This window comes from Corythoichthys intestinalis, chromosome 17 (genome assembly GCF_030265065.1).
Source record: "Corythoichthys intestinalis isolate RoL2023-P3 chromosome 17, ASM3026506v1, whole genome shotgun sequence".
NCBI classification, from domain to species: domain Eukaryota; kingdom Metazoa; phylum Chordata; class Actinopteri; order Syngnathiformes; family Syngnathidae; genus Corythoichthys; species Corythoichthys intestinalis.
The window spans coordinates 39,592,177-39,663,980 of NC_080411.1; the positions used below are offsets into that span (position 1 = coordinate 39,592,177).

General features: G+C 38.0%; 2 protein-coding genes across 2 annotated transcripts; one reads left to right on the top strand and one right to left on the bottom strand.

Moving 5' to 3' along the window:
- The first annotated feature begins 27,740 nt into the window (after positions 1-27,740).
- spp1 (secreted phosphoprotein 1) lies at positions 27,741-45,125 on the top strand. Its single transcript, XM_057819792.1, has 8 exons — positions 27,741-27,796; positions 34,192-34,261; positions 34,401-34,445; positions 34,515-34,589; positions 34,671-34,736; positions 34,808-34,954; positions 36,279-36,623; positions 44,562-45,125. The coding sequence occupies exons 2-8, from the start codon at positions 34,208-34,210 to the stop codon at positions 44,835-44,837; spliced, it is 1,008 nt and encodes a 335-aa protein (XP_057675775.1). The 5' UTR covers positions 27,741-27,796; positions 34,192-34,207; the 3' UTR covers positions 44,838-45,125.
- A 13,007-nt stretch (positions 45,126-58,132) lies between these two features.
- LOC130905806 (uncharacterized) lies at positions 58,133-59,695 on the bottom strand. The gene is made up of 3 exons (XM_057819504.1): positions 59,578-59,695; positions 59,366-59,438; positions 58,133-59,022 (listed from the first exon to the last, which is right to left on the bottom strand). The coding sequence occupies exons 2-3, from the start codon at positions 59,423-59,425 to the stop codon at positions 58,429-58,431; spliced, it is 654 nt and encodes a 217-aa protein (XP_057675487.1). The 5' UTR covers positions 59,426-59,438; positions 59,578-59,695; the 3' UTR covers positions 58,133-58,428.
- Positions 59,696-71,804: the final 12,109 nt, after the last annotated feature.

The following is a 71,804-nucleotide window of genomic DNA, read 5'->3' on the forward strand; positions in this document are numbered from 1 at the left end:
TGCCTTTTAGTGGCAACAGTGAATATGGCACAACTCATTTAACATGGCTGACTCCAGCTGCTCCCTGTTAAGATCAACATAAGGTTGTTTTTATTTGAGCTAATAATAATCTAGTTTATAGGAATATTTAGCTATTTTTGTGGGAGTGTGTGTTTGAACATTTTGTTAAGAGCACTGTAAAAAAAAAAAAGCTAGCAGACTTCTTGCCGTGCAAATGTTTTTCTTGTTGTTCTCATATTCTCATTTATTTTTTTTTATACTGTTTGAGCAAAGCTCAGTTATTTTAATCTATTTTTAGATGAACGTTCATTTCTGCATAGTTTGAAGAAACACTCTGGAATTTTATTTTGTATTTGCAGTTAATGCCCTTTTGAAAGTGCAATCTTAGCAAGCTTTTGTCTTACCACTCCTAAAACTTATTCTGCAAAGCATTAAATGTTCCTAAATTGAACTGACTAGTTGATAGATTAATTGACTACAAAAATAATCGATAGCTGCAGCCCTAGTTTGCACGCCTATAGCAGCCCAGCGTCAGTCAATGTAAACAGTAACGTTAGCTGCTATTGGCTGTGTGCTGCGGGCGGCGACATCTTTGGACAGCTTTGTTACAGGGAAAAGGCCACCTGCTAACATAGGCGGAGTTTGACTTTTGGGGCAGGGGGGGCACAACATGTTGATGAACCCGAAACGCAGTTTCTGCAATAAAATTAACTTTCAAGAATAATTATAATAATAAGTTAAAAATAAGCGTTTTGTTTCCCATCCTTTTATAGGGGAATTCTAAATCAGGCTGCTTAGGACAGCTATATTTTTCGCCAAGATCGTCATCCATTGAATATGGTACGCCCGCCGGTGTTAACAGGTGTTCTGTCAAATTTTGCACCCCAGAAATTGCAACTTTGTGTTAAAAATGGCTGCGAATACAGCAGTTACAAAGTAAACATTACAAACTTTCTTTAAATAAAGAATATTTACTTACGTTTGATCATGGACATAGAAAAGTTCTCCTCAGACACATTCTGCTATTTTAGCTGCACACAATAACTGCACGCCGCTCTCTCACTGTTTACGTCTTCACTGTGTGGTTAAGCATTAATTTATGCCATATTCATGTGGAACATGTATGTTTATGATGTTACTTGTTTATTTAGCACCTGTGGATAACATTGACAATCCAATTGAATGTAAAAGAGGGCTTATTCACAGCCACAACAGCTTTGGGACTAAAATATTATAAGGGTGCAAAATTTGTTGTACAATTAGCATCTTTAGTAAATTGAAACTCCGCTCACCATTTTGGCGGTGCTCTCTGGCTTTTCATGGTCTACATTTTCAATCCTTGGTTCCTGCTCAGTAGTTGTTGTCGCTTTTGAAAGCCTAGGTTTGAAAAAAATTATGTATATCCATATTGCCTCTTTGTTCCTTAGGTGGTTTTGGCTAAGCAAAGCAAATGATCATCTAAGGTGCTAGTTGTGTTACTTTGTATTTGTGGGTTTCTTGAATAAGACAACTTACTGAAAGGGTTGACGTTTTTTTCCTGACAGATGTTTAGTTACAGAACAGAAGAGAGGCATCATAAACATTAACTGTCCAGTGGCGGACATTTTATCAGCTGTCTCGAGCTCGCTGCGTATCTCTAACTTCCGTGTGCTGTGACGAGCAGACATTACTTATCGAACATGCAGATACGATTTGCCCATATCATTACAATGGTCACATGATCTGTTCGAAAAAATAATTTTGACCCATATTTTTTTTTTGTTTAATTTCATTAATTGTTGTTGTTTGTTTTATTGCTTTACAACTTTTATAGACAACATTTTACCTGAAATTTTAAAATCATATAGGAAAGTCAATTACATGTAATGACACTTTTCGGCCACCAGGGGGGCCTGCTCCCCCCTTTAACTCCGCTTATGCCTGCTGAGCCAGAAGAGGAGCCTACACCCAAGTCCATCTTGCATAATATGTGGCTAAAAGCTAGCAAACGAGGCAACAAAAGCGAATGCACTGTGAACATCATACCTTGTGGCGAACCGTATTGCTAAAGCCAAGAAACCTTTCAATGATTGGAGAAGAACTCATTACGCCAGCAACCGAGGATATTTGCCGTCAAGTTTTTGGAGAGGCCGCTGTTATGGTATGGTATGGTATGGTATGGTATGGTATGGTATGGTATGGTATGGTATGGTATGGTATGGTATGGTATGGTATGGTATGGTATGGTATGGTATGGTATGGTATGGTGAGTTACATTTCCCCTGCACTTAATGTTTGTTTTTAGCCTTGTCGTATGATTCTATATTTACTGTCATTTTCTGCCACAGATTAACGGTCCGTGGTGCAAAAAAGGTTGGGGACTACTGGGCTATAGTACAGTATAATAATAACAGTTCATATTGATGAAGTTGTGCTGAGAAAAAAATATAGGATTATGAAAAATTCTGACATTATAAGCACTAACAATGTTACTCATCACTTGAGTATTCTTTTCAACAAATACTATTTTACTTGTACTTGAAATTTTGGATGACTATTTTTACTTGAGTAATATTATATATGATCTTTATTCTGGAATCTTACAATGGGTCCATAGCACACACACCAAGAAAAGAATACCGTACATATGGAGACATAGTAATAAAGTTACTAGAAAGGAAAAAATAAAAACAAAACAGAACATCAAGGAAGCAGTGGCTATCAGTGCACAACAAACAGGTTTTTGCGCCAATGGCGCCACTGCCTCGAGCTAAATCTAAAGCTCTTTGTAGGGTCTGTTAAATTCATTACAATATTATTTCCAGGCTCATTTAGCCGACACATGAAGCTGTACATCAATTTTCTTAAAAGCGCCTTAAAGGTGGGTAACCCAGAGCTAACAAATAATTGGCTTGCGCTGTACCATCTAGGCACACGCAACAGCCTCAGGGCATTATTGTAGGCTACATTTAGCCTCTGCTTGGATTTGTGCAGTACTCCCTAAACAGTGAGGTCTTAACGTGGAGGGAGCACATTAAAAAATCTTCTTTTAAGTATGTTTACCTGTGCATAAAGTTTACCACATTGACGAAGAATATCCCTGTCATGTGACAAATCTTCATATATGCCTATGAAGTGGCTGAGGTATGTAGCTTCATTGCAAATATTCAGAGCTATTTTGCCCATAAAGAACTGAGGGAATGTAGCCGACCTATCGTATTTAGACCGTACAATCATGATGTTTCTTTTCCCTGCGTTATATTTGAATTTTTGGCTACTCTACCCACCTCTGACTGGGATAGAGAGCGAAATTAGGGCAAGCTGTTTAGAACATGGATGGATAGATTCCTAGAGCTAGAGCAACTGCAATGACTTTTCTCCTCTTTCCAGTCCTCATTGCACCGCCCCTCCCAACTTTTCTCAAGCGCGTAAAAGTCTGGTTTGAATCTGACCACAACACGACCACAGCGGCCATCCTTACAGACACGAATAACATATGCAACCGCTTTGCGGCCACACCCTTAAACAAAAATAGTGCTGGCTACACAGGGCACATGCGTGCGTTACATTTTTTTGTAAAAAAAAAAAAAGGAAAAAAAATCTTCCATCATAGCAAATACAGTACATACATTATTTTGAAGTGACACAAGATTTTTCTCTTTGAAGAAGTGAATTAATGCAACATTGAACAACTGCAACAACAATAACTGAGTTATTTGTTTTTATTCCACCACAAAAACCCATTCAAAAATACTTGTGTAGTGCATTTTGTTGCGTAACCTCCAATGTCACTTCAAAAACTTTACACAGATTAGTTAGCAACAGTGTGTTCCCAATAAGTGGTAAACTGCACAAAAACAAATCTACATTTTCCACCCAATAATCCTTTTGGAAACATGCACTAACAACCACAACTATGAAGAACACACCCTGGTGAAGCAAACGAAACATTGCCAGTGAAACACAGTCATACTTTAAACTGTCCAGCATGGGAGATGGAAGACATTTTTTAAAAATATAAAATGACGTAAAACAAAGATCCCATTGACATTTTCAGCACTTACCTGTACTTAGAGGGTTTTTGCTGTATTGTTGTACCTTAAAACTTCACACATGTGGACACATTCCAGTTTTTAAGAAAGTATGAGTGCATTCTTTATATTGACAATTTGTTTTATAGCTTTGTCTGAAGGGTGTTCAACTGTGCCTGCTGTTAGACAACTAAGTTCATAACAGTAATAACAACCTTGAGGACAAATGCAAGGCTTGTCTGAAACACTTGCCAAACCCATAGTTCCGAGCGGAGAAATTTGATAACTGCACCCAGGGTATATAATTCCACACTCATCAAGTGCAGAATAAAATTAGAATCTAGGCTCTGCCGTAAAATTAAGCTGTGGAGAAGCATTCATCATTGTCATTTTTGTGTCTGAATGATGAACATCAATTTGATTAGGCACGACATGTGTGAACAAAAACGTGGAACCAAAGGCACAAAGATGACCAAGTAGCAAACTACCTCGTGCAAAAAGTGAACTCTAACACAAAGGGCACTATTCCAGTTCCACACAACCTTTCTCCTCAACCCAAAGTCTGCAACAATTTGTGGCTGCTCTCTGCTTAACTTCCTGAAATCTACACTGCAAATTTATAATGTCTTAATCAGATTATTTTTCTTAAATTTAGTCCAGTAATTTTCTCCATCTTGTTTTGAGTGTTAAAAAAAGATTACTGGTAATGTGTCCGATTATTCCACTCACTTTAAGTAAATATTACTATTTGTGTTCATTAGCCCATATATCTTAAAGTGGGTCATTTTTAAGGTACATTCAAAAAAAAAAAAAAAATTGCTTTCAAATACAGGTAGTCCCCGGATTATGACCGATTTATGTGATTTCGACACTGGAGTCTCGTCCGCAATTGGGTCTCCTGTCATTTAAAAAAATTGTTTTTTTTTTAAATTGAACAATCACAGATGTACAAACAGAACCATATACAAGCCCTTGCAAAAAGTATGGAATCACCATCTCATTCATTTTATTATGTAGAACAAACTCCGATAAAAAACTTGAAAAAATGATGAATTAGTTCAAAAGTGCAACTCTTTAGCATTCAGAAACACTAAAAGAAATGAATGAAAAAATTGTGGTAAATGTTACAGTAAATGTTACTTTTATAGAGCAAGTGCAGGGAAATATATATGGAATCACTCGATTCTGGGGAAAAAAATATGGAATCATGAGAAACAAACAAAGAAATAACAATCAAAACACAGCTCTAGTATTTAGTAGCACCACCTCTGGCTTTTAAGACAACTTGCAGTCTCTGAGGCATGGACTTGATGAGTATTCCTCATCAATTTGGTGCCAACCGTCTTTGATTGCAGTTGCCAGATCATCCTTGCAGGTCGGAGCCTTGCTGTGGACAATTTTTTTCAATTTCTACCACAGGTTTTCAATAGGGTTGAGATCTGGGCTATTTGCAGGCCATCACATTGACTGGATGAGTCTTTATCCAAGGAATGCTTTAACAGTTTTAGCTCTGTGGCATGATGCATTGTCATCTTGGAAAATGGCAAACATATTTTCAATTGAAGGGATAAGAAAGCTGCCTAAAATTTCAATGTAAACTTTATTGAAGTTTTAACCACAGCCACATCCCCAGTGCCTTTGCCAGATATGCAGCCCCATATCATCAAGGACTGAGGGATTTTTTTATGTTTTCTTCAGGCAGTCATCTTTGTAAATCTCACTGGAACAGCACCAAACAAAATTTCCAGCATCATTACCTTGTCCAATGCAGATTCTTGACTCTTGACAAACTTTTTTATCCCTTCAATTGTAAATATGTATGTCATTTTCCAAGTTGACAATGCATCATGCCACAGAGTCAAAACTGTTAAAGCATTCCTTGGAGAAAGACTCATCCAGTCAATGTCATGCCCTGCAAATAGCCCAGATCTCAACCCTATTGAAAACCTGTGGTGGAAATTGAAAATAAATGGTCCACAGCAAGGCTCCGACCTGCTAGGATGATCTGGCAACTGCAATCAAAGAGAGTTGGCACCAAATTGATGAAGAATACTCATCAAGTCCATGCCTCAGAGACTGCAAACAGTCCTAAAAGCCAGAGGAGGTGCTACTAAATCCTAGAGATGTGTTTTGTTATTTCTTTGTTTGTTTCTCATGATTCTATACTTTTTTCCTCAGAATGTAGGGATTCCATATATAATTCCCTGAACTTGCTCTATAAAATTAACATTTACTGACCACCACAATGTTTTTTATTCATTTCTTTTAGTGTTTCTGAATGCTAAAGAGTTGCACTTTGAATTATTTCATTCATTTTTTTCAAGCTTTTTATCTGAGTTTGTTCAACATGATAATATGTCTGAGTGAGTGCTCGTCCGAGACTGGTGATTCCATACTTTTTGCTAGGGGTTGTATATATTCAAGTTTTTATCTGAGTTTGTTCTACATGATAAAATATCTGCGTGAGTGCTCGTCCGAGACTAGTGATTCCATACTTTTTGCTAGGGGTTGTATAAATTCAAGTTTTTATCTGAGTTTGTTCTACATGATAAAATATCTGAGTGAGTGCTCGTCCGAGACTGGTGATTCCATACTTTTTGCAAGGGGTTATACATAAACAATTTGGCTAAAACCTCTTTGTACTTTTTATGACACATTTGAACCAGTGCATGCTATGAGAATACAGAGTGTATAAATAATACACAAATAAATAATATAATAAAATATCAAATTTAATAAAAAATATATAATAAGATCAAATTCAATTGAAATTGAATTGCTAGGATCTTTTTCCCAAGTCATATTTTCCAAGTTTCAGTGATTTATTACTGTTTATTGTATTAAGGCTTTTTGTAAAGGAGAGTTCGTTATGAAACACATTCAACATAGGTTTAACTTTGGTAAATTTGCATTCATGTATATGAAATTTATAGAGGATGAGTATGCTATTATTGAGAAAGTCAATTTCTTTGTTTTCTACAAGCAATCCATAGATTTTAGATCATTTTGAGAAAAAGGATTAATACAAACATTTTTAAATAATGTTGACTTTTGTCTTGTGATACATGCTTTTATTTTGGCGCAGTAAGCATAGAGCAGGTAGTACTTCCACATGCGAGTAAGAGTACACACGAAGAAGAACGTATTTGCGTATACAAAGAGCGCACGCGCATACAGAAGGAAGAGTGCACACCTGAGTGAGAGAGAGTGGGGACATTTTACAGCTGCAAGTCTTCGTGCACATTTTTTGCTTGTGAAAAATCCAAAGAGGCAACACCTGTGTATAACACAGCTTGCTTTTAATGATCTGAGGACGCTAAGTGATACATGCTAATCGTTTGTGTGATTGTTATTGCTGTATCAGTGGCTAGCAGTGTTGGGAATAACACCATTATAAATAACGCCGTTACATAACGGCATTATTTTTTCAGTAACGGGGGTAATCTAATTAATTATTTTTTCCACCGTTACAACGCCGTTACCGTTACTGACGGTCAAAAAAGGTGCGTTACTTGCTCTGAATAAATTGAAGAAAATACCAGCAGTAGCGAGTCTGCTCTGCTCTGCTCTGTTTATTTGTCATCCAAGACTTGGGGTGCTTACAGGTTCGAGAATAGCGCACGTACTTCTTATGACTCCAGGCTGTTTGTTCCTGCTCGTTGAATTAGACAATGCTTTCCAAAGCTTGCTAACGTTTCTGTGTTTGCTACACCTGAATGCTAGTCTCGTTCCCATCCCCCACTGTCAGCCAGCAAGAATGCTGCTTCCATCTTGAGGATGGCAGACGCTTTGAGGGTGACGGGAGGGGTAGGGGGACGAGGCTACCTGAATGCACCCCCTGGATAGATCCGATGGAAGTGATTGTGATTGGCTGAGGGTTAGAGTAATGTGTCTTGGTAAGCCAATCAGAGCCAGTATTTTCACACACAAACCGGAACAACGCGTGCGGCAAAGACACACGCAAAACAGATGCAGAGGGATATGATGGTAGAGCATTCAGAGGAAAAGTCCTTCACGAGGTGGAGATATAAACACTATTTCAAGTTGGTCGAAATTAAAGGAAAGAACGTGCATGTAAAGTGTAATTTATGTCCCGGAGCAAAGCTTTTGTCGACATCTGTGTTAAGCAATTCAAATCTGCTGAAGCACCTAACAACTACACACGCTACCACAAAGCTAGTGGCGAACAATCTTACTGTTTATTTTTGTTGCACTTCAAGTGTAGGATAAATCTGTTGCTGGTGAGGTACAATAAATATTGAAAGGTTCTATTTACAACTACCTGTCTGTTCTTCTCTATTCAACTGACTCGAATACTGCTCAGAAAATTTCAAATTCTTTGACATACAACAACTTCTTTATAAAGTAACGGATATAGTTACTTTCCCTGGTAACTAGTTACTTTTACTATAGAGTAATTCAGTTACTAACTCAGTTACTTTTTGGAAGAAGTAGTGAGTAACTATAACTAATTACTTTTTTTCAAGTAACGTGCCCAACACTGGCGGCTAGTTATAAACACAAATTTGTATTGCTGTTGTTGAATATGAAACTGATTAAATTTCATTTTTATTTTAGTTTCATTCTGGAAGTGTTGACGTCATGAGCAGCTGAATAAAGGCAGCAAACCACACGGATGTCTGACATAGTCATTTTGGAGGTTAGCTCACTGTCTAGTTAGGACTTAGCTCCAACGCCTTGGTGAGGACAGTACAATGACATGTAATACATGTTTCTGGATAGTTATTTTAAAAATTAGGTGAACTTAAAGGGTTAATTCCGACTTATGTGGAAATAAGGGTTACGTCGCCAGTGTAGGAACGAAACTCGTTCGTAACCCCGGGAGTACCTGTAATGTTTTGAACAATATCTATTCCTGAATTACAAACATTTCTGACAAACAAGCTTTGTTTTCAAGATTAAATATATGAACTTCTTGCTTAAAATAAGTCTGTAAAATCTATTTTCGGCTGGCGTTTTTTTCTTACTTTAAGTAATCTAAGTGAGTAAAATTTACATAACACATTTAACCCTCGTATTGTGTTGGGATCAAAATTTACCCACTGTCAAAGTTTTATATGCCAAACTCTATGGTACTTTTGACATACCCTAACTTAAAAACAGGTCAATCATGATCGGAAAGCAATATACCAGTATACCAATATACCAGGCCAATTTAATTTACAGATCAAATTTAATTCACTAGCAAAAATATGGGCTGATTTCTAACACAAGACAAGGGTTAACTAGTTTTAAGGAGGTGGGTTTTTGCAGTATACTTACTATTACTGTGATTGGAAAACAGGCATGATTGCTCATAACAGGTTGGTGGATGGTGAGTGGAGGAGATATAATCGGTACAAGGGTACAAATTGTTTTACAAATATTGTGCACACTATTGTTAAAAGTAGAAATGTCTTTAAATTAAGCAATGAAATGAAAGTAATGTGGACAAGTACAAAGACTGGTTGATGGTTACACGATAGACAGGTATAAGCAGGCGCTGCTATTGGTGTTACAGCTTCACAGCCATTGACAGCTGGTGTCCCCTTTCAAGGTGCCACACTCACATCTCAAACGGAGATGTGCAGTAATCGGTGCATAAAGGGAGCTGCTGACAATGTTTGCGGGCATTCTCATTAAATGAGCTGGTGCACCGGAAATATCTCCAGTTGGTCAGGAACGGTTGTCCTTCCTCCTTCTGTTGTTGACCATGGCAGGCATGACAGGCCATCTGGGTTTTTGTGTTGTTTGATCCTCACTGCTTTTTATAGAATGGAACCGCTTTCTGACAGTACTGTATACTTTTGGATGATTTGACAATGCACGCCACAAAGTAAAAAGTCCTGTTGCAAATTCTTCAAGCCATATTTTTTTTTCCTGTCACCGCTGTTTTGTGCAGGTGAAATTTAAATGTGCTAATAATGTATTTTCTACATTTTTAAAAACAAGTTCAAATATACTGTAATTAGTTAGACTTAACACAGAAACAGAAAGTGGGCTATGACGTTTCATATACAGCGGGGCAAATAAGTATTTAGTCAACCACTAATTGTGCAAGTTCTCCCACTTGAAAATATTAGAAAAGGCCTGTAATTGTCAACATGAGTAAACCTCAACCATGAGAGACAGAATGTGGAAAACCCCCCAGAAAATCACATTGTTTGATTTTTAAATAATTTATTTGCAAATCATGGTGGAAAATAAGTATTTGGTCAGTACCAAAAGTTCATCTCAATACTTTGTTATGTACACTTTGTTGGCAATAACGGAGGCCAAATGTTTTCTGTAACTCTTCACAAGATTTTTACACACTGTGGCTGGTATTTTGGCCCATTCCTCCATGCAGATCTCCTCTAGAGCAGTGATGTTTTGGGGCTGTCGTTGGGCAACACAGACTTTCAACTCCCTTCACAGATTTTCTATGGAGTTGAGATCTGGGGACTGACTAGGCCACTCCAGGACCTTGAAATGCTTCTTACGAAGCCACTCCTTTGTTGCCTTGGCTGTGTGTTTGGGATCACTGTCATGCTGAAAGACCCTGCCACGTCTCATCTTCAATGCCCTTGCTGATGGAAGGAGATTTTCACTCAAAATCTCTCGATACATGGCCCCATTCATTCTTTCCTTTACACAGATCTTTTAGACACTTTCTGAGACAGTGGTAACTACGGTGGACGACTATTGAAAAGTTGACACTGAAGACCTTTAACCGTTTATATGCCAAGTTACTATTTCTGTTAATTAAAAAGACATATTCTCGATAAAAGCAGAAACAGACTGTTTACGGCTTTGTATTTTTTTTCTCATTGTATTCCACTCATTGCATGGCACTGACTGCAAAAGATGTTTAATTCATTTAAACTGGGAGGAAAGGCCGTGAATGCTCATGTGTCAGTGCTATTGACGGTGCTAGATGTCCAATCTCTTTTGAGTTAAATGGATTGGACATCTTGCGCTGCCAATGGCAGCCAATGAGTTAGACGAGTGTGCTGTGAGGGCACTTTCTCAGGCAGGGACGTCACTAGACCTAATACAATACTGGGGCACAGCGGGGCACACAATTGGGACATCCCTTGTTAGTAGTCAATTTACCTCTGATGCTCTATTTTGTATGGACAGAAATGGGGATATATCACTGTAACTGTTATGCATTTATTCATTGTTTCTCAATTGGTAGGTTGTGACCTAAAAGTGGTTTATGTTGCCTAGGTGGTAAAGGAAATTGTATCTTTCCTCGTATTTACTGTTTGTATTACTCGAGCACACTTCATATAATCAATCAGGGAATAATATATTTTCTCGTATTTACTGTTTCACTGTTTGTATTACTCTAACACACCCAGTGTAAAATAAAAAAGCATTTATATCTAATTTTAAGTAGGGCTGTCAAACGATTAAAATCTTAAATCGAGTTAATCACAGCTTAAAAATAATTGATCGTAATTAATCACAATTCAAACATCTATAAAATATGCCATATTTTTCCGTAAATTATTGTTGGAATGGAAAGATAAGACACAAGACAGATATATACATTCAACATACGGTACATAAGGACTGTATTTGTTTATTATAACAATAAATCAACAAGATGGCATTAACATTAACGTTCTGTTAAAGCGATCCATGGATAGAAAGACTAGTAGTTCTTAAAAGAACGTTGAATGTTAGTACAAGTTATAGAAGTTTTATATTAAAACCCCTCTTAATGTTTTCGTCTTAATAAAATTTGTAAAATTTGCAAACAAAAAATAAACTAGTTGCTCGCCATTGTTGATGTCAATAATTACATAATACTCATGGTGCTGAAACCCATAAAATCAGTCGCACCCAAGCGCCAGCAGAGGGCGACAAAACACCAATAAACACAAGTACCAAATGGACATGACACTATGCTGTCATTTTAATCTGTTTGAGCGGGGCATGTGCGTTAATTGCGTCAAATATTTTAACGTGATTAATTTTAAAAATTAATTACAGCCTGTTAACGCAATAATTTTGACAGCCGTAATTTTTAGGAAAATAAGCAAAATATATTTGATATAAGGCATAAAAGATACAGGACGCCTTCTGACCACGGAAGCCAAACGCATGCGTCATGCAGCTAAGGCTACGTTCATACTACAGGTCTTAATGCACGAATCCGATTTTTTCGTGTTTTTCCGACTCGAGTGAGGCATTAATTTGACGGTCTGAACGTGACACGTCGCATAGAACGGGACCATTTCAAGTCCGATCTGGGTCACTTTCGTATGTGGTCTAAATCCGATCTGGGCCACATTTTTCCAGACTGTCGCGGCGGTCTGTACTGTCCAGTTCCGCAAATCGGATTTCATGCAGCAATTACGTCATCAAATAGCGAGAGAGTCGTTACCGTAGCGATGCACCTGTGCGTTATTAGCGCCTAGCTTGCAGTGAACACGGCTTTCGGGGAAGGGCTGGGCTTCACAACAGTCATAAAAAATAAAAATGGGTTGAGGATAAGCCTGAGAATGCTCAGTTTTCTCTGTTACAAGTGAGCAATATTTCAACATTGCTTACACGGCCGAGAGAGAGTCGGGGCAAACTGCCCATATGTGTGTGACGTGCACGGACAATGCGTGCATGCTATCGATCCATATAAACTTTGAATATAAGCCTAAACGGGGATTATTTATGTCTGTTATTTGTGTCCTCCTTTTGAAAAGCAAAACATGATATCCCTGGAATGACGGATGACGTGTGTCATTTGTTTTGATGCTTCTGCGCATGTGGGTCTTCTTGCGTAGCGCGTGTCGGACTGCGAATTAGTGCGCATGCGTAATACTTGAACGGTCTCAATGGATAAAAGCAGTCTGAACGGGCACGCCAAAAAAACGGATATGACAAAAAATCGGATTCGTGCATTAAGACCTGTAGTATGAACGTAGCCTAATTGAGTGAGATTGACGCTGACAAGCTGACGATAGGCAAGACATTTACAAGCCCACGTCTGCAACACAAAACACCGCAATCGGCTAACCTAACCTTCAGGACAGTTCAGAACAAATGGAGGGACATCCCGTCTTACCACAAGGAACACCGGATAACGCCCGATATTCAACTGATAACACGACTGATAAGACTCCAAGCGCCCCTTGAGGCGGGCGAAACATCCCACTCTGGTTGCATCAGTAACAGTGACTCAGCAACTGTGATGCACGAACTATACAACCTAATCTGCAATAGAAAACTACCCTAAAAAACACCCAAACACACCCTTTTTCCTGCCCACAGCCAGCCTCACCAGAGCCTTTAAAAAGACTGAATGTTTGACTAATCTTGGTCATTTTTCTCGGAACTCTTTTGTTGACTTGTGATATGGTGACCTTGCCTCCTCGCCTGGGTCTGTCGCTGTTTTTCCTTGCCATTTAATTGCTGTCGACCCGAATAATTTGTCAACTTGTGTTTCGAACCCTCAATACAAGGCGTTAAGACTAAGGTGAACGCGCAGAGTTTGGCCTTTTGGCCAGGTTGTCGAATTTCCGCCGGCCCGGGTTGTCCGGTTTCCGCCGGCCCAGTAGTGATGGGATCTGTCGTTCACTTGAGTAAACGAATCCATTCCGGTTCGTTCAGTAAAAAGATTCGTTCAAACAAATCGTTCAACGAATCGTTCGCCTCCCTCATATCCCTCCCCGCCCAAATGAATCGTTCGGTTAGTGAACGGGAAGTGACGTTGCCGAACGAATCACCAAAGACCGCTTCGCAGTATAACTGAACGGGAAGTGACATTGCTTGGTCCCTCCCTCTCTTGCACACAGGCTTCTCATTGACCACTCGTCGTAGTTTCAGAAATGAGTGACAGGCGATATCATTCTGCTTTCACAGACAGCCTCGTCTCCCTCCCGCTGCTGCAAAAGCGAGGGAGAACTTCCGCGTCGTCTGTCCTAGTTCAATGGGATCAAAGTCATGGCTCGTGCTTGCATTTCGATTTAGGACACGGTTAAACATTTTCCTTTTGTGGGGGGAGTGGGGGTTTGGGGTCGGGTGCGCATGGACTTTCAACGCGGCATGCTTGCTGTCACGAAAATAAAAATAAATCGAAAGTTTAATTTCTAAATATGGAACGACCAACACATCATATTTACCTCTCGCTCTGTTGTATTTTAGTTTTTATGCTCATCACTATTATTTTTGGTCACTATTGTTAAAACTAAAGTGGAAATAGCTAGTTGTCAAATGTGCTGCTCTGAAATATAAACAATACTACATTTTGATATTTGACAGTTTAATTGCAAATCAGTATTAAGATGATCGTATTGAATTTTTGCACTGGTATTAACAAATAAAATAATCCGGTCAGCTCACCTGTCGTCCCCTCATCTCAGATCGTCAAATGCTGACGAGAAATAATAGTTTGCTCTTTACGAAGTTGCCTTTCTACTCTCATTAGTCTGTTAAGAAAAATGTAGACATATTGCGACATCTCCCGTGTCCACGTGCGTTGTTTTTGGGCGCTTGAGTAGCACATGATGGACGGATAGACATAATTTGTCAAACTAACCAACACCCGACACGCTCTGACACGAAAAAAAAAATAAAACAGTCGGGAAAAAATTGACATGACAGTTTCATTGCAAATCAGTATTATGGTGATCATACTAAATATTATTTTTTTCTGTGCACATATGAGGTAAATATCGCTGCCATGAAGCCTCCATACAATGACAGTTCTCTCCCCCTGCACTGCCGTCACGCGACCGCAGCTCAGCTTTTGCTTGCTTCGTAGCTACCCGCGAAAGTGTTTTAAACTACTGTAAATTTGATAGTATGTCATTATATGTAGTCCCGAGTCTGTTGAGAAAAGTAATACACTAAACCATGCTCGCTAGGTTTGTGTGGTGTTTTTGTCTGTTTGAGCAGCATTTGATAGGCTACACTTTAACAAATATGTGACAAAGTCATTTCCTTTCATTTTTTGACTCGTTCACCACATTACTGCAAAGTCAAGTTAGCAGCAAGCTAGGTCAGGAACCGGAGGACCGAGTCACTGAACGGTAAGTGACATAACTCAGTCTTGCCCTCCTGCCTGCACGCTGGCTGCTTATTGGCTACACGTGAGTAAGTAAGTAAGTAAGTGAGTGACAGACGCCCTGATTCTGTTTCCGCTCCCTCCCCTGCCCGCGATGAGGCTGGCGTCTGATTGGTCGTGTGCAATGTCAGAAGACGCTGCCGCTTGCTCAACGCCCTCCCACTGAGCGAACAAGCCCCAACTTCATAGAACGAATCAGTGCAGATGGTGATTAGTTCGGTCTCGTTCACCCAAACAATTCGTTCAAAAAGAACGAATCGTTCGCGACCGATACAACACTACGGCCCAGGTCATTGGAATTGCGCTAGGGCGGTTCGGGTGGTTCGGCTGGCGTGATTCTGGCAATCTGGCTAAAAGGTTAGATTCCTTCAATTGGTAACCTAGCTTACCTCTGTCATTCCACCTTGCAGATTTATCCTAGCAGCAAGCAAATAACTTTCTAATACCCATTTGCAAAAGTAATGCTATTTGAGTCAAATAGAAATAAATAAAAATAATACATAGAAATTATGTTGACCACAGATACAAAATTGTTAGGGGTCATATGCCAAAGATAGGCAAATAATTCATACAGATTGTTTCCATTTATTTTGGTCTGATAAAAAAATAACAACAAATAGCAACAAATAGCATCAGTATTAATACAGTTCAAATACCACATATCATATTAACACAATATTAGACAAAGCTCTTGAGTAACAGTCTCTCAATCAAATCACATTTAATTGTATTCATAGCCAGTTAGATAAAAGCGGCAGCTAATCTGCTATTTCCATTTGCGACTTACCAGCAGTTACTGGTACGTAAAGAGTAAAGTTGAACCATTTAAATTCACAATTCATGGGAATAGGCGACCAAACAAATATCAACACAGAGGTAAAAACGAACAATAAGGCTGGGCAGTTTATCTGTCACTAACCTGTAAAGCAGGTGAGACGGTATAATTTGAATCGCCGACTGTATGATTGGCACACACACCCGTAATATTGATGCTGCATTCACGTGTGGTTGAAGTAAGTGAAACATTGATTCACTATTACATGGTGTCTATAAAAAGCACCAAACAGTCACTCAACTTGTGATGTATCGTTGGAACATTAAAATAGTAGAGGTGTGCATCGACACCGCCCTCACGATTCGATTCGATTACGATTCGGAAGGCCACGATTCGATTCGATTCGATTCGATTCAGAGGGTCACGATTCGGTTCGATTCGGCAATGCATTGCGATGCATTAAAGCCTGGGATGCATTAAAATTCTAAAGCAAAGCATATTTTTGGAAAACATGAGCCAACACAAGCGGACAGACATTAAACAACTTTTTATTGGCTCTTGTGTCACTCCTGGTCGAAGTCAAATGAAAATAGTATACTTTTATATATATCTTAAAAAAAAAAAAAATCAGATCACAGCATTTAATTAGTGCTTATAATGAGACCATGGCTTTCTCTTTTTTTTTTTTTTTTTTTTACACACAGTAGCAGCCTTTCACACAGTGCAACATCTGAACTCCTGTGCAAAATCAGTAATAACAGTCACTGTATTTTAGTCACAACGACCCATCAATAAAAATATTCAAGTAAATATTAAAGAAAACGACAAAGAAAATATTGTAGTGCAGCAGCATCTTTATCGCAATATCAATCCAGGGATCAGTTCAGTTGCAAACAAAACATCAACTAAATTGCAATGTAGAACAAAAGTAAAATGTAGGCCTAGCCAATCTTATATCTATAATATTTCTCGCTCCCTCTTTCTCCGTTTCAGCCGTTGTTATGTTATGTCCTATCTCTCTGCTCTCTCGATTACAACTGCGCTTGTCTGTGACGTTACTCCTGTTAGGAAGCGGATTTGGGTTCCTCATCCCTGCATAGAGGTTAGATCTTGTGCCCGAACCCGAACCCGACCCGACCCGAAATGTTAGGCATTCACGTTTCGGTGGGTCAGGTCGGGCCGCCGCACCGGACTAACAAATTATTCAAAAAAAAATTTTTTTTTAAATGCACAGAGGGCGCCACAGCCCTCTTTTTCTTCTTCTCCTCCCGTTATTTCGTTGTCTGAATGCTTTTATAATTCTCATAAATATATGTAGACTATTTAAATATTGAGTAAACTTGCGGTTTTTTCCTGCCAACTGAGAATTCGTTACGAAAGACACTTTTATTTACGCACACAAAGGCAAATGTGATCCTTTTGAATGTTCTCCTCTGTGTGTCTGTAAAACCGTTTTTTTTTTTTTTTAATCAAACTTTCCCAGCGTTATTTCGTTGTGTAAATGCTTCTATAAATTTCATAAAAATATGTAGACTATTTAAATATTGAGTAAACTTGCGGTTTTTTTCCTGCCAACTGAGAATTCGTTACGAAAGACACTTTTATTTACGCACACAAAGGCAAATGTGATCCTTTTGAATCTTCTCTGTGTGTCTGTAAAACCGTGTTTTTTGTTTTCTTTTTTAATCAAACTTTCCCAGCGTTATTTCGTTGTGTAAATGCTTCTATAAATTTCATAAAAATATGTAGACTATTTAAATATTGAGTAAACTTGCGTTTTTTGTCTGCCAACTGAGAATGTGTTAGGAAAGACACTTTTATCTATGCACACAAAGGCAAATGTGATCCTTTCGAACCTTCTCCTCTGTGTGTCTGCAAAACCGTGTTTTTTTTTTTTTTTATATTAAACTTTCCCAGCGTTATTTCGTTGTGTAAAGGCTTTTATAACTCTTATGTAGTCTATTTAAACAGTAAGAAAACTTGAAGAAATGAAAATAAATTGCGCTGCTGCGTTTTTTTTTTTCCGCATCACTCGGCTCGGGCATGCAAATCTATAGTTAATTGATCTGGCCGGTCGGGCTTCAATACCAACGGGCAGTGTCGGGTTGGGCTGGAATTTTTTAGGCCCGATCTAACCTCTACGGGCTTGCTTTGAATGTAAAGTAGCTCTCTCTACAGGTAAACATGAGAATAACAATACAAATGGGGAAACCAAATCCATTGCATCACCGGAATTGCGCAGGGAAGATTTTTGAACGTACTTATATATTTTAAAATGCGCTGAATCGATTCAGCGTGTTGCCCGCATCGAATCGAATCGTCCCTGCCCCGCATCGTGATGCATCGCCGCATCGATTATTGTTGACACCCTTATAAAATAGGCTACCCTTCTTTGTAGCAACCATGTTTTTATCCCACATTACGATTTTACAACACATCAGAACGACTTTCCAACTTGGGATGTCAAATCTCCTGACACACGTGAACGCAGCGCATCTCCCCAAGGTGCTTTGGTGAAGTATCAACTCATATGTCTATCAGAGTGTTCAAAAAATAATCCGAGCAAAGGGTGGTTACTTTGCAGATACTACAATATTATACATGTTTTTCGTTATTTCACCTTTTTTTTTTTTTTTGCTAAGTGCATAATTCCACACGTGTTCATTCATAATTTTATTACCTTCAGTAAGAATGTACAATGTAAATAGTCATGAAAACACACGAATGACAAGGTGTGTCCAACCTTTTGGCCTGTACGGTGTATGGTGTGAATAGAGTAATACGACAATATTAAATAGGCGCACTCTGTAGATTATGCTATGCCAAAGAATATGTATATACAGTGAAGAAAATATGTATTTGAACACCCTGCTATTTTGCAAGTTCTCCCACTTAGAAATCATGGAGGAGTCTGAAATTTTCATCGTAGGTGCATAGCCACTGTGAGAGGAATCGCAATGCATGATTTTTTTTAACAATTTAATTGCGTGATACAGCTGCAAAAAGTATTTGAACATCTGTCTTTCAACTAGAACTCTGACCCTGAAAACATGGTAGTCCGTCTATTAAAAGTCCACCTCCACTGTATGTATTACACTGAATCAGATGCATCTTTTTGAGGTCGATAGCAGCATAAAGACACCTGTCCACCCCATACAATCAGTAAGACTCAAACTTATAACATGGTCAAGACCAAAGAGGTGTTCAAAGACACCAGAGACTAAATCTTTTACCTCCATAAGGCTGGATAGGGCTACGGAGCAATTGCCAAGCAGCTTGGTGAAAAAAGGTCCACTGTTGGAGCAATCATTAGTAAATGGAAGATGCTAAACATGACGGTCAATCTGAGTGGAGCCCCATGTAAGATAACACCTTGTGGGGTCTCAGTGACCCTAAGAAAGGTGAGGAATCAGCCCAGAACTGCACGACAGGAGTTGGTCAATAACCTGAAAAGAGCTGGGACCACCGTTTTCAAGGTTACTGTTGGTAATACACTAACACATCATGGTTTGAAATCATGCATGGCTTGGAAGGTTCCCCCTGCTTAAACCAGCACATGTCAAGGCCTGTCTTAAGTTTGCCTATGACCATTTGGATGATGCAGAGGAGTCATAGGAGCAAGTTTTGTTGTCAGATGAGAGTAAAATAGAACTTTTTTTTCATTATTCCGATAACTGTGTTTGGAGGAAAAAGAATAATAAGTACTATCTCAAGAACACCATCCCTACTGTGAAGCATTGGGGTGGTAGCATCATGCTTTGGGGGTGTTTTTCTGCACATGGGACAAGATGAGGTCACTGTATTAAAGAGGAAAACTGGGGCCCTGTATTGTGAGATCCATACCTACACCCAATGTAAAAACCTTTGGAGGGAGCTCACACTCTGTGTTTCTCAGCAACAGCCCAGAAACCTGGCTGATGGGTAGGCCAAGAGCAGTGTGTTCAAACCTGGTGAAAAACTGCAGTAAATGTTTGACCTCTGTAAGGCTACTGTACCAAATATTAACATTCGTTTTCTCAGGTGCTCAAATACTTATTTGCAGCTGTATTACACAAATAATTTGACAAAAAAATCATACGTACATTGTGATTTCTGGATGTATTTTTAGATTACCTTTCTCACATTAGACATGCACCTACGATGAAAATTTCAGACACCTCTATTATCTCTAAGTGGGAAAACTTGCAAAACAGCAGGGTTTTCAAATATACATTTTCTTTACTGTATATACGTATATGTGACTTGAAGTTTCGCTCTGAGACCCCCAATTTGGCCAAATTTGAAAATTGTCTGATATGCATGTATGGTACATCATTTTAAAGCTTAAAATCTCAATTTTCTGGGGGAAAAAAAATTTGAACAGGAGGGCATATAAAAAAAAAAAAAAAAAAACATTTTAAACAGCAAAACCCTATCCGTAGGGGAGAGCACGTGAGAGCAGAATTACAGACGCCATGACTTTAACGAATTATTATCGCGTACTTACCTTGTTTCGATCCAAAAACTCCATGTAGAATGTATCACTGAGTGTCAAGACACAGCTGTGAATGGCCACAGCTGAATTGTATTGGAATTTTATGGGTGAAACATGGTAATATAACAAGGGTCGCGATGCAGAAATCGTAGACATCAAGGAGTGGTCGAGATGTTCTTTTTCATATATTTACCCTTTTAAACGCTTTTTTTTTTTTTTTCTTCTTTTTGAGTCGATTATTTATCATCTAACATATCAGGGAAAATGTAACAAAAAAATACAATTAAGCGATAGTCATGAGGCAGATATCCGTGACTTTTTTTACAGACACAAATTTTTCCATTCTGACGTAATATGTTAAAAAGTTTAAAATATGCGAGAGAATAATTTTTTTTTTTTTTTTTTTTTTTTTTTTTTTAAACCAAATATTGGACATCGAATAATGATTCTAAGCTAAAAATGACAGACATTTTGAATAATAAATATAATTACTTACCTTCTTTTTATGGCTGGGTTGAAACAAAAGCGGTTGCGCGATGTCTGTAAACAGGGGTTTCCAGGGTAAAAGGGACAAATTAAAAATAGTTCAGGGGCTTAATAGGCCATGAATCTGCTATAGCAGCATATAGACATATTGTTCTATCAAACACAACAGTTGTTTTGGCTTAAAATACAGCAGTTTATTTTATAAAGGGTTGCAAGAGCAGAAACTGCTTTTTCAGTCTTGTCTTTGTTTTCCGCCATATATATTTTACAGGGTAAGTTTATACTTTTACCCCAGTGTAATACTGTAAGTTTGGTGATGCCCATGTTCTCAAGTCTCAAATTCCCTCACCAACTATCAACTGCATAACACCATCTGGGGAAAAACATTAGGGGAATAACATGAAAATTTTCAGATGAACATATGATCATGATGCATGCACATGACTTTGTTCCATCCTTAAAATAGCAACAGTGAGTAAACCAGACAGTCCTCTGATTAACCACAAAAGAAAGATTATAGTTGTTGAATTCATGTTCCACTCCCTTTCCGCCTTCACCCTAATCCAGACACAACAATCGCTGTTCACCTACAATTGGCATCACAGAAATGTCACTATCATTGAATTGGCTAACAAATTTTCAGGCACTTTCATCCAGTTTTAACTAGTTTTCATCATCATAGTATTTTTAACGCAAATTTCATATTAAATTTCATGAACCGGAGGACAAGAGTTTCCTCCAGTTCATGAAATTTAATCGCGTTTATAATAACTTGATTGCCAGAATAAAATATGCTAATTAAATAAAAAACTCAGACAGTATAACTTAACCAGACACAGGGAGAACATCACCCACTCACCCATCCATCATGGAAAAATTGGGAGAGGTAGTAGTGATGACAGCATTTGTATGTTTTCTTAGTATTTTGTCATACATTAATGGGCTGCTGCTGTCATTTTGAGTTTTGGGTATGTCTGTATCACTTTGTCCAACTGCTGCAAAATCATTCAACAACAGTAGAACTTTTAAATTCCCGATTTACTAGTATTCACTGACAATGTAAATGTTAATTTGTTCTACTTGCAGCACGGAGTCATACAGCGAGTAAGTTTTGTCTAGACAATATCTGTAAAAATGTGGTGCAAAACAGTGGTTTAATATGTAGACTGTGTGTTATTTAGTCTCTCTTTTAGTGTGTCCTTACTCCTTAGGCATGTATTGAAGAACTATACATATTTACAGAGTATACTATACATAACTCATATTTAATTGTGCCAGACATCCACTTTGACAGCACTTGACTGTAATTGCAGGTCAGAAAAGGAGCTTTTAACACCCACATCAGTCAGGTTTTAAGACTCTTTTAACTTCATAATGCTGCAAATGATAGCCCTGAATTATGAGACTCCAGATGTTGTCAATTGGGAAACAATCACCTCACTGACAATGCAATAATCCTTTTTTTAAATTTTTTTTAATTTTTTTTATTGTGAGAATATATGAGTATTCCCAGAAGACTGACAAAGTCTGGTTATTCACTGAGCACAAGTAGCTATTCGAAAACATGGACAATTTAGAGACTTCAGTAAACTGCACAACACATGCATGCTTTTTGGAAATTGTCAGAAAGCCGTGTATGTGGTGAGCGTATTTACTGTATTTCCATTTATTTAAGTTGTACGCATACATTTACATTTATTCACATTAAACATATATGTTCACATTTACTCACATATAATCACATTTTTGTTCATTTCACTTGGTCTATTGATTTACACATTGTTTGCAAAGGTGGGTAGAGTAGCCAAAAATTTTACTCAAGTAAGAGTAGTGTTTCTTCACATTCCTCAAACCAAAGTAAAAGTAGTCATCCAAAAATGTACTGAAGTATAAGTGAAAAAGTAGTCATAGAAAAAGAATACTGTTTTGGCCCGAATATAAGACGGCCCTGATTATAAGACGATTCCCTCTTTCTCAAGACTCAAATTTGAAAAAAGACTTTTTAAACACCAAATTATTTTTTATACAGACAATAATTACAGTACATCTGAAACAAATGATTATATCAATATATTTGAGAGAAAAAGCATGTTATTTTGCCTCATTCAAATGTTAATATCTGAACATTTAAATATGTAAACTAAAGTGCAATCACATTTGTAAATGAATGACTTCTGGTTTTTGAAATGTAAATAAACCAATCTATTGTGATAAAAGAACAAAATTGCAATACCTGCATTAACCATCAAAGTGAATTCTAACTACAACTGTAGTCTTGAAACAAATCTGAATAAGAAAAAACATTGCAATGAAATAATGCAAACTGGTTAAACTTGAGAGTAGCTGAGATCTGTCATGACAGAACATCGCTTCAATGATATCTGGCGCCATCTAGCGTCATGAATGGGTATAATGTCTAGACCTCGAATATAAGACGACCCCAGCTTTTTCAGTCTTATTTCAATGCAAAAAACACCGTCTTATATTCGGGCCAATACGGTACTATGTAACATTGATGAGTAACATCGTGAGTAACTGTTCACAATGTCAGGTTTTAAAAAATAATGGTCTATTTTTTTCTCTGCACATGAATATCTATATGAACTGTTATTACTATACTTCACTATAACCCAGTGGTCCCCAAACTTTTTCGCACCACAGACCGGTGTGATATAGGCCTTTTTTCACGGACTACTTTCTGTCCTCTTCTGGCTCAGCAGATGGCCTTTTCCCGTAAAAAAGCTGTCCAAATATGTCGCCGCCCGCAGCACACAGACAACAGCAGCTTACATTACTGTTTACATTGACTGATGCTGGGTTTCTAATGGTGTGGAAACACCGGCCTGATGGTTGATGATCCTTGCTGTGTTGCTGAGCCTATTACATGGCCGTATGATGCCAAAAAGATGACACAAAAATGATCAAATTTGGACCAGAACACTATTACCCTTACCCGTCCAAAGAGCATGAGTGCCCTACAGTGGAGAAAAAAACACTCTTACTTCTGAATGGTATAAAGAAGTCATGAGTTTATTGTTGCGACATCTCATTGTTAAAACTGACTGAAACTGGCAAAAATAAAGTCAATATTTAGAATAAAGAGGAAAAATGTAACGACTCGAGTGTAGCCCAAAGAAGCGGAGTAAGAGTAGTTTCTTCTTAAAAAATCTACTCAAGTAAAGTAAGTAGTATTGTGTGGTAAAACTACTCTAAGAAGTATTTTTTCCTCAAAAAAATCACTCAATTAAATGTAACAGAGTAAATGTAACGCGTTACACCCACCTCTGATTGTTTGGCATATTCACTGGGTGGCTGTGACCAGCGACATCTTATTTTTTCATAAAATATGAATTGGAGCTCTCAGCTTCTTTCAGCAAAGACATTTTTGCTGCTAAGTTAGTGTGGTCCTCATACACAGATTCGCAGGTAATTTCTACTTTTTGGTGTGTGTCACACGCGTGCCCTTACAGCATTAACTTGTGGGCTGGCATCATCCTGCCTATTTGCATATGGCGGAAAACACTCAGGTGACTTGAAGACTTGAAGAAATTTCAAAATTGTCCTATATGCATGTGTGATACATCTCTGGAAAGCTTAAAATCTCAATTTTCTGTGGGAAGAAACATTATGAAGTGCATTTGGAGGGCATTAAAAAAAAAAAATTAAACCCTTTAACCCAAAACCGAGGTGAGAGCATGAGAGACCATAATTAAAGACACCATAATTTCAACAAATTATTATAGCATGTCTCACCGAGTGTCAAGACATAGCTGTGAATGGCAACAGCCGGACTTTTGGGGAATTTTATGGGTGAAACACGATAATATAACAAGGGTCACAATGCAGACATCGCAGACATCAAGGAGCGGCCGAAATTTTCTTTTTCGAATATTTACCCTTTTAAACGTTTTTTTTTTCAATTTTCTTCATTTGGATCGATTATTTATCATCTAAAAAATGGGTAAATGCGACAGCAACAAAACAAAACAAAAAAAAAACAAATTTAGCGATTGGTATGAGGTAGATATCTGTGACCTATTTACAGACACTATTTTCTTAATTGTGACGTAATTTGTTTAGAAGTTAAAAATATGTGAGTGAATAATTTTGTAAAGTTGTTGTTTTTTTTTCTTTTTTGAACTGAATATTAGACATCAATTAATGATTCTAACCTAAAATTGATAGACATTTTGATTAATAAAAATATAATTACTTACATTATTTTTATGGCTAGGTTGATACAAAAGCGGTTGTGCAGTGTCTGTAAACGGGGGTCTCCAGGGTAAAATGGACAAATTAAAAATAGTTTGGGGGCTTAACGCGCCATGAAACTGCTATGGCAGCATATAGACATATTGTTCTATCAAATACAACAGTTCTTTTGGCTTAAAATACAGCAGTTTATTTTAAATAGGGGTGCAAAAGCAGAAACTGCTTTTTCAGCCTTGTCTGTGTTTTCTGCCATATGCATAAAAAAAGTGTATGATTGTGGAAGACTGGAACCGAATCTTCTCAAAGGCCTCTTGGGGCACTTACGAACTGATGTCCAGGGCGGCCTGCATTTTAATTGTTGATTTATGAACAAATGTGTTCACCATAGGTGCTTATCATTTTCTTGATTACTCCGGGATTGATTGTCGTCATCCTCAATTTTGAGAGAAGAAAACAATCTGTCAAGAAGAAAGACTATCTTTGCGTATTTAACTTTGGGGATTATATATGTATATATATACTAGGGCTGTCAAACGATTAAAATTTTTAATCGAGTTAATTACAGCTTAAAAATTAATTAATCGTAATTAATCGCAATTAATCGCAATTCAAACCATCTATAAAATATGCCATATTTTTCTGTAAATTATATATATATATTCTGTAAAATAAATTGTTGGAATGGAAAGATAAGACACAAGATGGATATATACATTCAACATACGGTACTTAAGGACTGTAGTGGGCATTTCACTCTACTGTCATTTAAATCTGTCTATGCTGTCCTCACTCCGAAGCATCTACTTTTTCCAAAGCTAGACAGCTAGTGAACAACGCCTTAATAATCAGACTTCTTCCTTTTTCATCTGATTTATTAATTAAATGGCCTCAAACCATTGTCCTCTTTAGACCGTAGTGAAACTACAAAAAAAAAGTACACAAGCATTGCATTAGCAAGAACGTTAGCTTAGCACGCTATACAGGTTCACTAAACATAAACAAAAAGCGTCTCATACAAAAAATATAACAATTCGCTTACTAACATAATATGTACATTCTTTACAACAACCATACTTACGGACAAATCTTGTCAGATGAAAAAGGAAGAAGAATTATTAAGGTGTCGTTCACTAGCTGTCTAGCTTTGGAAAAAGTAGACGCTTCGGAGTGAGGACAGCATAGACAGATTTAAATGACAGTAGAGTGAAATGCCCACTACAGTCCTTATGTACCGTATGTTGAATGTATATATCCATCTTGTGTCTTGTCTTTCCATTCCAACAATTTATTTTACAGAATATATATATATAATTTACATAAAAATATGGCATATTTTATAGACGGTTTGAATTGCGATTAATTGCGATTAATTACGATTAATTAATTTTTAAGCTGTAATTAACTCGATTAAAAATTTTAATCGTTTGACAGCCCTAATATATATATGTATATATATATATATATATATATATATATATATATATATATATATATATATATATATATATATATATATATATATATATATATATATATATATATATATATATATATATATATTGAAAAAGTTTTTGTTGTTGTTGTTAATAATACCATTGACACCTTGCTTGCTACCGGGTCACGTTGAATAAGGCGCTACTGGAACGTAAACGTAAACTGTTGACAGAGGAGACGTTAACAAACATGGCGCAAAAACGAATTAGCATTTTTTTCTTTACCAAAACAGCAACATTTTCTAAAACGTAATTCGAGGTTGAAAAATGAAGATGATTGTCCTGTCTTTAAATCGGTAAGACATGCTTGCATTGCAGCCATATTATTGTTTGTTGTTGCCGTTGAGCTGCCGCCATGCAGAGCGCAGTTGGATATACCTGTGCAATTAATTTTAGTGTTGTGAAAAGAGGGCGTTAAACGTTGGCTTGTTGGCCCTTTTAGTTTTCAAGTATGTTTGTATATCATTGCACCATCTAGCTGTGGGGATATGCATTATAATACAACGCAGGCACTTTTTTTGTAGGTGAAATAGAATACTGTCTTTGTTGTAGCCTAGTAGTAGTATACTGTCCAGCATGCGTGTGTAATGCCATTGTCCACGACTTGTATGGAAAAAACGCGCAAAAATGAAAAATTTGGACCAGAGCGGCTGTTTTTGGATGGGAAAAACAAAACAGGATCCTCAGCACCCGCTGCTGTGAGTGACTTCCAGCACCCCTGACCAGCCGACATGTGCAAATTTAACAAAGAATATTTGATCTAGGTTGTTAAATAAGGACATAGACTTGTCCTTTCTGTGATCGTGTCTGACATAATAAGGATATTTTTGCAGAAAAAAGGGCAACGCCATCACAATCTGGTTATTCTCTTCAGTTGACAGTTTGAGATGAATCAGTCTGTTTTTGCAGACAAATTGTCAATTATCCCAGGAGACCTCAGTTGGACAATTTTCTGTCTGCAAGGAAGTTGAATCATTGTCATAGCACTTGATGGTGTTTTTTTTATCTACATCATGCCAGAGCTTGTCCTTAGATTAACTTCATTGTATGTCTGTGTGTATGTGCGTTAACCCCCACACCACAAACCAATGGAAGAGTGGGGGAGACAGACAAGAGGTGGATCATGGCGCGGTTTACCTCATGACATCACAGTCTCTGCTCTGATTGGCTGGTGACAGAAGCATGCGGATTTAAATGCCAGTAGGGAGACTGCAGGAGCATCACAGGGCAGCACACAGCATCCAGAAACATACCGGATCAAGCCTCATTTGTCTTCCTGCCACACCAAAAACGGTTAGTCCAAGTTCATATAATGTAAATGTTAACTGCATTCAATGTTTGTGAGGGAATGGATTTTAACAAGGCTAATGCGAGAGACCGCTTTTAATGACTACAAGAACACGTATAAAATAAGAAAAGTAAACATATGTTTAAGTTGGAACTAATTATTGTGTACATGTTAGCAACTAATTTGGGATAGATGGATAGGAGCATTCCATTTGAGCAATGGTAGCCCATGAAACAAATCCTGATTTGTGAGAGTTTTTTCTGTGAAGCTAGGAGTTCTCTTTCGTTACATGACAGCCATAGGTGGAGATTGAGCGGGGGCAGAGGGGGCAGTGCCCCCCTAGTGGCCGAAAAATGTCATTGCTTGTTTTTTGACTTTACTATAAATTAATTTAAAGGGGAAGTTCAGGATTTTTAACATAAGGCTTAATCTTTGAGTTATTGGGAGTTTAACTAGTCGGTGGAGTTGATTTCAACAAATTCCGTGCAGTTTGTTAGTTTAAGGCAGTGGTCCCCAAACTTTTTCCTGTGAGGGCCACATAACGTTTCCCTTCTCTGATGAGGGGCCGGGGTCAGTTTGTAACAGAAAAGGAGGAGTGCCTCAATGTAAAAATTGTTTTTCAGAAAGCCGCAATCAAATAACCCTTTCTGGTTTCTTCACGGAACAAAAGTAAATAAAATAAAAAATAATTCTATACTATACTATACTATACTATACTATACTATACTATAATAAATAATAATAACACTATTAATTAAAAAGATAATAACCAAATAACACTCTCTGGGTTCTTCTCAGAAAAAAGCCAGGAAATAAATAACACTATTGAAGGTAAAAAAAAAAAAAAAAAAAAAAAAAAAAAAATCAAAATGCTCTCTGGTATTGTTCAGGGTGCCAGACCAAAAGTGGAGGCGGGCCGGAGTTTGGGGATCCCTGGTTTAAGGTCTACGGACTGGCTAAACTGCGGTGCCTTCTTAGCATACCAATAAAAAACAACATCTGCACGCATGAGAATTACCATTGAGATTACCCATGCAATCAATAGTGTAGGGTATGTTTACAGGATAAATTATTAAAACTTACCATTGCATGTCAATAACTGTAGTATGTATAGCATCATTTGCGGAGTTGTTAATAATGGTGTTAGAGTATAACGGCGTTATTTTTTTTCCAGTAGTGATTAATCTAATTAATTACTTTTCTTATCTTGGCAACGCCGTTACCGTTACTGAGGCTGTAAAGACGTGCGCTACTATCTGTTACTACGTTAGTTAGTAGTAGTTAAGTCTTTGAGAGACACGAACTCATACAGACGAGAGAGAAGAGCGGGAGTGGGGAGGAAGGAAGGGAGTTATGACTGCGTTTCAAACGCGATGTTAGGTGGCTCCAATAATACCTGACTGTAGCCGATAGCCTACAAACTACGCTAACATGATGCTACGGTAGATATCACATGTATATAGAACTAGAAATGACAGACACGGCGGCATTAGCACATGTATAGAGAACTAGATGCGAAATGATCGACTCGCCGGCGTTAGTATATAGCCGCCATCTTAAACCAGTAGACTTCTCAGGAAGGCTGTGTTGTCGAGAACCTTCCTAGCGGACCTAAGTAACTTTTAATCCAAAATATTTCTAAATCGGCAAAATCTTGACTTGAATCTATCTTTAAATGATGAAAAAGTTTTCAAACTTTCACATGTCGAAAGTAGACAGAAGGGAACTAATGCAATAACGGGAGCAATCTTAACAACTTTAACGGTTGATTCACAATATTAAATGACTTCCAAACATAGCAAATATCATTTTTTTTTTTTTTTTTTTTTTTTTTGGAATGAAAAAAATAAACATGAAAAGTAACACCAGTTACTTTGCCAAGTAACTAATTACTCTCACATTCAGGTAACTGAGTTATTAACTCAATTACTTTTTGGGAGAAGTAATCTGTAACTGTAATTCATTACTTTTTAAAATTAAGATTAAAACCTTTGATCATTTGTAATCCTTCAGCTCTGCAGGGAACAGGCTTTCCAGGGAAGCAGGGCTGAGTGATATCACATTGTTCTTTTCACCGCTGATTTTTTTTGTTGGAACAAAAGGTACTCCCCAGCTGTCTGAGCATCTGTCGCCGAAGCACTCCTTTCTATTATGGTTACATTACACATCGAAATAAAACAGCCCAGAAGAAAGAAAAGAATTACGGCGGTTTGGTGTGACGTTGTTTTGGCCGCTTGGGTATTTCGAACTTTGATAGGCATTTTGAATTTATTTGACCATGTTAGCTCTCATAATATTGTTTTTTTATTGGCATGCTAACCAGGCACCATTGACTCGCGCTAGCTTAGCCACTCTGGAGCCCTGAAACTAACAAATGACTGACAAACTGCACGGAATTTGTTGAAATCAACTCCAGTGACTAATTAAACCCCCGCTAATTCAAATATTAAGGTTAATGTTAAAATTCTGAACTTCCCCTATAAAATAAAGACCTAGCCGTTAAAATGTTGTCTATAACAGCAATAAAACAAACACCAAAAATGAATAAAATGAAAATTATCAAAATTATTTTTTGAACAGATCATGTAACTAGCACCTTAGAGACGGTCCTTTGTTATGTTTAGCCAAAACTACATCTAAGGAGGCAAAATGGATATTTAGAATTGACAGCTCTCATTTAACATGTTAAGTGTCTTGCGTGAGTGGCCGAAAGGTTGAAAATCCCCAATTTGCTCGAAAGTTTTTTTTTTTAATTCAGATGAGAGGCAGTTGAGCGGCAATGGATTACTAGGCATGGTTTTGGAATGAGATGTTAGTTTTTGCTATGCATGTGTCTGCTTGTGTGTGTGGGTGGGTGTAACTCTCGGTCACTTCAGTTGTCCCCATATTTATGGGTTTTGTGGTGGTTGTACTTCAACTTGCAATTTAAGTTTTTTTTGCGATTTTTGCAACACAGACACACAATTTGAATGTTATACATAAGAGGAACCAGCAGAAATTTCCTGTTCCTGTTCTGATCTGAGGTTGCACATGAATATATACATAAAAAATACACAATATACTTTCAAAAGAATACTTCATGTCACAAGCTATGAAACAAGCCATCGGCCACTTAATGGTGTGGTAAAGTCTATTTGGACTGTATTCTATTGACACTTGTTTGAAAAATATTTATTTGAAAGGTTAAATTTTTTTATTATAATTTTTTAGGTGAATTTTCATCTCATAAAACTAAAAACATCAAAACAGATGCTTAATTGTTAGGAAACCTTCAGGACACTTTGTATCATTTTTTCATAGTGTAATTGTACAGTTTTTCACACCAGACTTGTGATATACACTAGTATTACATGATGTGTAAACAATCTTATATTTTACAAAACAGGTGTGATTTCTCTGGGGGTGACCATAGGCGGAGTTTGAAATTTTTTGGCGGGGGGGGGCAAAACATGTTGATGACCCCGAAACGCAGTGTCAGCAATAAAATTAACTTACACGATATATGCTCGGATAGTAGCTTAGCCCATGCTCGTACATACAGGCATGTGCGTGTGTGAGTCAATGTGTGAGCGCGCATTTTTCTGTCTTACCTAGTGGAGAAGTACACACCACATCCTTTTTGACTGAATATTCTAGCCAGAATCTGTCAACAGGTGGTTTTGGCTAAGAAAAGCAAATGGCCGTCTCAAGGTGCTAGTCACATGATGTGTTCGAAAAATAATTTTGACCCATTATAAAAAGACTTTTTTGGTTCATTACATCCATTTTGTTGCTTTTATAGGCAATATTTTACAGACAAAGCTTTAATTTTAAATTCATACATAGGAAAGTCAATTACATACAATGACATTTTCGACCACCAGGGTGGGCCCAGCCCCCCGTCAAACTCCGCGTACAGCGGTGACTGACAAAAGGTCCTAAAGTAACAAAATTAAAAAAAAAAAAAAAAAAAAAAACACCTATGGCCTTCATTTAAAATCTGTACAGTGGTACCTCTACTTACGAAATTTAATTGGTTCTGGAAGTAATTTCGTAACCTGAAAATTCTGTAAGTAGTACTCGTTTTCCATGTAAATGCCCTAATCTGTTCCAAGCACCCCCAAAATTCAGACATAACTCTTTTATAATGCATGAAAAATGTATCAAAACGTAACAAATATATGTTAGTTAGATTATTGCATTATAAACATAAAATCATAGTTGTGCATAGTGTAAAAAAACAAGAATAAAGCATAGACTTCACTATCAGTTGAAAGAACAAGATAAAAAAGTTATTGTTTAATCCAACATGGCTTGCGTCATGAAACAAAGAGCTTTTTAAGTTGAGAATTCTTGCAAATAGATGCTTAAACTACGGAATTTCTATAGATATGTACACAAAGCAGTCTTGGTTAAAAGCAAAAAGCGGGCAGTTATCATTCACTTTATCTAAATATTTCAAGCCAAATTCACAGTATTGTTTAATCCAACATGGCGGCCGTCATGAAACAAAGAGCTTTTGAATTTGATAATTCGTGCAAATAAATCCTTAAAAATCACTGAATTTCAATAGATATGAACGTAAAACAGTTTAGATTCTTGGTTAATAGCAAAAAACGGGCAGATATTCATTTTACGTAAATATTTCAAGCCAAAGTTATGGTATTGTTTGATCCAACATGACAGCTGTCATGAAACAAAGAGCTTTTAAATTTGAAAACTCTTGCAAATAAATGCTTAAATCGCAGAATTTCTCTGCAAAGTCTGTGGGAGTTGCCTTGTCAACTGATGGTGGATTCTTTGAATAAAGAATAAAAGTTAATACACTCATGTAAAGCTGTCAGAACACAAAGGGCGAATGAAGAGGACACTGGGATACTCACATACATATACAGTAGAGGTCCCACTCTAACCCAAGTGGAATCCAGGAATGCTAGGCAATAGCCAGTGGCAGAGCCGCTATTAGTATGTTACGTTCAGTAAACTCTGGGAGGTGCGAGTACCAGCCGTACTGTATTTTTGCATTTCATATCCTGAAATTTATTTCGTAACAAGAGGCAATACTTTCCCGTTGAGGTGTGTCTTAACCTGATAATTCTGTAGGTAGAGACGTTCGTAAGTAGAGTAATTTTCGGACTATAAGCCTCTACTTTTCCCCCTCACTTTGAATCCGGTGGCTTATAGTCCTATGTGGCTTATTTGTTGATTTATTTGGGTTAATAGTTAACACTTTATTTGTCAGCGGTGTCATAAGACTGTCATAAAACCGTCACAATCATGAGCATTAATGAATGCTTATGACAGATGTCATTAAGTGTCCTCTGGCAAATTATGTCGCTCACTCCATTTATGTGCAGCTCGGATCTTTTAGCTCCATTCAAAAGTGAGAGAATTTGACGGATGACACAAAATGACATCGGTCACAAGCATTCATTAATGTTCATGGCACTGTCATGTCATAATTATGACATGACAATTATGATAATTATGATAATTATTGTCTTATGACGCCACTGTCAGATAAGGTGTTACCAAATACCATAACTAGCAATTAATGAAACAACTGGAACAGTAACTCAAGAAATAATTACAGGGGTTGGACAAAATAATCAAAAAAACCTCACATTTTGGCATCATAATCATTGAACATAATTGTTAAAGAATGGCATGAAGAACGTTCTAATAAAGTTGAGCATCTCGTGTGGCCGGCACGATCCCCAGACCTCAACATCATTGGCATTTATGGTCAGTTTTAGAGATTAAATTAAGATGTCGATTTCCGCCGCCATCGTCTCTAAAAAAGTTAGAGGGTATTCTAACTGAAGAATGGCTTAAAATTCCTTTGGAAACAATTCACAAATTGTATGAATCAATACCTCGGAGATTTGAGTCTGTAATTACTGCCTTGCACCATATTAAATTTGTTTTTGTTGATTTTTTTTTAAGGTGTTTCCATTATTTTGTCCAACCCTTTGAGCAGAGAACATGAATTTTAATTGTTATTTACATCCGTAGCGCCGCAAAGCATGCTAGGAGGCATGTTGGACGATAACAGTGTAGACAGCAGGTGGCAGCACAGGTTGACCGTCTGAAGCTTCTTGAAGCATTGGTGGTTCATTTGGTCTTATGATGCCCCTGTCAAATAAAGTGTTACCGGGTAATATATTTTGGTGTAAATATCGCATACAAAAGTGCGGCTTATCTATGAACAAATGTCATTTTTGTGTCAAAGTCAGAGGGTGGCGGCTTACAGTCAGGTGCCCCTTATAGTTCGAAAATTATGGTACTAAAATCACCCTCTGAAAATGCCAGTGAGCCAGGAACCAATGCAGTCACGTTTTGTTTCATTTATATTTATTTTATGAAAAACATATTGTCTTATATTGTTTCAACATCAGTGCTTGTGTTTCTTTCCTTCCAGACAACAAACGGACACCATGAGAGTGGCATTTGTTTTTGTTTTGTTCTTTGCTGCAGTTCTCTGCCGACCAGTGAGTTATTCCATTTGTGTTAATTTTCAAAATTCTTTAGCCCGCAACCTTTTTTAACTACCCATTTCAACTAAAGTTTGATTGTATGAAATTTGACACCTTTTAATTTTGTAGTGATCATGCTTGTCTGATTTTTTAGGCAAGAAAATTTTCTGACAGTTCTGCAGAGAGCTCTGAAGAAGTGGTAGGTGAAAGTTCAACAGACGGACACACAAACTGAGACATCCACAATAACTGTTTGTTTTGTCCACAGGTCAGACGACCTGCACCTTCGCTTTTCAGGAAAAAGATGGCCGAACTGACTCGACTTCGTGTGGCACCGTTCAGGGTACAACTTACATTTCATGTGTATTTGCTTAAATAAAACTCATACAACAATTTTAGCCAACTGTCACCAATGTTTTTACAGCTGTTTCAGAATTTTTTCGCACCCTTTGCTGCTGGTTCAGATGAGAGCACAGACAGTTCCAATGAGGTAAGATATAAAACATGCATTTAAATGCTAATATACTGCATACTATTTTGATTTCTGCATTTTTGCGGCAGGCAGCAGTCGAGATTCCATCTTTTGTCAACTTTGAGACTACAGATGATGCTGCAACAGAGACGCCCTCTGTCGACAACCAAGATGAACCAAGTAAAGACAGCGATGATGATGATGATGATGAAGAAGAAGATGATTCGGAGGAAAGTGTGAGTACAGTTCAAAGCATGGGTGTCGCCAGACATATTTCACTGGGGCACGTGCCCCAGCATTGATCTGCATAGCCCAAGTATGAATTTCACCGATAAAAAAAATACTTTGGAGTTTTAAGTCTACATAGCACAATCGACAGAATGTGCCTATTTAATATGTTCATATAACTCTATTCATTCCATATACACAATCAGCAAATGGATCCTTAATATGGTAATTTATGCACGGGACTTTGGCTGTGATAGACATATGAGACACTTTTCGCGAAGTACCTTCAGGAGATATGCTGCGTTCATGTGTATCGGGAGATCTGAGTTCCCATGTTGGAATATCGTTTTGATCTGTTGTAAAGTCGTAACCTGGGATGAAAACATGGTTTTCCACAACGACGAACAGCCTTTTTTAATGCTCCAATAATGCATCACAAGTCAGTGACTGTTTAGCGCTTCTCATAGACACCATGTAATAAGACAATCATTTTTTCAATTGCTCCAACAACACGTGACTGCAGGATCAATATTATGGTGCGTGCGCCAAACTGCCAATTATACAGCTGAGGGTGAAAATGACATCTTCCCACCAGCGTTTACCTCGGCTGATGTTTGTTTGGTCGCCTATTCCAATGAATTGTGAATTTAAATGATTATTGTAGTAACGCATTACATTTACTCTTTTACATTTACTAGAGTAACTTTTGGAGAAAAATATACTTTTAAGAGTAGGTTTACTAAGCCATAATTTATACTTTTACTTGAGTAGATTTGTGAAGACGAAACACTACTCTTACTCCGCTACTTTGGGCTACACTCGTCCTTACATTTTTTTTTTTTTTTGTATTTCTTTGGCTTAATGTGGTTATATAATATGTTATAGTACAGTATAATAATAACATTTCATATAATTAACTTTGTTCTGAGAAAAAAAAAAAATCAAACATCTTAAGCAATTACCCATAATGTTACTCAATATCTAAGTATTCTTTTCACAAAACACTTTTTTACTTGTACTTAAATAATTTTTGGAGGTTTTCTTTCACTTTTACTTCAGTAATATTATTTTGAAGTAACGATACACTTACTTGAGTAACGATTTTGGCTACTCTACCTAATTCTGGTCACTGTATGTGTGTATAGTTATTGGTTTACCCATGACCTGGAACAGGATACTAAAAAAGCAGGATACTAAAAATGCTTTTTTATAAATCATTTTTAACAATAAAAGCAAATTTAAATGTTAAACAACGCAACAATTACCCTATTTTTCCCATTGGCAGTTCCAGAAAATTCTCCATTGACACTGAGATGTCGTTTGTTCCTCCAGGAAAGTGACGAAGAAGAGGAAGACGAAGAAGACAGCTCAGAATCTGGCGAATCTTCCACTGTAGCTCCTGAAACAGTGACCCCAGTAATTGTGACCGATGAGCCCCAGTATGAAACAACAGAGGATGCCCTGTTGCCCACAATTGTCACAGACACAGATTCAGGCCGTGGTGACAGCATGGGGGGATACCCCAGTGAATACAAGAGCTATGTCTACGGGGGGGACAAGACCTACCATAAGGCTCCTTCGTCTTACAAGTCCTATGAATACGTTGACAAGAAATCGGGTTATAACATGCCCGTTAACAACGAGGTGGAGAAGTCACCAGAGGTGTACAAGAGTGAGGTCAGTTGGGGCCTTTTTTGAATCTTTATAAGTAAAATGAAATGTTCTTAAGCATTGAGTTATTGAAAAAAAAAATCTATTTGAAGCTATTTTTACGGACATTCATATCCGTTGGTGGCCGGAGTCAATGTTTTCCACATTCGGTTAGTTACGTTCGTAATGAGTTATTATGTTTATAGGACCTCAATATCCTGCTTTCTATTTTTACTCATGTCCAAATGTGTTTGTGGTGTAAGACTTGAAGCTTTTCCTCACAACCAAAAATATTGTGCACTCTGATCAGTGCCAAACTGGAAAAATGCAAAGACAGGGTGTCTGAATTTCAGTTCCTTAGTAACACTGTATCAAATCATTGAATTAAATGATCACTTTCTCCAGTCAGTCACATGGCTCACATTCCCTGAGACTCTCAAATGGATATATTTTATAGAATATGAATGGATAGATAACAAAATAGGGCCAGATTGATTAATTTTTTTGGTGGGGAGTATACTTAGATATAAAGATGGGGCTTTTCAAAGTAAAGGCCCGGCTAATAAAATTATTTTTCTTTTTCTCTTTCATAATCTTATTCTCTGTGCTTTTTCGGCGCACTGCACAGTTTGACCGACCGTTCAGATATCAAAATGACCAGAATTTTCGCATGACGCAGGGATATTTTCAAATGACCCCGATATTTTTTCGTTCATCTGTAAACGAAGGTTGTTGTTTTTTAACAACAACAAAAAAAAAGTTTCAAAATGTAGCTAGTCCAACAATTTTTGACCAAATCACATAATTCACACATCAAAAATTCCATGACGGTAAGGAGCATGAAAGTCGTATACAGAATTTGCCCAAAATTTACGGTTCCCCCAAAATTCATCAAAACTTTCCCATTCATTTCTAATGGGATGCCATTAAAGGCCATGTACGTCCAAATTTCCCATTCATTTTCAATAGCAACAACAACAAAAAAAACTGTGCCTAAATCAACAGGACGTGACCTGATATCAACAAAAAGTGTCCCAGGAATGTCCCTAAATCAAAGGAAGTGACCTGATATTAACAGGAAGTGACCCTGAAATGTCCCCAGATCAACAGGAAGTGACCTCATAGATCTGTATCAACCACAGCAAAGCCTCATCGCAATTTCTTCAGAAATTGCCGTTTCTAGTTCTGGATTGATAACTCAGATATATAACACAAGCTTTTCCAATACAGCACTTTCCATCAAATTTAGACCACCATAGTTGTTGTGTGTGTTCTGCAAAGCCAAAGTAAGCCAATTTTTCAAAACCAGTAATCCTCTGGGTGAAAACTTTCAAAGAGGGACAAAAAATACAGTAGTCAAAATAGTCAGGGGCATAATTTAAGAAAATCCTAATTACAGAGTTTCAATAGTCGTTTTGACATTGCTGGGTTAAAGCTGTAGATTGTAACTTTCTTAGTTTAAATAAATGCCTCTACTTGTGTTGATGACGGAAAGCTGATAAAGCCTAACAGCTTCCGACAAATCTCGTGTCAATCATTGGCATTCCTGTGCTGGCGCTTTGAAAATAATAGAGATGAAATGATTCATGTTAACTAGCTGGCCCCTTGTCTACTGTTTGTAAAAATAAACATCTACTGCTGATGTGCACTCCCTCATATGCATCTGCTAATGTGTATATGTGGGAAATTACAAAATACAGAGATCCTGCCTTTTTGTACTTGTCGCTGGGTCCGCTGATTACAAGTGTCTCCTTTTACAGCAAGCGTGTACAGCAGGAATTCTTTAAAAATAGCTTCCAGAAAATACAGTTCTGAAATTAGCCACTGGTTTTCAGTGAAAAATTGGCAGCCCCAAAGCAGCACTTAACGTTAAGTATAATCAAAGAGAAGGTCCATGTCGAGTTCTGGCAGCTTTTGTATGTACTTTACCCATTTAATACAATACATTTCCTGAATTGCACCTCACACTGAAACAACCAAGGGCGTAGGTTTGCATAAGAACAGCGGGGACATAACATTACTGTACCAACTTTTCAGGATGCTTAAATTGTTCCCATCAACTTTAAAGCAATGTTATTTGCATTATAATGAGGTCAGCTATATAGGTAATTTAGATTGTCTTCCACTATGTTTTAAGAATAAAATTGACCCTACCGCTATTAAGTGAAGTATTTTCATTATGATCAGACTTACATTTACCCCTTTTCACATGCTGAATGTGCTGGTCCATGTTTTTTCCCTCTCAAATGCACTTTTGATTGGTTGATGACTAGACAACACACAAACCAAGCACACTCACATCCCAATAGAAATACATTAATACCGAAGAGGAGGGATTTAAGAAGTTTTTTTTTCAGGTAGCAGCAGACACTGTAATAATCTAAAAGACGTCAAGTGTTGTGGAGGCTGGTAACATTCCACTAATTTTGCCACTGAAAGTTCGACATGCATCACAGTTAGCATAACATTAAACTGTGTGAACTTGCTAACCTGAAAACTTGAGTAGGAAGCTGTTTAAAGAGAAGTGTACTTCTGTATGTGTTTTCTACAGTGTCAAGATGTACACCACCATTCAAAAGTTTGGGGTCTAAGTGACCCCATACTTTTGAACCGTAGTGTACATAATGAAAAATCCCATATGATACACTGCGGTGCGAGTACGAACAAAGAGGGTGACGACACCATTTACCGGTCCAGTATTATAACACTTGAACGCAGCCTTTTTTTCTCCTGACGCTCACTACACTCTCTGTTATGTGATGACACGTGATAACTTTGCATGCCAAGCAGCTATCGCTATTGGCCTGCTCCAGACCAGTGAGAGCGGGCCAGTAGCCGTTCTTAACCAATGTCAGGGCAGCTTTTTCATATGTAAAAAAAACAAACTACGAGAGGAAAATGTCGGCTGTCTGGAAATATTTCAATTTCTAATGTCCTTCAAGTGCAAGAGTTGCGGCCTGAAAGTTTCGAGTGGTGGAGCTAAATCGGCCAGTTTCAATACCTTGAACCTGATAAAACATTTGAAGACGAAACGTGAATGAACACAAACAGTTTAAGGCTACAACAGCAGCAACTGCTACCAAGAGAAAGGGGACTGGACAGGAGCAACAAACCCTGGTCGGCTCATTTCGTCTACTTTACTTTTATTGTCTTTTACTGAAAGAAATGCCGCAGTAATTTTAAACCTGTTTCAAAACTTGAAAAGTGCTGTAGAAGTAAGGTAAGCTAAGTGGCTAAGTGTGTGTTGCTGCTGGTGCACAGAGAGGGAGGCTAATAGAGAGAGGATGCTGTGGTCAATTATTATTACTTATAATTTCATGAAAATTGCACTGTTTGGCGTTTAAGCGCTAAAACTCAGGGTTTAAAAAAGTCATTCACCCAAGCGCCAGCAGAGGGCGGCAAAACTCCATAACAACAAGTGAGCGTTTCCGTGTACTGTCATTTAAATCTGTCTGAGCGGGACATCTGCGTTAATTGCGTCAAATATTTTAACGTGATTAATTTAAAAAATTAATTAACGCCCGTTAACGCGATAATTTTGACAGCCCTAATTATTTATCATCTAACGTATCGGAGAAATGTGACAGTAACAAATATAATACAATTAAGCGATAGTTATGAGGTAGATATCTGTGACTTTTTTACAGACGCCAATTTTTTCATTGTGATGTAATTTGTTTAAAAGTCTAAAATATGCGAGTGAATAAATTTTTTAAGTAGTTTTTCTTTTTAAACTAAATATTAGACATCAATTAATGATTCAAAGCTAAAAATGACGGCCATTTTGGGTTTTCAGGGTAAAACAGACAAATTAAAAATAGTTCGGGGGCTTAATGCGCCATGATATATATATATATATATATATATATATATATATATATATATATATATATATATATATATATATATATATATATATATATATATATATATATATATATATATGTATACGGCGGAAAACACTCAGGTGACTTGAGGTTCCGCTCTGACACCCCCATTTTGGCCAAATTTCAAAATTGTCCGATATGCACGTGTGAGACATCATTGGAAAGCTTAAAATCTCAATTTTGTTGGGGAAGAACATTTTTGAACAGGAGGGCATTTTTTTAAAAAAAAACATTTTTTTTTAAACAGCAAAACCCTAACTGGAGGTGAGAGCACGCAAGAGCAGAATTACAGACGCCATGACTTTAATGAGATATGATCACGTACTTACCTTTTTTCGATCCTAAAACTCATGTTGCATGTATCACTGAGTGTCAAGACGCAGCTGTGAATGGCCACAGCTGGATTTCTTTGGGATTTTATGGGTGAAACATGGTAATATAACAAGGGTCGCGATGCAGAAATCGCAGACATCTAGGAGTGGTCGAGATGTTGTTTTTCATATATTTACCCTTTTAAATGTTATTTTTCAATTTGTCTTTGTTTGGATCGATTATTTATCATCTAACATATCGGAGAAAATGCGACAGTAACAAAAAAATACAATTAAGCAATAGTTATGAGGTGGATATCCGTGACTTTTTTTGTTTAAAAGTTTAAAATATGCAAGTGAATAGTTTTTTTTTTAAAGTCGTTTTCTTTTTTAAACGAACTACTGGACTGTCTCAGAAAATTAGAATACACAATATTCTAATTTTCTGAGACAGTCCTGTACATTAATCCACCATTTAAAGCAGGGGTGTCCAAACTTTTTGCAAAGGGGACCAGATTTGGCGTGGTAAAAATGTGGGGGGCCGACCTTGGCTGACGTCCTTTACATAGAACAATATACAGGACTGTCTCAGAAAATTAGAATATTGTGTATTCTAATTTTCTGAGACAGTCCAGTATTAGACATCAATTAATGATTCTAAGCTAAAAATGACATTTTGAATAAATATAATTAATTACCTTCGTTTTATGGCTGGGTTGAAACAAAAGCGGTTGTGCGACGTCTGTAAATGGGGGTTTTCAGGTTAAAATGGACAAATTAAAAATAGTTCGGGGGCTTATGGTGCCATGAATGGATGGCAGCATATAGACATATTTTTCTATCAAACACAACAGTTTTGGCTTAAAATACAGCAGTTTCTTTTAAAGAGAAGTGCAAGAGCAGAAACTGCTTTTTCAGTCTTTTCTGTGTTTTCCGCCATATATATACATATACACTCACTGGCCACTTTATTAGGTACACCATGCTAGTAACGGGTTGGACCCCCTTTTGCCTTCAGAACTGCCTCAATTCTTCGTGGCATAGATTCAACAAGGTGCTGGAAGCATTCCTCAAGGAGTTTGGTCCATATTGACATGATGGCATCACACAATTGGTGCAGATTTGTCGGCTGCACATCCATGATGCGAATCTCCCGTTCCACCACATCCCAAAGATGCTCTATTGCACAGGTGTCAAACCGATTCCAGAAAGGGCCAAGTGGGTGCAGGTTTGCTTTCCAACCAATGAAGAGGACACCTTTTCACCAATCAGATCTTTTACATGTGTAATCAGTTAAACTTTGTCAGGTGCTGCTTGTTTCAGTAGGAAGTTCATTGGTTAAACTCTCTGCACGGTATCGGTTGGAACAAAATCCAGCACCCACTTGGCCCTTTCTGGAATCGGTTTGACACCTGTGCTCTATTGGAATGAGATCTGGTGACTGGGGAGGCCATTTGAGTACAGTGAGCTAATTGTCATGTTCAAGAAACCAGTCTGAGATGATTCCAGCTTTATGACATGGCGCATTATCCTGCTGAAAGTAGCCATCAGAAGTTGGGTACATTGTGGTCATAAAGGGGTGGACATGGTCTGCAACAATACTCAGGTAGGCTGTGGCATTCCAACGATGCTCAGTTGGTACCAGGGGCCCAAAGAGTGCCAAGAAAATACTCCCCACACCATTACACCACTACCGTTGATACAATGCAGGATGGATCCATCCATCTGTAAACCCTAGAGATGATTGTGCATGAAAATCCCAGTAGATCAGCAGTTTCTGAAATACTCAGACCAGCCCTTCTGGCACCAACAACCATGCCACGTTCAAAGTCACTCAAATCACCTTTCTTTCCCATACTGATGCTCAGTTTGAACTGCAGGAGATTGTCTTAAACTTTGTCTACATGACTAAATGCACTGAGTTGCCGCCATGTGATTGGCTGATTAGAAATTAAGTGTTAAGGAGCAGTTGGACAGGTGTACCTAATAAAGTGGCCGGTGAGCGTACATATATATATGTATTAGAACTGTCAAATTTAACGCGTTAACGGGCGATAATTATTTTTTTTAAATTAATCACGTTAAAATATTTAACGCATGCGCGGAATGACCCGCTCATGCATTGCCTCAAACAGATTACTATGACGCACTTGAGAGTTAAGCGGCAGTCAAAGGTGACTTGTTTTGTGCTTTTTCTTAACAAAGGTATACCACACGTGACATGCTGGCACTTTCTTTATTAGCACATTCAGCTCAACATTAACACAGCTTACGGCTCTCGGCAGGCCGTAACTCTAATTCACTCCTGCATCATGTGAGTAAACAGCATTGGCGCCGTGTGCACTTCAAGGTGCCTTGGATAATTCTATATCAGAAAATTACAAAAGGCGAGTGGACACAGGCGTTCATTGGACCGCGCCGTTTATTGGCATAAGCTTCGGCAACTCCTTCACAACAAACATAAGTATCATTTAGTGAAAGCACAACAAAAATAATATTCATTCTCCATGCCGCTTTTCCTCACGAGTGTCGTCCCAGCAAACTATGGGCAATAGGCAGGGTACACCCTGAACTGGTTGCCAGCCAAACGCAGGGCACAATGAGACATACAACTCAGGCACATACTCATACCTACGGACAATTTAGAGTGTTCAATCTACCATGCATGTTTTTGGGATGTGGGAGGAAACCAGAGTTCCCAGAGGAATCCCCACCCAGGCACGGGGAAAACATGCAAACTCCACACAGGAAGGCCAGAGCCCGGGATTGAACCCTTGATTCCTTGATCTCAGAACTGTGAGGCAGACGTGCTAACCACTTAGTCACCGTGCCGTCAAATAATAGCTCTCAAAAAGAAAAGCGCTTCAATCTGTATTAATGAGGCCCTATTCTCACACAGTTAAACAACAGTGTAAAGAGAACTGGCATTCCCAATCAAAATAGCTATGTTATACACATAGTTATACACATAAAACTTACTCAGACTTTGGTCAAACGCTATTCAAACATTTTGTTTAGTTCAACAAATACACTGGATGGCAATATTTATTCACAATACACAAATTAACTGAGGTCAAGTACGTTGTGAAGCCAGCACTCAAATGACGTGAATTACAATGGATGGACCAGTAAACAGGAAACTAAGGTGTCAGTCGAGGGACAAAACACATTATTTGGCTTGATTTCTAAGTTAATTTAAAATTCGCCATTGACACCTTGTGGTGTATTTAGTGCATCTAGTTTATTTTTTGATTGAAAATTTTCCTAATTTTATTAAAATGAAAACATTAAAAGGGGTTTTAATATAAAATTAGTATGACTTGTACTAACATTTATCTTTTATGAACTACAAGTCTTTCTTGTTGATCACTTTAACAGAAAGAATGTTAATAATGTTAATGCCATCTTGTGGATTTATTGTTATAATAATCAAATACAATACTTATGTACAGTATGTTGAATGTATATATCCGTCTTATGTCTTATCTTTCCATTCCAACAATAATTTACGGAAAAATATGGCATATTTTAGAGATGGTTTGAATAGCGATTAATTACGATTAATTAATTTTAAAGCTGTGATTAACTTGAATAAAAATTTTAATTGTTTGACAGCCCTAATATGTATATATAATTTATATTATAACATATTGTATATATAATTTTGCTGGGGTTAGGTACCATCTTATGTCTTGCAGCAAGTTGCATTCATTTTGCAGCTGCGGAAATTTGCATTTTTATAATAATGCTCTGCTTCTTTGCTTCAGCCTTACCAGAAGCATTCTGAAATATTGGAAGAAGACACCAGCACACCTGAAAATCAGGAAGTTCTGCCAGAGGAGGAGGAAAATGCAGGCACAAACGATAGTGGAAGCTCCGCAGATGTAGACGAACAGGAAGAAGAATCTGTGGAAGCTAAGGACACGCCTGGTGCAGCTGACAGCGATTCAGATGAGAGCGACAGCATGGAGAGTGACTCAGATGAGAAAGAGGTTGAGTCTGAAAACACCACTGACATGCCTGTGGTCATCACCGCCAAATAAATCAACCAGAAAGAGAGGTGTGGTGTGCCATTGATATGAGTCCACGCCACAATCAGAAGCAGTCTGTCCACTCCTAAGACACTTAATACGGCAGGGACAATGCAGACAATCAAATGCATATTTACAATCAGTTATTCACAGAGTTCAAAGATTATTTCTGATGTCTTTGGCCCTTTTTTGTTTGATTAAGATCAGTATTTTCTGCTGAATCCCACTTGATTGGCAATCAAGAAGAAAAAAACAATATTACATGTGAGACACAATATGTGTTATCATCTCTGTATAACTTTGAAGCCATGCATTTGCCTCTTGGCGGTTTACTTGTTGCTCGCTATATTACAGAATGTGCTACATGTCCTCAGTTCTTAATTACATAACTTGTGGATTCCCCTCATGCTCACTGTAATGTTTTATTTTTTACCATTTCTAAAATATGAATAAAATTATTTTACATAAATCTGATCTGTATATTGTGTATTTATTTAGGTCAAAACTCAAGTAGCTATGACAATGTAGTTTACAGTGGCATGAAAAAGTATCTGAACCTTTTGGAATTACTCACATTTCTGCATAAAATCACCATCAAAGGGGATCTGATCTTTGTCAAAATCACACAGATGAAAAACAGTGTCTGCTTTAACTAAAACCACCCAAACATTTATAGGTCATATAGATAGGTTTTCATATTTTAATGAGGATAGTATGCAAACAATGACAGAAGGGGGAAAAATAAGTGAACCATCACATTTAATATTTTGTGTCCCCCTTTTGGCAGCAACAACTTCAACCAGACGCTTTCTGTAGCTGTAGATCAGTCTGGCACATCAATCATGACTAATCTTGCGCCATTGTTCTCTACAAAACTGCTGTAGTTCAGTCGGATTCCTGGGATGTCTGGCATGAATCGCTGTCTTTAGGTCATGCTACACAATCTCAATGGGGTTCAAGTCTGGACTTTGACCTGGCCACTCCAGAACGTGTATTTTGTTCTTCTGAAACCATTCTGAAGTTGATTTACTTCTGTGTTTTGGATCATTGTCTTGTTGCAGCATCCATCCTCTTTTTAGCTTCAACTGTCTGACAGACGGCCTCAGGTTTTCCTGCAAAACATCCTGATAAACTTTTGAATTCCTTCTTCCATTAATGACTGCAAGCTGTCCAGGGCCTGAGGCAGCAAAACAGCCCTAAATCATGATACTCCCTCCACTATGCTTCATGGTGGGGATGAGGTGTTCATGTTGGTGAGCTGTTCCATTTTTCCTCCACACATGACGTTGCGTGTTCCTCCCAAACAATTCAACTTTGGTTTAATCAGTCCACAAAATATTTTGCCAAAGCCTCTGTGCCTTTTTGCGAACATTAAACGAGCAACAATGTTTTTTTAAGAGAGCAGTGGCTTCCTCTGTGGAGTCCTCCCATAAACACCATTGTTGGCCATAGTTTTACATATAGTTGATGTGCACACAGAGATACTGGACTGTGCCAGTGATTTCTGTAAACTTTAGCAGACACTCTAGGGTTCTTTTTTATTTTCATTTTAACAAAGATCCGATCACATTTGATAGTGATTTTATGCCGAAATGTGAGAAATTCCAAAAAGTTCAGATAGTTTTTCATACCACTGTATATTACATATTATTGTATAGACAAGTATCCGGGGTACTTCCGTTTTACTTCCGAATTTCTGCTCGCGAATTCCGTTTTACATTCCTCGAACCAAAACAACAGTGGAGATGGAGTGGCATTACTCATCAAAATCCCTCAAAAAAGATAATTAGGAAATGCCGCATCCATCTGCCATCATCAAGACATGGGAGAACAACATGAAGAAATGGCTAAGAGTCGCCACAACCAAAATAGTTTTGTATTTTATTGATTTAATGGCAGTAGATGGAAACGCAATCAGGGACCTGAAAATCTCCGAAGCATCCAGTTGAATGTGTCCTAATACATGAATATGGTAATTTTGTCTCATGAAGGCAGATGTGGAACCAAGACACTGCCACCACAAAGCAATAACAGGTACACTTATGTTCAATTTGACTGGAATTATGTGTGTTGCGTCACAGCTGAGACATCATTACCTTTGCATTATCTTTAACGATAAAGAAATGGAAAACAATTACTCGTGTATTACAAGTCATACGCGGGATTTTTACCCTAAATGCATAAATTCGAGTGTTATTGACATGTTTTTTGTTCGTTTGTTAACTGGTGGAAAATGCCGTGAGGCAAGGGAAGACAACTTGATGTGCCTCACAACAACACTTACATTGAATGACAAATAAACTTCATAATGTATTGACGGGAAACGAGGCATGGGGCCGATAAATAAGGGGCCTGCATTGTTGGCGTGGCCTTCAAAGCTGACCGGGTAGAATCACACAGAAAAGAGCTTTTTTCGTTGAAATCCCTGAAATCTTTATAGATATGGACGTAAAACAGTCTTGATTCTTGGTTAAAAGCAAAAAAAAAACAACAACAAAAAAAAAAACCTGCATTTAGCATATATTTAACATAACAATGTCAAAGTACAATGCTAGTCTGTTAATTAATGTAGCTAGCGCCCGCAGAGCATTTCTTGAATCGCCGAATTCTTTATAGATATGCAAGTAAAACAGTCTTGATTCTTGGTCAAAAGCAAGAAAAGGAAAGAAATTTTTGTGAATAAATGCTTAAATCTCTGAATTGTTTATAGATGTGGACGTAAAACGGTCTCGATTCTTGGTAAAAGCAAAAAAAAAAAAAAAAAAAAAGTGTAGTTAGCATTTATTTTACGTAAATATGTTGAAGAATGAAGCTAGTCTGTTACTCAATGAGGCGGCCTCCATATGTAAACAGTGCTTTTCCGGTCAAAATTATTGTGAATAAATTCTTAACTCCCTGAATTCTTTATAGATATGGACATAAAACAGTTTCGATTCTAGTTTAAAAGCAAAAAAAAAAAACAAACGTGCAGGTAACATTTATTTTACGCAACTATGTCGAAGAATGATGCTAGTCTCTTAGCTCTTTATTGTGATAAGGGGGCTGCCACAATGGCTTTTTCCGTTGAAAATTCTTGTGAATAAATACTTGAATCCCTTAATCCTTTATAGATATGGACGTAAAACAGTCTCGATTCTTTGTTAAAAGCAAAAAAAAAACCAAAAAACGTGAAGGTAGCATTTATTTTACGTAAATATTGCAAACTATGAAGCTAGTCTGAAAGGAAATTAGCAGCCGCTATATGTATACAAAGAGCTTTTTCCATTGAAAATTCTTGTGAATAAATGCTTAAATCCCTGAATTCTGTAAGTGAAAGAGTTTCGATTCTTGGTTAAAAGCAAAACAAAAAAAACAAAACGGCCAGTTTGCATTTACTTTACCTAAATATGTTGAAGAGTGATACTAGTCCGTAGCGGTTAATTTCTCCCACTGATTTTTTTTCACAACGTTTCAAAATGCATGCATGGTACGAAAAATATAATAATTACCTTGAATCCTAAAACAAATCACTCCCGAGACAATCCTTCCTGTTTGTATGCGGTGCAACTTTCGTAGTTTTTCATTCCTATAGAGCCTACCCACGTATCACGTGCTCGCTGTATGGTTCCGCCCACTTGTCCGTCAAAACATAGTGTTAACCTGTTACGGCTACGTACATTTCTCCTATTTACGGCGTGTTTTTCTGCTCCTTAACATTAATAATCAAAATGGTGAAGGCGTGTGTGGCTGTTGGTTGCACTAACAGAGAAGATGGAAGGAGAGACTTGAAGTTTTACCGTATTCCGAGGGATCCAAAGAGGAGAGCGAAATGGACGGCTGCAATTCGACGTGAAAACTGGACACCAAAAAATCACCACAGACTATGTAGTAGTCATTTTATATCCGGTAAGATGCATTTAATATATATTTAGAGGGTTTTGGCCTGACAACCACAATTAAGATCATTGCTAGGCTAATCGCCGACAACATACGACGTAGTACGACATAGTTTCAAATTCAAGATGTTTGTGACTTCCCTTTCTTCCACCATCGTTATTTTTTGAATAATATTTAGCTGGTACCAAGTGAAAGAAACTGGCCTCGTCTACGGGGCTGACAAATAACTACAATTAAGATCATTGCGAGGCTAATCGCCGACAACATACGACGTAGTACGACATAGTTTCAAATTCAAGATGTTTGTGACTTCCCTTTCTTCCACCATCGTTATTTTTTGAATAATATTTAGCTGGTACCAAGTGAAAGAAACTGGCCTCGTCTACGGGGCTGACAAATAACCACAATTAAGATCATTGCTAGGCTAATCGCCGACAACATACACGTATGTATGTAGTGAGAGTGCTATCGCTAAACCATATAAACATTAAAAGCCTTAACTCCATTGACAAACGACATGAAATACATTAGACTTGACAGTGGATGTTAGCAATAACAAAAGATTTTGAATTGAAAATTTCGTAACTCACCTTTCCAAGCACAAGATAGATTCCTGCCGAATTTTCGTGGACGAGGACCTGTTTCACCCAACCAGCAACGAAGTATTTATAAGCCTCCAAGCTCTTGAAGTTTTTCATATTTTCGTGAGAATAGGCTGATTTAGTGTGGACAAGATAATTGTAAATATCTGCGTAGCAGATGTCAGGCAGACAGGGCGAAGACAGTGGGTCGAAAAACATCGATTTGGGCATCAAATATGGATCTGGCGACTGTATAGAACGAAGCTTTTCCTCATAACGCCTTTTATGCAACAGATCCAGTGAGTTTGCGGCATCAGAAAGCACCGGGTCTTCCATGAAATGCATTTTAAATTCCGCCATCAATTGAAAACAATGCTAATACAGAGTCAAAATGACGGACAAGTGGGCGGAACCATACAGCGAGCACGTGGTACGTGGGTAGGCTCTATATCAGGCGTTGGATCACTGCATGTGTTGACTTTGCGACCAACTACGAATAACTGAAGCGAACAGTAGGGCGGCCCCCAACTTAAAGGCGTTACGCAGTGAAGGTGGAATCTGACCTGTCAATCATTATAAAGTCTATGCATGGACATACAGTATATCGAGACATTCTATCTTGATGATGGAAGGCTCGATTTATGCTCCACCTTCGTTAATATTTTTCCAATAATTTCATCAATTGTGATTTATTGACCTGTTTTGCACCTGCACCAATTGTTTTAAATTGAAGGAATTTGGCCGCGCCCCGGCCAAGCTGCGGAAACAGTGACAGCCGAACCAAATGGTGCTCCGCTGGCACCGCTCCCGCATGTTGGCCGGGAGGGGCCAAAATCCCGTGTGTTGACTCCTGTGTTAACCCTTTGTACTGACTCCATTTTGAAAGGTTTAAAGAAGGCTCACCGAAAACAGGTTGACAATTTATTCATCGACAATGGTCAAAAACAAGGCAAAACAGTCGACGGAGGACAATGTTGGATCGAGGGGCGGCAAAACAACGGCTACATAGAAATGTTCCTGAGAAGCGACAGTTGTTATCTAAATGTTCAGTAATTTGAAAGCTCTCGTGGGGGCGGGCCCTGGGCAGGAAGAAGGGTGTGAAGAAGGAAGAAGAAGGGTGTGTGTGGGATTATTGTCTTTTGTTGATTGGACAGGAGAATTTGGGAGTTACTGTTGTCCGGGCAACGAGGATGTGGATTCTGCCCCCTCAGCGTCAAAGGGGGCAGCTTAATATCGGGTGTTCTCCGATGCTACTTGTTTTAGGACAGAACGCCCTGCTCTTTGTCCTGGAGTGCCCGGGAGAACTGATTGCGAGAGTTGGTGCATCAATCTTGCGCATGACACACGCTGGGCTTCTGTGATAAGATGGCGTTGTTTTATGACGTCTTTTATTATCTCTATTCTGCTTCTTTTCATTAAACTATTGTATAAGTGCTATTTATTTTATATTAGGTGTTTTAGAATACTATAGTCCTACAGTAAATATGAGAAACAATACTATTCCCTGATTGATTATATTAAGTGCGTTAGAGTAATGCAAACAGTTATATGGTGTGTACAACAACAAATGGGATCATGTTGTCCAACAACTTTATTGCGATCAATATCTGCGATAAAAAAGAATGACAAACTATTTGTGTTTATATGTACATATGCGGTGAGCTCATAACTATAATCTGGCCCAAACTCAGTAAGGAGTCACTTGCCGGATCAGCAACCAGTTTTGAGCCAGAACTGGTCCAAAGTAGCAGACACGACATATTAAATTTGTAGTCCATTTTGTTCAATGTATCACACTGTAATGTATTTATACTGTAATAATTACAACACTTCTGTTTCATGCCATTTATTAATATTAACATATTAATCAACATACATACAACAACATACAACACAACAATATAACATTGTTTTTTCATACACACAAAATATTTTAACTGAATCAAGCAACTCAACATTAAAGATGATCCATTTTTAGACTATAAACAACATATTGTATTTGTTAAGGTTCTGGGGTCATGGGGAACCTAATTCACTGACGGTGAGAGGGAGTGGTAGATAGTGTCCGAAGAATCCGGTGGAGAGTTTGGTGATGGAACAGGTGAATGGGCAGGCAGGCGTTTTGCCAGGCAAGCAGTACAGGATCTAGGGGGGAAAACACAAAAATGAGCTCAGTATCAGGATTGCAAGATTCTTTGTTAGCTGAAAGTCACATACCTGTAGGTGAGTTGTTGATCTGGTGATGATGTGAGGCCAAGGACCAGTTTAAGTAAGCTGCGGACGATGATCAGCGGCACCTGGTCCCAGGCTCACCCATAATCAAAGCAACAATTAAGGCAAAACTGTCATAGTGCTGATCCAGGCCGCATCTGGCGCACTGACGTTAAGCGGGTGTTTGACCGCATCCGGTCTGCGTAACCTATCATTTGGACTGTCATAGTGCTGATCCGGGTTGCATCTGGCGCACTTACGTTAAGTGGGTGTGATTGCCATGCGGATCTGGCGAGCTGAGGCTGGATCTGGCATTCAGTCACCTGTTATTGGGGTATATATAGACACTTCCAGGAGTTCACACAACCTCACACAGCACAGGAAATCCTGGAGTCTCATCTACGTGGTGTTGAATCCATTTTTGGAGATTCCCTGGGTTCCTCTGGTTTGATGTAGCAGTTTAAAACTCTGTCTACTTCAACCGCAATTCATGGTGTTCCGTCTAAACCGGAAGTCCATAGCAGAAAATGTCACAGATGGCACCGCTCAATTTTCACTTAGGAAACTTGTCCATAGTACAGGCCAAAAATTCAGACACACCTTCTCATTTGTGCATTTTCTTTAATTTCATGAATTTTAACATTGTAAATTGTCACGGAAGGTGATAAAACTATGAATGAACAACAATGAAAACGTGAAATAACTAAAAACATGTATAATTTACTAGTATCTTTAAAGTAGCCACCCTTTGCTCTGATTACTTTGTTGCACACTATTGCCATTCTCTTGAGGAGCTTCAAGAGGGAGTCACCTAAAATGGTTATTGACTTCACAGGTATTCCTTTTCAGGGTTGATTAGTAGAATTTATATACATAGATATACGTATATATGTATGGCTGAAAACACAGCCAAGACTGAAAAAGCAGTTTCTGCTCTTGCACTCCTCTTTAAAAGAAACTGCTGTATTTAAAGCTAAAACAACTGTTGTGTTTGATAGAACAATATGTCTATATGCTGCCATAGCAGATTCATGATGTATTAAGCCCCCGAACTATTTTTATTTTGTCCGTTTTACCCTGGAAACCGCTGTTTATAGACGTCGCGCAACCGCTTTTGTTTCAACCCAGCCATAAAACGAAGGTAATTAATTATATTTATTATTCAAAATGTCTGTCATTTTTAGCTCAGAATCATTAATTGATGTCTAATATTTCGTTGTAAAAAAAAAAAAAAAAAAAAAAAAAAAAAAAAAAAAAACGATTTCAAAAAATTGTTCACTTGCATATTTTAAACTTTTAAACAAATTACGTCACAATGAAAAAAATGGTATCTGTAAAAAAGTCACGGACATCTACCTAATATCTATCGATTAATTTGATTTTTTTTTTTTATACTGTCGCATTTTCTCCGATATGTTACATGATAAATAAGGGATCCAAACAAAGAAAAATTGAAAAACAAAACGTTTAAAAGGGTAAATATATGAAAAATAAGATCTCGACCACTCCTTGATGTCTGCGATTTCTGAATCGTGACCGTTGTTATATTACCAAGTTTCACCCATAAAATCCCCAAAAATTCTAGCTGGGGCCATTCACGGCTGTGACTTGACACTCAGTGATATATGCTACTTGGAGTTATTGCCAACAAAGGGTACATAACAAAGTATTGAGATAAACTTTTGGTATTGACCAAATACTTATTTTCCACCATGATTTGCAAATAAATTCTTTAAAAATCAAACAATGTGATTTTCTGGTTTTTTTTTTTCACATTCTGTCTCTCATGGTTGAGGTTTACCCATGTTGACAATTACAGGCCTCTAATATTTTCAAGTGGGAGCTTGCACAATTAGTGGTTGACTAAATACAGCATATATATACCAAATATATATATAAATATTCCGTATATATGTAACCACAGAACACACTGAATCAATTCATTGGTAAATCACATGTCAAAAAATGCAACATGTAGGTTTAACATTCCTTTAAACTGAGCGTGTCAAACATTTGATTTTTTATTCAGACATCAAAATATCTGTCTGCTATCATATTGTGACCACAATGGAGGTGGAGGAGTTCCTGAATTTTGACATACTATTCTTAATCCAAGGAGTATAACATGACATCAGTCCACCCTTTTCAGCAATAACAGACTCATTTTATTCTGGGAAGGCTATCTACAAGGTTTAGGAGTGTCTTTGTGTGAATTTTTGATCATTACTGCTTTAGTGAGGATGATAAGCTTAGCTTTAGATTTCTTCTGAGATAAGGTATTTAAAGGGATCCTCGATCTTAAAGACATGTAATTCTTAAAAGATAAATGTTAATATAAGTAATAATGATTTGATATTAAAACCCCTCTTAATGTTTTCGTTTTAATAAAATTTGTAAAATTATTTTAACTGAGAGGTCGCCATTCTTGTTGACGTCGTAGTGCAGTGACGTCACATGGTGTGTCACTTGTTAACCATCCCAACATGTCATCGGTTCTGCCCTTCCAATTTGAACCAGAGCGGAAAAATGAAGAGCAGGACAGCACTGTCGGTCGTTCTCAAGACGAGCAGCAAAGGCAAAATGCAGAGCAAAAAATACCTGATGAGACAAGAGTTGGGCAAAACTTGTGGTGTACTTGTGGCAACTGCGTCTCAATACAACGGAGCGAGAGAGTGTATGGTGTTGAGAACTACGCTTTTTGTTAGCAGATCTTCAATGTGAGCTATTGCGAGATCAAACTTATTCCAATATTATTATGGAGATTGTTAGCATCCAAAGTTGTCGTGTGCTCTACATACAGTACAGGCCAAAAGCTCGAACACACCTTGTCATTCGTGCATTTTTATTTTCATGACTATTGACATTATAAACTCTCACTGAAGGTAAAAAAACTACGAATGCACACGTGAGGTAGTCAAGATCAAAATTCTGTCGTGTCTGACTGACTGTCCTCATTAAATTCGTCATTTGGCAGGAAAAAATCGTGGGATCAAGTGTCCTCCATGTCTTCTACATCTAACTCACGTTTAGCTACATAAGGGAGGTCCATATAAAGTGCTCGGCGCGCATCAGCTGGCCACTGTACCGCTGCATCGGACGTGTCTGGATCAGTTTGAGTGGCAGCATCGTTAATATTAGATGAATATTTAACAGACACACTAACTGCCAGATGAACTGACAGTAGAGGTAAATTATTAGCTTCCTCTGTGACTAGAGGTACGCCCGAAGGTTCGCCTACTGCTGTAGCGACAGGAGCGGCTTGCCTGCTTAAGGGAGCAGCCAGAGTTTGTTGTCTTTGGCGCTTTATTGCGTGCATTTCACTCACTATCCGAGCGCGTTGAGGTTTCTTGTGAGGGAAAATAGTTGGAACAGCATTTGATTTTAGTCTCCACTTATATCCAGCCGCTCGGGTGAGCTCTTTCATAAGTTGTCGTCGACTAAAAGCCTTGAACGTGGTAGGAGAAAAATGGTGAGAACAAAGCCTTGGGTCTTGGGAAGTTTTGTCAGTCTACAGGCATTTTCCCAAACCTTTCTCCTCTTCTTGTCAATAGGAAATCTGTGGAGACTCACATCACTCCCCTTGTTCCCATTTGACTGGAATTTGCATCCAAAAGCAGCACATTGTGGCATTTTACTTTGCGAGTTTAGGCAGCAATATACAGTTGTTGTACACAATTGGAAACGTCTCATTTACGTCATCACTCCGAGCCCGCAAAACATGGCGCCAACTATTGGTCAATATATGTACTAAATATTATAAAATATTGCCATAGATTTAACATTTTATGTTTTCTAACAACACATTTTAGCACAAGAGAACAATTGTGGTTTATTAGAGCCTATATGTCTTTAAAGTGCCTGTGACACGAAAAAGCATGTTTATTTCATAATGCACGCAGTATTTTATGCTCCTGAATGAAATGGACCGCTTGGATGTGTGAAGAAGCGATCGATACATTTATTCAATTTTTTGAACCCCGCGCTATGACACGACAGACTTCCACCTTCAGTCTGCATTGAGGAAGAGGGTGCTGTGACATGTACGGAGGAAGGAGTCCTCTTCACTATACAGCCATACTGTTGTATGAGAAGGACTAAGGATTCAGCTGATTTTGCGGATTAATACGTTTATTTTTCGCATCACGCCAGCCAAACGGCTGCAGAAAAATCTTGCTGTACGAGGGAAAGGCGTGTGCGCCTTTTTGGGGTTTCAAAAGGTTCCCATTCACCGGCTGATATTGGCCAAAACAAGCCTTACTACTGTGGGACCATGGGACTTACGAGGAAGTGAGTAAACATCGTGTTTTGTATTATGTCAAATACTGGGATGATTTTAATATGTAGGTGGCTTGCATTTTGTGGCTGACATGCTCCTTGTCCCCTCGGCCGACGACCGGCGGCTTGTCGCACATTCCCCCGCCGGGAGAGCACTATACTCGGCTTATTGCCTCTTCATGTGCCCGGTGTTCTGTCAAAATTTCCGACCGATCAGAATTTGCAACTTTGTGTTAAAAATAGCCCCGAATACAGCGATTACAAAGTAAACACTACTTTCTTTAAATAAAGGACTACTTACGTTTGATCATGGATGGGCATGTAAAAAGCTCTCCTCATACACATTAGCTGCACATGTTAGCTGCACAACAACTGCAGCCGCTCTCGTATGACTCTGGCTGTTTACGTCTTCGTCGTGTAGTAAAGCATTATTTTGCCATATTCGTGTTGACCATTTGGCAGCTACACGCTCCTCTAACGTCGGCCGGTTTGTTCAGCGGTCATTGTGCAGCTGCTTCCCCGGCGAGCTCTTCTGTCCGTAGTAGCAGGGGAAGGAGCTGTAAATTGCTCTCCGCTGGGCGGGTTGCTGATCGGGGAAGACAATCGACAAACCAGTCGTCAAGTGAAATGATCCGGGCTAGTTATGTGTGATTTTCCGCTTTGAAGACTTTGAAACAACACTCGGTTTGGGTTAGCATGTCGGCTAGCTGCCACGCCTCTTGGTTGGTTTACATTCTCTGAAGCCGGGGAAAGGATAAAACATAAGCCTGATTTAGGTGGCATAAAATATCGTTTGGGAGGTGCGACAGTAAAGGTGAAGTCGACAGTTTTGACCATTATGGAGTAATTTTGCCATGTCTTTCTGAATAAATGCATTTTTATTATTTCATATTCCATTTAGCACAAAACTGTTATTTGTCATGACCATGCCATTTATTTAGCTATTGGGGAAAAAACACTTGGATAAAAAGAATAGCCTGTAAAAATATTGGAGAGACTGAAACAAGGACATTTTGCGGCTTCCTTGGTCGCCTTTTCCTCGTTGTGAATAATTCCCCATCAATGGGCTGCATACTAAATCAGATGAAATCGTTACTCCGCTGACGTCATCCACCTGTTGGGGACGCTAGAGCCTCATAATGGTAGGCGTGGCGAGCCGGCAGATTAAAAGACTAATTTCTCGTCATCTGCGCTTTGCTAAATTGTTGTATATAGTCGAATCGTCTCAAAATATGATTCTAAGTCACATAATAATGATATTTAAGACTTTTTTTCTCCTGTCGTACGCACTTTAAGATCGAGGATCTCTTTAAGGTCGATCCACATCGGAGGTATTGAATTGGTCAAAAATCTCTTGGTTTGCTGAAGTACGAAAATTTGATTTCACTGGTTTTAAGGGGCAAATATTCTGTAGTTCTTCCTATTCAATATGACTACAAAAAACAGTCTGTTAGCCCCTAATGCACACAGTTTTGGCTTTTAATCTTTACACGTCACTCATTTAACTCAATGGCACTGAAAAATGAGCATTGACATCAAGTCCTCCCAGTTTAAATGAATTGGACATTTATATATGTCAATAGCATGCAATGAGTTAAATACTATGCGGGGAAAAAACACTTAGTGTTACTTGGGGCCGTACGCAGTGTTTATTCTGTTGTTATAAATTTCAAAATCATTATTTTAGCTTTTATTAAAATTGTGATGATTAAGAATTAAAACAAACAATCTAATTGCTAATATTTACTTTTTTTAACGATCAAAAATTGTGAATTGTGCTATAAAGGGTTGAAGGTGTTAAGAGCCACATCTAAATGCCCAAAAGTAGTCACCTGCTCTATAAAGGGTTAATACATGGAATAGAAAGTTTGGTGTTGTAGAACTTGGCTTGCCTTGCATGATAGTGCTGTTGCTAGACAGTGCTTCTGTATCTTTGCCAAGTCGAGCTGAGGTGGGACTGTTACAGTATATGATGGGTTAGCTGAAGTGCAGAACGACATTTTTTCAGTTGTATTGAGTTCATTTTGCCTACATTATAGATTAGTCGATTTTTTTCTTTTATCCCAGACAATAGTAGGTGATTTAATTACCTGACATTTTTTCAGATCTAGGTGCAGGAACAAGTACATGTCATTTCCCCTAGATGGCGTTAGAAACGTACTGATTTACAACTAACTGGAAAACTACTTTAATGCAGTACACTCTCAAGTAACTGTTTAAACCCTCCCTTGTTATTTTGCACATCCAAAACTTTAGTTTTATAAGTCATAATTATGTTGTGCAAATGTGCCTGAGACAATTTGCTACCTTTTTAGCTCACCACATGCATTGAGTAAGAGACAAAATGACAAAATGAACTTTCTGATATCTTTTTTAATTTTTTTTTTTGTTGAACGTGAATTATATATATTGGTTATTAAAAGTACAGTATAGATGTACATCTTATGATCAACAGCTGGGGGGGGAAATCAAGTGCATTTTAGTGATCAGCGCAGTTTTCATTAACAGTTCTGAGGTTTTCAAATAAATACAATATTAAGTTAATATCATTATTCCGATCAGTTAGAAATAGAGTCTAGATACAATGATTCTCATTAAATTCAAGCCCACAGTCACCACATTTCTAGCAGAGTTTTCCATATCTGTTGGTGTGCTCTGTGTTAGTTATCTCCTCTTCTTTCACTCTCAGTGGAGACTTCATGGCTTACATCTCCTGCAGGTGTGGTCGTCCCTCTCTCATTTGGGCCTGGGGTGGCAGGTTTTGGCGTGGGGGTGTTTCTGCCCTCTGTGGTTGTCATTGTAGGATCTGTGAAAGGAACTTCCTCAGAGGATTCCTGAGAGGACTCATCGGAAGACTCCTGAGAGGACTCCTCAGAAGACTCCAGAGAGGACTCCTCGGAAGACTCCTGAGATGATTCCTCTGAGGACTCCTCAAGTGATTCCTGGGAAAATTCATCAGAGGATTCCTCCAGAGACTCTTCAGAGGATTCATCAAACAACAGCTCAGAAGGTTTGGAAGGTGTTTCCTCAGAAGATTCTTCTGATGACTCTTCGGAATCGTCGATCAACTCCTCTTTGGACAAAACTCTAAAGGACTTCTCAGAAGACTCACTTTCAGAGATGTCTCTGGATTCAGATGATTTATGTGATTGAGCTGAGTCTGACTCAGGAGGAAGTAGCACGTCCCAATCCAGTGATCCTTGTTGCTGGCTGGTTTCTGTGATGTCAGCATCCTGATGCCCAGTCTCCTCAACCTTTAGAATAATTATCAGAGGGAAGACTTAATGACTTTGACAAACAGCTTCTCTTAGGACATGGAGTCAAATTACATATAAATTTCCATTTTTTAAAGACCATGTCACCACACATATATACGAATAAAATTTATTATAAGTGTGATGGTTATATTTTCAACATAGATGCTCCCATAAATTATTAAATTGTTATTGAACCGTGCAGTTTACACACACACACATTTCTAATTGAAACATTGATATCAACTAGCAGTAACAAACTGCATTCCTTGTCTTGAAAACAAGACAAAAAAGATCTTTAAAGAGATTGTGTCATGATGAAAAGAAAGAAAGTAAGTCTTACGGGTCTGGCAGATGCTGCAACAAGAAGCACTAAGATGAGTGAAAGCACTGGAGGAGCCATCTTTAATTAATTCCTGCAAATAAAAATGGTATAAAACTTGAGTACTAAATATGAAGGAAAAGCCTTCATCAAATAAATGCCACAGGAAAAATAAAAATAAAAATAAGTCACTCTAGGTATTTTAACAACAAAAGAATGATTCAAAGATTTACCTCTCTTTTCTTATGACAACGGAACAGTCACCTGGAGCTTTCTTTTTTCCAATTTTTGCCTAGAACATCTGTGCTGAGTTCAAAAAGATGTGAGAGTGTCATTTGGGATGATCTGATGCTTAAGTATGCTATGCAGAGAAGCTGGGCAGGGCTTTTGTGGGGCTGGAGGAGAGGATTGAGTAATAGTAGGTTGACCTGCAGTGGAGGAGCAAGAAAGACCAGATTACATAAATTGTGTGTTAATTCACTTTTGAGTATAGTAAACAGTATTACAATTTTTTAGTAATTTTATGAGAAACTTCTGAATAATGAACACTCATCAATGGATAAGAAACACATTTTAGCTCTCTTTAGCTTTTTTTTAATGTCCTCTTTATATACAGTGTGTAGGCATGATGTGCTGTGTACTGTAAATCAGTGGTCCCTAACTACCGGGCCGGGGAGTGGTACCGGTCCGTGGCGTGTATGCTACTGGGCCGCACAGAAACAATAGATAATTTATTAATGATACTTTCTGGCCGTTCCCTCTTGACACAGCAATATGCCTGCCTACTCTATTGACTAATCCGAGTAGAGATATGTGGATGTCGCCCTCTAGTGGTGGCCGCCATTACTGGGGTGTTTACACACCTCAGTGGCAGCCAAGTGTCAGTCATGTCACAGGAGGGGGGCATGGAGGACCCAAATGCAGGGAAACAAGGAGGCAAAAAACGGAAAGACAAGGCAGGGAGGCGGTGAACTCAAGAAATGTTTTAATGATAACTAACAAAAACACAAAGTACAAACAAAAAGACTGGTGATCAAAAAGGCAAGTTTCAAACAAAACTCAAGAGTACTAACGAAAACTGTGTATCGAGGGCAGGACAGGATAGCGACATCGACTCTTGGATAGACAATGACCCAAAAAGAACAAACAGGACATCGGGAACTTAAATACAGACGAGTCAATGAGGCACATGTGGGTGACACAAGAGGCAGCGGATTGTTCAACACAGTAGGAGTAAGTAACTCAAGCAACTTAAGCAAATCAATGGGTATTGACATGGGCATGAAACACTTGGGCACAAACTGAACAGAACTTAACACAAGCCATGACAAGTCGATCGAAACTGTAACATTAGCTCCCTTCTGATGGCTGTGTGCTTTTTTCTATATGTGCGCTTGTCCCAGATAAAAACGTATGATTTGGCGCCTAAATTTTTTTTGTAAGATATTAAGCCCACACGCGAGCACAGATGACTGAAAAACAGACATCTTTGGACAGCTTTTTATGGAGAAAAGCCCACCTGACGAGTAATAAGAGAAGCCTACATTTTTTCCCTTATTCTACATAGTGACTTTATTTTTGCCAGACATGCTAACAGTTTCACCAATGAGATGTCGCAACAATAAACAAATTATACCATTAAGAGGCAACATTGTTTTTTCTCCTCTAGAGGCCACTCATGCCCTTTGGACGGGTAATCAGTCATAGTGTCCTGGTCTAAATTTGATGATTTTTGTGTCATCTTTTTGGCATAATACGGTCATGTAATAGGCCTAAGCAGGGGTTCCCAACCATCGGGCCGGGGACCGGTACCAGAGAAAAAAATAAATAATTTGTTAACGACTGTAATATGGCTTGTGAATCTTGACTAATCTGAGTACAGATTGGAGTATGTTGCCCTCTAGTGGTTGGCCGCCATTACTGGGGTGTTTGCACATCTATAGCAACCCAGCGTCAGTCAATGTAAACAGTAACGTTTGCTGCTGTTGGTTATGTGCTGCGGGCAGGGACGTCTTTGGACAGTTTTATTTTTTTTACTGGGAAAAGGCCACCTGCTGAAATAGAAAATGAGTCTACAACTAAGTGAAGAAACCTTTCACGATTGGAAAACAACTTACCATGCCTGCGACCAAGGATATTTTCCGTCAGGTTTTAGGGAAAAAAAAAAGTATATTCAGCGTCTGGTGAATCACATTTTCCCTGCACTTTACATTTGTTTTTAGCCCTGTCATGTTATTTTATATTTTCTGTATTTTTCTGCCACACATTGAGAGTCTGTGGAAAAAAAGGCACACATCACACCGGTCGGTAGTGCAAAAAAAGGTTTGGGACCACTGCTGTAAATTACTGTATAGGAGGACATATCTAAAAATACACCTAGTTAGAATTGTCAACAAATAGCTAAATTCTAGTTTTCTGTTACCTGGACTTTATGGTGAAAGGTTTAAAAAGTACTTAATTAAAATTGAAAATGATTCACTGAAAGGCTGTGGTAAAATATTTTGTTCTTCCTATTTATAAATGTTATGAAAAGAAACCTAATCTCAATATCTTTAAACTGGTTTAGCAGTATTCAAAGTACTTTGGTGTTTCCATATTTAACTTGCATCCACTATTATATAAGCGCCACTGTCAATTTTTACATCATATTAAAAGCATAACCTAATGCCGTTATCATCAAACATTACAAGTCGTATACTGTATGTATCCCTTCTAGGCATATGGCTTATATTAAATACAGGAATAGTATTCAGAAACTAATGTGTGTCTTCTTTTCTGTCATGCAGATATTCCATAAGGAAAGAATCTAGAAAAAAAAGATAGCAGTGGGTGTTTGGCAATAGATGACAGTCAAGATTTTAGTGTTTTTGGCTCGACTGATCTGATAACTGTGAAGTTTGTCATGGCGACGATGTGACTGAGGTACTGTATGAAAAGTCGTTTTTGATGAAATGAATTTATTCATCATTTAGGCAGACTAAGTGGCAGCCTGTGGAATTTTACAGTAGAGTAAGAGTTTGATGTGTGTGTGTACGTGTATGTCTGTGTGACACAACTGTGTTACTTCAATAGTGAAGTCACTCCTGAAATGTTTCTCTTCCTGTTACTTCACCGTGAATTAGAGGATGTGCCATTAAAGATCAAGAAACACAGATTTGTATACTAACATTAGCAAACTGCTAAAAGTGTTCATGTCTTATGATGGTCAGGATCGCAGCAGTAAGGTCTGCTTCGCCTCCAAATTTAGAAAGTCTTGGTTAAACAAGAGCCTAATGCACTAATTCAATGAAGTCCAATGATTTTTGACTCACCTATTAAACTTTAACTTGTCAGGTATTTTATACGGGGCCTATGATGACATTAACTTTTAGTACACAAAGAAGAGGATGACTAAGCAAAAATACTGTACATTATGGACTATAAGGCTCACCTGACTATAAGCCACACACATTAAATTTAACAAGAAAACAGTACAGGTAGTTGGTAGTAATTACGAACGAGTTCCATTCCTGCACTGGCGATGTAACACGAATTTCCACGTAAAGTGGAATTAACCCTTTAAATACCGCTAAATACCCCCTTAATCTCAAAATAACGATCTAAAAACATGTAATTTACATCATTGTGCTGTGTGTTTGTTAAGAGGTTGGAGCTAAGTCCTAGATAGACAGCGAGCTACGCTCCCAAATGACGACGTCAGACATCCGTGTGGGCTAAAAACGCTTCTGTTTATCACAGCATATCCATAACTGTCTATACATTTCAAATTTCAAGCAAGATTTGCTTTTTATTCATAATTTTATTTCCATTTTCAATTGTCTTAGATTTAACTTTCTTTTGATTGGCTGTGATTTTTATGAATCATTTTATCTTCTGTTTGTGGATTTTCATGTGATGTAAAGCACTTTGATTTGCTTTGTGTTGAATTGTGCTATACAAATAAATTTGCCTTGCCTTATCTAAAATTAAATGTTTCTTTTGTGTTTGAACTCTTTCAGTGCCATAGACCATGATAAAAGTCCAATCAGTTACGTGAAACATTTTTTAAATTTTACATGATGATGTGTATATTAGAACACAACTGTTCTTTTTTTTTTTTTTTTTTTGTTAAAAGCTTGTGTCCTTAGCTGTTTGCCATCCTGTCATCATCAAACAAGAAAAGGCTAAATTGTACTATCCACAAAATTGATGTTATTACGTGCAAAAAGCAAATTAGGTTATTTACACATATTACTGTAATCATTATTTCCACACAGACATCATGTACACACCAGGTTCTGACACTCTCACCCACCAAAAAAAGCCCAACACTTCCTCTTGTCTTGCCTCAAAAACCTTGTTTCACGCATCACACTTCCTGTTACAAGTGTCAGTTATGAGTCATTATTATGTCGGCCCAAGTGTGAAAATTTCAATTCGGCTAAACTTGCAAAACCACAAAACAGCGGTATGTGCTGTATGTGGAAGGTTTTGGGAGGAGTTAAGTAACCTTATCTGTCACTTAAAATTATTAGCTGCCATTGACAATGATAGAATCCAGACTGAGTGGGATTTTGATGTATTAATAAATATTAAGAATTAATCATAGAAATTTAACATTCTCCTATTATTCCATCCGATTATCATAAAATTCTTTCGATGAAATTAATTTTAACTACCGGTAATTGGCTGCCATTGACGGTAATAGACATCCAATCCAGTATGACTGCGAGTTCTGTGAAAATCTCAATATGACTAAAGGTGCATAACCACGAAACAGTGGTATGTGTTGTATGTGGGACTTTTGGGGAGAGTTTAGTAACCTTATCTGGCGCTTAAAATTAACAGCTGCCATTGACGGTGAGAGAATCCAGTATGACTGGGGGTTTTTTTTCTTCCTTGTATTACGAAATATTAGGAATTAATCATAGGAATGTTACCATTCGGCTTATTATCCTATCGTATTATGATAAAAGTCTCTATATAGACTTAATTAGATTTTTAACTCATTATCTGCCATTGACGGTAATAGACATCCAATCCACTATGACTGCGGGTTATTTATTCATTTATGTATATTTTTTGCATTAAGAACTATCAACACAAAATTCTAGAAATATTACCATTATTCTTATGTATATCATAAATTTTTCTGGTCAAAATAAATGTTATTTTTTAACTGATTGTCTCCCATTAACGGTGAAAGATGTCCAATCCATTTTGAATTTTTTTCTTTTTTTTGTTGTTTTTTTTATTTTAAATAACAAAGGACATACTGTGAATCAAGGTTGTAGGTTTGGTCTCAACATTGGTAGGGACAGTAAAACAGCATAACCTTAATGTATACTTTTTGCTGGGGAGGGGACATAATAAGACCAAAAAGATTGGTTGAACAGGGATCTGGGCTACATTTCTAATAAATATAAACTTACATAATTTCTAGGCTGAATGATCAATGCAAAATAAATCTGTATTGACGTATACTAACTTTCACCGGTCCTCAAGCACCCGCTGTGGGTCCTGGTTTTTGTTCCAACCGATCGAGTACCAACAGTTTAACGAATGAAGTTTCGACTAAAGCAAGCAGCACCTGACTGCAATCAACTGATTACACTTGTAAGACACCAGCGTGGTGCAAAAGTGTTAGTCTTGTTTTGTTGGAATGAAATCCTGCGCCCACTGCGGCCCTATGTGAAATAGTTTGATGACAACTGGTTTAGGTGATACGCAGTTCGACTCAAACCTTTGTTTTCAAAAACTACTACAGATACATTTTGAAAACTTCCAGAATAAATGTCTGGATTTCTTTAGCAAATTTAAATTGCAATATTGAACATAAATTATATTCACATGCACAATTAATACAAACTTGTTAATAATCTCTTGACTATCCAGGAATGCAAAAAATAAACATTTGTCTTTGTACAACTCAACATTGTCTGTATAGATAAAAAAATTTAATTATTACTGAAAAAACTTCCATAGACTTCATAATATATTGACGGGACACAGGGCATGGGGCCGAATAATAGGGGGCCTATCTCCGTCAAAGCTGACCGAGTGGAAACATAGACAAAGAGCTTTTTACAATGAACATTCGTGTGAATAAATGCTTAAATCCCTGAATTCATTATAGATATGGATGTAAAACAGTCTCGATTCTTAGTTAAAAGCAAAAACAAAAAACAAAAAAATGGGCAGTTAGTATTTATTTTACGTAAATATGTCAAATGTGCTGCTAGTCTTTAAGCCACTGTGGCACCGCCTTATCACCAAAAAGAGCTTTTTACGTCGAAAATTTGTTTGAATAAATGCTTAAATCCCTGAATCCTTTATAGATATAAATGTAAAAGTCTCGATTCTTGGTTAAAAGCAAAAAAAAAAAAAAAAAAAAGGGCAGTTAGCATTTCTTTTACGTAAATATTACGAATTATGACACCAATGCCGTAGCGTTTTTGTTTTTTTTCACAACTTTTCAAAATGCATGCATGGTACAAAAAATAATAATCATTACCTTGAATCCTCAAACAAATCACTCCCGAGGCAATCTTTTCTGTTTGTATGCAGTACTGCTTTCATACTTTTTCAACCTAAATCAAGCGTTCGATCGCTGCATGTGTCTATGGATAACTGCGACCAACTTGTTGACCGACTGAAGCAGAGTGTGGGAGGGCCCCTACTTCAAGGCATGGTGCAGTGTCTGGGGAAGGTGTCCCATCAATATCATTATGAAGTCTATGAAATAATAAAAGTAAATAAAAATAGAGCTTCCTTCATGTAATACACTACTGCAGTGGTTTCCAAACTATTCCACATAGGGCTGCAGTGGGTAAAGGATTTCACGCCAACAAAACAAGACCACGTCTTTTTACTAATCTGGTGTTTTATAAGTGTAATCAGTTCACTGCAGTCAGGTGCTGATGGTTTTAGTAGAAACCTCATTGGTTAAAAGGTCTGTGCTTGATTGGAATAAACAAAAACCAGGACCCAAAGCGGCCCTCGAGGACCGGTTTGGAGACCCATGCACTACTGCTTTTGTCCACAAGCACAGCCAAACTAAACAAAAAAAAATAAAAGATCCTTTGGGTTGCTTTAAGACAACATGAATAAAACAAAAATGAAAATGGGGAGGAGAGGATAAACCTCGGTTTACAACATTTCTCACAGTTTAATTAACGGTAACAGTAGAAAACACATTGTTACGTCCCACAGACGGCTCGCTAAGGACGTAGCATAAAACAAGCCATACAAATTTACAAGTGGACACAAATTTATTTACAATAATCAAACTCGCAATGAATACTGTATATACAGAATGCCGAAGAAGCGTGACTTCAGGGTAAGACCAGGCCAAAACATCAAACAAAAGGAACTACCGTAATTTCCAGACTATAAGCCGCTACTTTTTCCCCTAATTTTGGGTCCTGCGGCGTGTGCAATGATGCGGCCAATTTGTGTATTTTTCTGACGACCGCCAGGGGCGCTCGAGCATGGAATGTGCAAGTGAGACACGTGGAATATATGTGTCGAGGAAGACGCTAGTTTGCACTACTACCGGTAGTTTAACTTTGTGCGTTGTGCATGAATAGAGGTGGCGGACCCTCGTCTTTGTGCATGAGAAGACTTGGCAGACCTGCATCATGGAAAATGCTAGAAGAAATTAAATTGGCCATCTGAGTTGTATGGGAAGCTTTGATGATGAGCGGCGAGAGATCGTTTGCCAAGACTCACCGCATGCGAAGAGCAGCTTTTGCACAGGTTTGCCGGGGGAGCCTGGCAGCGTGAAGCGCTGTGAAAGAGTCCGCCATCACCAACGGGTTTCGAGAGGCAAGTCGGCTGCGTGACGAGGCGAGGAGGACGGCACAGGCTGGGAGTGAATATGCCTCATTATGGGAGACATTGAAGGCGACAGTAGGTGTGTGGCGAAGTGCATCAGAGCGTCTTCATATCCGACACTGAGGGTGAAGACTTCCATAGTTTGAATGCACAGGAGGAAGATGAAGATTGCTAACAAAGACTTTTATGTTTTTATTAACCAGCACAATTAGTGCTGCGCGGCCATGCTGATGCTATGTAACTTCCGTGCCGCTGCTATATAACTGCCGTGTTTGCCGGCGCTGTTTGAAACGAAAAGTTAAGGTGTGTTATTAAAAGTTTGAAAACTGTATTTCTTTGTCAATGTCTCTAGTTACTAAGTGCGCACACGCGGCTTATAGGCAGGAGAGGCTTATGTATGTACAAAATGGTTTTTCCTTTAAAAATGTACTGGGTACAGGGGCGCCCAATAGTCCAGAAATTACGGTACATTTAAACCCCACCCGTTAACTAAACCCTGATCATGTAAAAGGAACAAAGAAAAGACAGCCACTAACCTAACTTACTACGCTATACAAAACGGAAAAACGGGTTGAACAGAAATGGCGACTTACCCCTACTTGCTTCAGTGCTCTTATTTACAGTGGTGAACAAAAAAGATCCAATAACGAATAAACACAAAAGACCTCACCGAAAAAGCGGGAGTGTATCAAACTAGCGATCAAATGCCAACGAGAGTGAATGGCGAGCAAATAGCTGGCCAGGAGGACCGCGGCAGAATGCTGTCAAATGCGACCTCGCAGAGCATTGACATCTGCAGGTAATGAAGCTTGGCGCCTTTTTCGTGGCCAATCAGCGGTGGCAACGTCGTTGGTCCGTCCGGCGTCGATCAGCTCGATCAGCTGTCGTCACAGTGGGAGGGGAAGCAGCCAGCTGGTGGAGGCGACGATCATCTGACTGGAAGTCTCATAAAATTAACTATTAAATGGCCAGGGGCCGTCACACACATACAGGAGGACACTTCTCTAAGTAGCTTTCTACCCGACTTTGGCAGGTTAGCAAATTCACACAGTTTAATGTTATGCTAACTCTGATGCAGGTCGGTCTTTCAGTAGCAAAATTAGTGGTGTGTTCCCAACCTCAACAACATTGACGTCTTTTCACATTACTTACCGTGGCTGCTGCTGCTGCTGCCCGGGGAAAAAATTCTTATAATCCACCTCTTCGACATGTTTTCGACATGTTGTTTTTCTGTTGGGGCTGTGAGTGCATGGGGTTTTGGGGGGGCTGGGTTGGTGAAGTCATCATCCAATTATACTGTACGTACAATTGAGTGGGAAACTGGCCCATTCAGCAAGTGAAAATGGGTAAACGTCTGAAAATGATGAAAAGAATTCACTTAAAAATGGTCGGGTCAATTCTATTCCTACAACAAATGGGAAGACAATCTAAGTTACCTATAAAATTGAACTCATTATAGAATCTGAATAAGGTTGCTTAAAAGTTGGTGGGGATAATTTGAGCATCCGTAAAAGTTGGTAGTGTTATGTCCCTACCGCCCCTATGCAAACCTTTGCCCTTGCTGTGAATACCCTGCATATACCTGGCAGTGAAAGAATTAATACATCAATCGCATTGCAAGTTATAATGCTTGCTATTAGTATTTGTGGATGAAAACCAGAAAATGGGCTTGAATGGAAAAGGATGAAGCAGTGTGACGATCCCTAACAGTACATTACTACTAACTATTGATAATAACAAATGTGTGTGTATCGAACTAAAGCCCTTTACATCAATGAATGTCTGCTGTCATATGACAAGTAGTTAAGAGAGTAAAAGGGTGGCGACACCTGGCCCGCAGCATTAAAGTTGATGATTAGTGACATCTAGTGGTAGTATAAAATACACTCTACAGCGCATGGACAATATTACACTGTTAATATATATATAATATTAATATGATAAGTGAAACTAACTGTTACTTTCTAGTTACAGTTAGTTCCCTCTTATTTCCTTGGTTTAGTTGTATGCCCTTCTTTTGTGTTTAAAAGCATAACAATTCAGTTTTAACAAATGAATGAAAAGAAAGTACATATACTGTATATATTTTCTAACACAAAAAAGAAATATTTAGAAAATGACCAATCAAAGAATAGATAGCATGCACATTTGGGATGGGATGATGGGATTTTAAGAAACGTGTAGTACATTGGTACAAAATGTGCCATGGATCCATTTGTTAATAATTCAAATCCAGTCTAAATGATTCATCAACACTCAAACACTGAGAATATAAGTGTTTATTCTTTTCATGACTAAAGATGAAATGCCGTTGAATGGGTTTCAGATTATTCTGCTAATCAATATATGTAGCTCAATCGTAAAGAGACGTTTCCCCTGAAAAGTTTATTTTAGCATTATCATCAGCAACATGATATTACATTCATTTCTAGTTGAAGAAAGGTAGAATTTGTTGTAACGGACTCACTCTCTCACTTTTTCTGTTCATTTTGGAAAAACACATGAATATAAATTACAGTCATCTTGAGACATCACAGCTCCCGCTGGCACAAGCTGAAATGACAAGCACATCCTTTAAGGATTTGAACTCAATCAAAGGTGATTCAGAAGGCCATATCAGTGCTGACGAGCTGGCTTCTCAAGTCCTCTCTTCCTCCTCCTGCTGATTGCAGCTATCAGCGTCTGTGTGGGCAAGACGTTGCCTGATAACGCTCGTCATTCAATTGGGTGTACTTTCCACATGGACTACGAGCTGTGATGACCCTCAATAGGTGTCATTGCACATTGCTGTGAGGTTTGAGTACATATTGGTTTAGGCATTGTAGTGTATTGTAGCGCCTGTTTGTATTGATTTTTTTTTTTTTTATAGCGTGCCTCAATTTCCCCTTCATAATATATTAGGGCTGCAGCTATCGAATATTTTAGTAATCGAGTATTCTACTGAAAAGTCCATCGATTAATCGAGTAATCGGATAAAACATACATATATATTAGGCCTGTCAACAATAACGCGTTAACGACCATGATTAATCTGGAAATATTAACGCATTAAAAAAAAAAAAAATAACGCAATTTACCGCTCACACTAAATTTGGCCTCCCGTAGTCCCACACGCTGATGTTTACATTCTCCGCACGACAATGCAGAACAAAATGCAGCCACCCACGATGAGTGAGGATGATGACCCAGGACTGCTTCATGGCAAATTCCGTTTTAAAAAGCTGCCTAATGGAAATCTGGATAAAACCAAAGTTGTGTGCACATACTGCTGTAATGAACTGTCCTTCGATCGAAGCTTAACCAGCCTAAAGTACCACCTTCGGGCAAAGCATATCTCTGCTAGTGTTAGCAATGACGGTAACACTGCGGGAGCAAGCCGCACAGTCATCAAGCTACACTGGCAGCATGCGGACTCAGACTTGTCAACAAAAAGACAACAAGTAGGTTGATTACTGCTATCGCTACTTGGGTAGCCAGAGACTGTCGAGTGTAGACCTGTTATCATAGTCGAAGACGAGGGCCTTGAAAATCAAATGACAACAAACAAACAACAACAATAACAACCAATGACAAACCACTAGACAGCTACAAGGCAGTGCCAGCATCGACTTATGTCCACTACAGTGATTATCTGCACACAGTGGTGCCCACAGTAAGCTGGCCCGCCTTGCAAAAAAAAGTATCTGGTCACACCTGCCACAACCGTTCCTTGCGAGAGACTGTTTTCTTTGACAGGGCACATTGTTCAAAAGAAAAGGTCTGCTCTGTTATCTGAAAATGTCAACAAGCTAGTTTGCCTGAGCAGTTGGTTAAAATAATATAGAGTATGACTGGCTAACTTAAGCAGTGTTTCTAAACACTTTGACACACAGTTTAGTGTAATGTTTTTCAGTTAAGTATGTGAAAATTTACAGTTTATTTTTTTATATCTCACACAGCTTTCAGGCCATTTAATGTAAAACTGCAAATGCTGCATTTATTTGCGTGAAATGTTCAATTTAACAGACTAGTTGTTTACACATTTTTTGAAACACTAGCTATTGTTACTGTATTGTGCTTGTCTGCTCTTTAAATTGTTAGTTAATTTTGGGTAATATGCCAAACGGTACTTGAGCCACATTGTTAGTCTGAGGCACCTTAATCTGTTAAAGCTCTTTGCTGTATAATACAGACAATTTATTTTATTTTTTATTTTATACAAGCTGAGTTGTTAAATAAAATTTTAAAACTCTGTTTGGTCAAGTATTAATTCATTCACACATCATCCATTTCATCTTAAAACAAATTTTAAGTCAATTATAGTATTTTCCTTTTTTTTTTTTTCCTGAAGACCAACTTTATTCATCCCGAGGGAAATGTGATTAATCATGATTAATCACATAGTTGACATATGATTAACTAGATTACATTTTTAAATTGTTTGACAGCACTAATATATATATTTTACATAATGAGCAATTATGAATATACATGAGAAAACAAGACATTTCACCTATTATTGAACCATTTTTAGACAATTAATGTCTTTAGTTTAGATGTGCATGTTGAAAACTTGTTGAAAACAACAATTGCATCTCAATATGTACAGTATATACCTAAAAATGTCATTTCGCTTGACAACACACATAATTTAAAAGTTAGGTTA

What these genes read in the sequence shown, in the direction of transcription:
- spp1 (XM_057819792.1), top strand. Translation starts at nt 34,208, where the DNA reads ATGAGAGTGGCATTTGTTTTTGTTTTGTTCTTTGCTGCAGTTCTCTGC. An exon ending in CTGCAGTTCTCTGCCGACCA is followed by an intron (nt 34,262 to 34,400) that starts GTGAGTTATTCC and finishes CTGATTTTTTAG; the next exon opens with GCAAGAAAATTTTCTGACAG. An exon ending in CAGAGAGCTCTGAAGAAGTG is followed by an intron (nt 34,446 to 34,514) that starts GTAGGTGAAAGT and finishes TTTTGTCCACAG; the next exon opens with GTCAGACGACCTGCACCTTC.
- LOC130905806 (XM_057819504.1), bottom strand. Translation starts at nt 59,425, where the DNA reads ATGGCTCCTCCAGTGCTTTCACTCATCTTAGTGCTTCTTGTTGCAGCA. An exon ending in TTGCAGCATCTGCCAGACCC is followed by an intron (nt 59,023 to 59,365) that starts GTAAGACTTACT and finishes ATTATTCTAAAG; the next exon opens with GTTGAGGAGACTGGGCATCA.